The sequence below is a fragment of the Miscanthus floridulus genome, chromosome 9 (genome assembly GCF_019320115.1).
Source record: "Miscanthus floridulus cultivar M001 chromosome 9, ASM1932011v1, whole genome shotgun sequence".
Lineage (NCBI taxonomy): Eukaryota > Viridiplantae > Streptophyta > Magnoliopsida > Poales > Poaceae > Miscanthus > Miscanthus floridulus.
The window spans coordinates 8339910-8411998 of NC_089588.1; the positions used below are offsets into that span (position 1 = coordinate 8339910).

Here is a 72089-nt window from a genome sequence, read left to right on the forward strand (position 1 = left end):
AGAACAAGCACTCCCACTCGACATCGAACTTCTCTTCTTCAGGATAATGAAAAACATAAGGCGAATTCGGGGTTGTACATCATAATAGATGTTCGTGGCCTCTTCCATGGTTAATTCGGGGTTGTCTTCGACGTACTTCTGTATCTTTCTTAAATCTTCATTGTGTATTTCATCGGCTCTTATTGTAGCATACTGATTCTGTGTTTGCCTTTCGAATTCGGACTTCAACAAACACGGAGGCAGTGAGGCACAGAGATTGAAGAAACTAACACAATCTTCCTTCGAGATAAGTGCTATAAATTTTTTCCATTAAGTTTGTAATGCTGCCACTGAACGGCCTTTTTCTTTTTTGTTGGTCCACTTTGGGAGCATTAGCGACCGAATCCAAGGACCTTTTCCGCGACTGCGAGGATGCCTTTGATCTTGTTTTGGGCTGAGGTGGTGGTGGAGGAGGAGGATGACGACGAGAATTCTATTTTTTTGGGGCTTATGAAGATGGAGGAGGAGTCTTCTCTTTTCTCGGGGCTGATGAAGATGGAGTCGGACGAGGAGGAATAGAAGGAGGCCTCTGTCTTCTTAGGGGTGATGGCAAGGGATGAGGAGGGGAGTGATCTCTGTTGGGAGATGGTGAGTGATCATCGCGGTTGGGCGAAGACTCGTAGTCGTCCTCATCATCAGAGGACAATTGGTGGTCAATCTTAATGAAGCGCTTGCACCAGGACTCTTGAGGGCCCTTGTTATGACCAAGTTTCGGCTTGTCTTCCACTGTGGGGTACTCAATGTGTATCTTGTTATACTTCTTATTAAGTATTCTATCAATGGTGACGTGAGTGTACCCCTGTGGAATTGTGAGGCCATTATTGGTCCTGTCTCCTGTAGGCCAGGCCTGGCCGAGTGCCACCTTGTCCTTTGTCCATTCCTGACGGATGTACAACTTGACATTGACAGGTTCAGTGATGCCGTCCACCAGATGAGGCACATTCACATCTTCATCGAGCGGGGTCGATTCGCAGCTACTGTGACCCCTAAACTGTGGGCTAAAGGCAGTAGGATTAGGGTTTTGTGGTACTCCTGACCCCTTGGACAGCAAAATTTGCTAGACTCATGCTTCAATAGTCACCTCAATCCGTGCGTCCATTCTGTCTTTCATCTCTTTTAGTCGCCTCAAACACTCTGCCTCCTGATCCGCTCTACCCCTCGAGCGGCTCCGGTAAGTGTGAGATTCTTCGTGGAATGCTAGATTCCAAGGAACACCACCGGTTCCTCTAGTGCGACCAGGGTGCTCCTTGGTTCCAAGTGCTTGGGTGAGCATGTCTTTCTCCCTATTAGAAGTGTGAGTCCCTTGCCTCACCTCCTCAGTTACCTGGGAGATCCTCTAGATGAGTTTGCTCATGGGTGGATTTGTGGAGCTAAAGCTCTCGTCCTCGGTGTGGCATACATTTGTAACATCCCAGATGTTAAAAAATAATTAAGAAGGTGATCATGTCATCATTATGCATAATCATCTTGCATTAACTCATGAATGCATTTCATGTTTATACTATAGCATGCAAATGGTATTTTATGGAGTGTTTTTATATATTACCTGAAATAATGATTATGAAACTTTATAAATTTTAATGTGGGAATCTATTAAACAATTCAAATTCTTCCTTAATAAAAGTTTAATAATTTTTGTTGCTATGCTTGGTGTGAACCTTGTTTTATGATGATATGTGTTGACTTCTATGGATGAATCAATTTCAAAATAATTGTGTTGAATTGGAATTTCGAAAACCCTGATTTCAGCATTTAAGTTTGCCCTGGAAAACCCATTTCAAAATCAAAGCATATTTTGGGGTTGAGCTATAAAGCAAAAATGTAGAGCTTGTTGAGTTGTACAAAGTTTGTTTTTGGAGTTTTCAAAGTTGTTTAGAAAAATTTGAAGTAATTTGAAAAGGCGAAATGTACTTAAAGTGTCCCCTTTTGAATTCAAATTTGCATTTCAAAATATAGACTGAATTTGGGTATGGTTATAAAAGCAAAGTTGTAGAACTTTGAATTTTGAACAACTTTTGTTTTTGGAGATTTTTGAGTTGTTACACAAATTTGGGAGTAATTTGGATTTTAAAACAAATGATAATTCTATAATTATTGTGAACAGTGTTCACCGCCTAAGCTACATGGCTGGCGATCTTCTTCGGTGTTCCAAGCGCGTCGTGGCCATCTTTGGCGTCGCGCTGGCGTGGGGAAAGGCCCCTGCGTGGCTTCTGCTTGCTTCTTGGCCGAGCTATAAAGACTACGCCGTCGCCGTTCTTTGTTTTCTCTTCCTCTGTTTTTCCCGTCACCACCGCCGCTGCTCCGTCGAGCCTTCGCCGACGACCTAGCGCTGTTACCATCTCAGCAACGTTTGTTCCAGCTCCGCCTGCTCCTTGCGCATCCAACCGACCTGCTTTTGTAGCTTGACTTCGCCGGGAAACTGCTGTGTGCGCTTTTCTTCTTCACTGTCGGTAGCGCCGCTGTCGCGAGCGCGTTGCCATGGCCAGAGCTCCATGGTGCACTTCTGTCCTTGTGTTTGGTTGCTCCAGTTTTGCCTTGATGCCGTGGTGCTTAATACCTTGTTGATTGCTCGTTTTGACCACCGCAGTCGCCGGAGCGCCGCCACTGACGACCGTTGTTCTGCCATGGGTGCTGTACACGTCGAACTGCTCCTCTGTGGCTCCTCCGGTCTTGCTCTCTGCTCAGTCACGTTCGGGATGAGTTCCTGGTTCTTCCGAGTTATTTGTGTGAGTTCCTGGTTCTTCCGAGTTGTTTGTGTGAGTTCCTGGTTCTTCCGAGTTGTTTGTGTGAGTTCCTGGTTCTTCCGAGTTGTTTGTGTGATTTCCTAGTTCTTCCCAAGTTGTTTGTGTGAGCGGGTGATTTGAAAATGAATTTTTCCTTTTTCAGAAATGATTGAATAGTGCTGTAATTTGTTATTTTTGTGTAGATTTATTTAGAGCTCCAAAAATTATGAAAATTTTTGTGTGACCTCTTTGTGATGTATATTATTTAGGAAAAATATGAAATGTTACTTTTCAGTAATTTTTGAATGTGATAAAAATTTCTCAATTAATTAATAAATGAGTTTCCATGATTTTTGTAGGTTTCAATAATTATCCAAAAATTATGAAAATTATTTTGCCACTTAGTTATCATGTGATGAACATTTACAAAAATTTTGACCTCAATTGGAACAAGTTGATTTATTTCATAATTCTTAATTAATTAATTAATTCATTCATAAAAGCAAATAGTAACCTTTAGTGATTTATGTTTTGTTTGAATTTTTGATTGAGTGATGTCCTTGGGTCATTAGTTGGTAATGATCCTTGGCAATTGAATTAGGTGTATGAAATGGTTTAGTTAGTTTGACTTGTAATTGTATCGCAAAGGAAAGTTGTATTCAAATTTATTAGTTTTGCATCCATCATCGAGCATCATATTTTGTATCTCGCATCATGTTAGACATGACATTGTTATTATGTGTAGTGAACGAAGGTGAGCACGTGGTAGTTAATCAAGTAGTTGAGGAGGTTGATCCGTTTGTGGAGGTTGGTGTTGATATCGGTGTAACGACTCCGGACCCAGATTTTTTCGTCAACGAAGGCAAGCCCTGGATGCATTTAAACCTACCTTGTGTTTTACAAAGTTATTTCCGCTTTTGCTTTTATCTATTGCATTAAGTAATTAGAAGTCAAGTGGAAACCTAATTTGATGCATTACCAACCTTGTTTCTCTGTATCCACCTTGTTACCAGTTTAAAAATCGTATATGCCTAGTTATGCTTAGCTATGCTAAGAACGATGAAAGTCGGGTGATTACCTGTCACCTGCAAGTTTTAAATGGGACTATGATTACTTATGTTATCATGTGATATGGACATGTGGAGTAATAAATTTAGACCGGGCGGACTCGGTGTGTGTGAGCCACAAGACACGGAGGTCTTGTGAGCGGATTCTTTCCACCTGTGTCGATTAAGGCCCATACCGTTGTTGACCTGCGTGAGTTGAGAATTTGTAGTACTAACCGCATACTCCGGTAAGCCTTAACTTGGCTATTCTATTACGAGAATGGCTACTCGCGCACTGGGAGTGGAGAGATGGCAGGAATAGCGTGTACCCACGTGGCAATGGGCTAGATTTGTGGGGTACTATATTCTCGGGTGGCACGGACCCGTTCTTGTTTAGAGGATCTGAGGGTAGGTTGATATATGTAAGTCGGGGACCTGCATATGTCGTGTGGTCTGGAATTCCCAGCTGGGTTTTAATCGGTTTAAATCGTCGTTGCTCCTCGGTTATGGAGACTCAACTCTCTGATCATCATCGTAGTTTAATAACTGGAATTTGAGAATGGTTTGAGAAAATGTTGGATATGAAGTTTCATGATCTCAATATGGATCGTGTCAGCTTTGTATATGATCTTATGAAGTTTTAAATGTTGATATAAAGAATTTTGTTAAAGAGCTTTTATGCAAAAAGAACTTTGATTATTGCTAAAGCCATACCTTGAACCCCTGAGCCTACATTCCTGCGTTTTATTAATTCTTATTTCGGTTAAGTCTTGTTGAGTACTTTTGTACTCAGGGTTCGTTGACCCTTGTTGCAGGTGAGGCTCATGAGCAGATCTGTTTTGGATCATGCTGCATGACTATTGTTCAGTGCGATGACGATAAGTAAATGTGTGGCTCTTGGGCAGGGCAGCTTATTTGTGTGTTCTGTAATATGTTATAATGCCACTCCACTACTTTGGTTTGTAATAATTTTCGAACTTAGTTGTATGGTTTGAAACAAATGGTTTGTAAACTATGTTATTGTAAGACTTCCGCTGATTTACTCTAGTGTAGATATTTGAATAAATGTTGTAATACTGCAATGACTCTGTAATATGATCCTACTTGGAAATCGTTGATGATTCGAGGTTCTCTGAGGACACCTGACAATCTTCTTAAGTTACTAGGGACATATGCATAGTCGTCAGAGGTCATTGGACAGTGATAGATGCATGTGGGCCCTATAATTTAGGAGGTTCTGCCACAAAATGGTATCAAAGAGATCGTTACAAAGTCTTTGTTGTATTGTTTTACAAAAACTTCAAAATGATTTGGGACAAATAAGTATAACTTGTTAATTTGGTCTAAATTGCTTCCGACTTATCTTATTCATTCTCCCCATTTCTTATTTGATTAAAAAGGTTTTGTGTGGTGGAGTAGTAATCTTATTATGCCCTATATAATAAAAACAAAAACTTTTGTTTATTTACAATAGGAGCTTTGATGTTTAAGTTTCGTAAGGACGATTCATGCATTATGTCATTAATGAAACACTGCATATATTCTGGTTATAATCATTCATATAAAGTTGAAATATAATGATGTTTAAGACTTCCTCCTTCCATTCTGAGAATGGCTATTACTTGTTATAGCTATTTTTGTCCCAATGAATCTGGTCATGTACCAGGTTTTGCTAGTGAACCACTCTTTGATTGTACTTGCTCATAAGTTCCACATCTTTGGGAATTTATTGATGCACTTTAATTTTCCCCTATCTACTCAATGTTGAAACTTGGGACTAATCCTTGAATTCTCAAACCTATGCATGTGTCATGTCTTGGTCTCTTCTAATGCAACACATGCTAGTTCCTTGATCTTGCTAGCTTTACAAGTGTTACTTGTGAGTTACTTTAGTTGTGCCCTATGGTGGTGCCATGATCCATGATTTACGGTGCCGCGTCGAAACCTGGGGTCTCGTGTGGACTACAGCCATAAGGAAATACTGCTGGGCGTTCGCTGGTATCGAGGTCTGTGGTCATGATCCATTATAGCTCCGTAATTAATGTGATTCACTCATCTTGGAACTCTCATTTGGAATTCATGTTCCATCATTCCATTGAAGTTACTAAATCCTTTGTCCCTTACAACTATCTTTTGATCTCGTTTACAATTTTAAGTCAACTCTTGTTGTTTTATGAACAACTTGAAAGTTAATGTGTTTGACACATTTCCTTTTCCACCACTCAACCCAACGCTTTTTGCACTTTGTAATCTCGGGACGAGATTTCTTTTAGGGGATGGATTGTAACATCCCAGATGTTAAAAAGTAATTAAGAAGGTGATCATGTCATCATTATGCATAATCATCATGCATCAACTCGTGAATGCATTTCATGTTTATACTATAGCATGCAAATGGTATTTTATGGAGTGTTTTATATATTACCTGAAATAATGATTATGAAACTTTATAAATTTTAATGTGGGAATCTATTAAACAATTCAAATTCTTCCTTAATAAAAGTTTAATAATTTTTGTTGCAATTCTGGGTGTGAACCTTGTTTTATGATGATATGTGTTGACTTGTATGGATGAATTAATTTCAAAACAATTGTGTTGAATTGGAATTCCGAAAACCCTGATTTCAGCATTTAAGTTTGCCCTGGAAAACCCATTTCAAAATCAAAGCATATTTTGGGGTTGAGCTTTAAAGCAAAAATGTAGAGCTTGTTGAGTTGTACAAAGTTTGTTTTTGGAGTTTTCAAAGTTGTTTAGAAAAATTTGAAGTAATTTGAAAAGGCGAAAATGTACTTAAAGTGTCCCCTTTTGAATTCAAATTTGCATTTCAAAATATAGACCGAATTTGGGTATGGTTATAAAAGCAAAGTTGTAGAACTTTGAATTTTGAACAACTTTTGTTTTTGGAGATTTTTGAGTTGTTACGCAAATTTAGGAGTAATTTGGATTTTAAAACGAATGGCAATTCTGTAATTACTGTGAACAGTGTTCACCGCCTAAGCTACATGGCCGGCGATCTTCTTCGGTGTTCTAGGTGCGTCGTGGCCGTCTTTGGCGTCGCGCTGGCGTGGGGAAAGGCCCCTACGTGGCTTCTGCTTGCTTCTTGGCCGAGCTATAAAGACTACGCTGTCGCCGTTCTTCGTTTTCTCTTCCTCTGTTTTTTCCCGTCACCAACGCCGCTACTCCGTCGAGCCTTCGCCGTCGACCTAGCGTTGTTACTGTCTCAGCAACGTTTGTTCCAGCTCCGCTTGCTCCTTGTGCATCCAATCGACCTGCTTTTGTAGCTTGACTTCACCGAGAAACTGCTGTGCGCGCTTTTCTTCTTCACTGACGGTAGCGCCGCTGTCGCAAGCGCGTTGCCGTGGCTAGAGCTCCACGGTGCACCTCTGGCCTTATGTTTGGTTGCTCCAGTTTCACCTTGATGCCGTGGTGCTTAATACCTTGTTGATTGCTTGTTTTGACCACCGCAGTCGCCGGAGCACCGCCACCGACGACCGTTGTTCCGCCATGGGTGCTGTACACGTCGAACTGCTCCTCCGGTCTTGCTCTCTGCTCAGTCGCGTTCGGGGTGAGTTCCTGGTTCTTCTGAGTTGTTTGTGTGAGTTCCTGGTTCTTCCGAGTTGTTTGTGTGAGTTATTGGTTCTTCCGAGTTGTTTGTGTGAGTTCCTGGTTCTTCCGAGTTGTTTGTGTGATTTCCTGTTTCTTCCCGAGTTGTTTGTGTGAGCGGGTGATTTGAAAATGAATTTTTCCTTTTTCAGAAATGATTGAATAGTGATGTAATTTGTTATTTTTGTGTAGATTTATTTAGAGCTCCAAAAATTATGAAAATTTTTGTGTGACCTCTCTGTGATGTATATTATTTAGGGAAAATATGAAATGTTACTTTTCAGTAATTTTTAATGTGATAAAAATTACTCAATTAATTAATAAATGAGTTTCCATGATTTTTCTAGGTTTAAATAATTATCCAAAAATTATGAAAATTGTTTTTCCACTTAGTTATCATGTGATGAACATTTAAAAATTTTTTGACCTCAATTGGAACAAGTTGATTTATTTCATAATTCTTAATTAATTAATTAATTCATAAAAGCAAATAGTAACCTTTAGTGATTTAGGTTTTGTTTGAATTTTTGATTGAGTGATGTCCTTGGGTCATTAGTTGGTAATGATCCTTGGCAATTGAATTAGGTGTATGAAAAGGTTTAGTTGGTTTGACTTGTAATTGTATCGCGAAGGAAAGTTGTATTCAAAATTATTAGTTTTGCATCCATCATCGAGCATCATATTTTGTATCTCGCATCATGTTAAACATGGCATTAATACTACGTGTAGTGAACGAAGGTGAGCACGTGGTAGTTAATCAAGTAGTTGAGGAGGTTGATCCGTCTGTGGAGGTTGGTGTTGATATCGGTGTAACGACTCCGGACCCAGATTTTTCCGTCAACGAAGGCAAGCCCTGGATGCATTTAAACCTATCTTGTATTTTACAAAGTCATTTCCGCTTTTGTTTTTATCTATTGCATTAAGTAATTAGAAGTCAAGTGGAAACCTAATTTGATGCATTACCAACCTTGTTTCTCTGTATCCACCTTGTTACCAGTTTAAAAATCGTATATGCCTAGTTATGCTTAGCTATGCTTAGAACAATGAAAGTCGGGTGATTACCTGTCACCTGCAAGTTTTAAATGGGACTATGATTACTTATGTTATCATGTGATATGGACATGTGGAGTAATAAATCTAGACCGGGCGGACTCGGTGTGTGTGAGCCACAAGACACGGAGGTCTTATGAGCGGATTCTTTCCGCCTGTGTCGATTAAGGCCCATACCGTTGTTGACCTGCGTGAGTTGAGAATTTGTAGTACTAACCGTATACTCCGGTAAGCCTTAACTTGGCTATTCTATTACGAGAATGGCTGATCGCGCACTGGGAGTGGAGAGATGGCGGGAATAGCGTGTACCCACGTGGCAATGGGCTAGATTGGTGGGGTACTATATTCTCGGGTGGCGCGGACCCGTTCTTGTTTAGAGGATCCAAGGGTAGGTTGATATATGTAAGTCGGGGACCTGCATATGTCGTGTGGTCTGGAATTCCCAGCTAGGTTTTAATCGGTTTAAATCATCGTTGCTCCTCGGTTATGGAGACTCAACTCTCTGATCATCATCGTAGTTTAATAACTGGAATTTGAGAATGGTTTGAGAAAATGTTGGATATGAAGTTTCATGATCTCAATATGGATCGTGTCAGCTTTGTATATGATCTTATGAAGTTTTAAATGTTGATATAAAGAATTTTGTTAAAGAGCTTTTACGCAAAAGAACTTTGATTATTGCTAAAGCCATACCTTGAATCCCTGAGTCTGCATTCCTACGTTTTATTAATTCTTATTTCGGTTAAGTCTTGTTGAGTACTTTTGTACTCAGGGTTCGTTGACCCTTGTTGCAGGTGAGACTCATGAGCAGATCTGTTTTGGATCGTGCTGCATGACTGTTGTTTAGTGCGATGACGATAAGTAAATGTGTGGCTCTTGGGCAGGGCAGCTTATTTGTGTGTTCTGTAATATATTATAATGCCACTCCACTACTTTGGTTTGTAATAATTTTTGAACTTAGTTACGTGGTTTGAAACAAATGGTTTGTAAACTATGTTATTGTAAGACTTTCGCTGATTTACTCTGGTGTAGATATTTGAATAAATGTTGTAATACTGCAATGACTCTGTAATGTGATCCTGCTCGGAAATTTTTGATGATTCGGGGTTCTCCGAGGACACTCGACAGTCTTCTTAAGTTACTGGGGATATATGCATAGTCGTCAGAGGTCATTGGACAGTGACAGGTGCATGTGGGCATTATAATTTAGGAGGTTCTGCCACAACATTCCTCCACATACACTATAACACTGATCTTGGCTCCCAATGGGCAGTCTCAACCTGAACGCCTTCCTTAGCAAGGCGATCCATCTTTTCAAGTTCTGCTTTAAATTCTGGCATCTTTTTGGCGTAGCCACGAGAGCCGAGATGATGAGGATTCGTCGCTTTCTGCGAGTTCTCCTTATTCTTCCTGCTCAGTTCTAAGTACTCCTCGGATAACCTGTATTCCTTGAAATCCTGCCAGAAGTCCTTCTGCTTGATAAACTATCCATCATCGAAATCTGGTTCTTTATTTTGAAGGACAAAATTCTTGTACAATGTCCCCTTGAAATTCTTGAAGCATGTCCCCATGATTTCTTTTGCTTTTTTCTTGACTACCTCCTTGTCATACTCTGTTGGGAAAGTGAAATACTCTGGGATCTTGATATCCCATATGTAATCCTTCTCACTTTCAGGAACCCTCCATGCGTTATTATCTTTCCCATTCCACTTCTTATACATAATCGGGATGAAGTCCCTTACAAGTAACCCGAGGATAGTCTTGTATTTGGTCAAAGCTATAGGCGGTGAGAATGGATCCCTGAATTCATCGGACTTAGTGATGTGCTAGTGTGCATTCCTACCAACAGGAATCTTTAACATGCCTCGCTTGGATCTGGCCTTCTTGCTACCCGAACCCTCTGGCTCCTTGGCTGGCGGAGGCTCCTGCTGGAGACACCAAGTAAGCTATGACCCTCTCAATTGATTAGTGTGTGTGGCTGCATAGTCACATGATACCAAAGTTACCTGGCCATCTTGGTCATTTTGACCCAGCTCGAGCAGGCCGGACGGGGTCCATGGCTGCTCGTTCTCACCGTCCTAATTGACACCGTCACCGTTTGTCAGATCATGTGGCTCTCCCATCCTAGCGATATCAGCCGCTTCTTGTTGCCGATCTGTTCTTCGGTGACGGGGTAATAGGTGACGATGAGTCATGGCTGTGACACGATTGTGGTTAATTTTGGCTACGGACAACTACTAATAGCATATGTTCATAATATGTTTAATGCAAAGTCTAATAATAAGTCCACATACAACAAAGTCAAATAATAGCATATGTTCACCTAGAACAAATTCATTGTTTGATTGACCACATACAACAAAGTCCACCTACTGTTCTACAAAACTAAGCCTACATCAACTTCCAAATAAGAAAAGCAATGACCATAGCCATAAATAAAAGCATGACATCTTTCCAAGACCAAGGAGCAATTCTCCTAATCTTCACATCTCCGGCGGGTGGCTTCTCTTTAATCTCCAGTGCCAGCGGATGGCCATGGTTTGCATTCATTGGACCATAGTTGGCCGGTTGCCCATGGTTTACAAGGTAGGCTGGATGACTATAGTAGGCCCTCAAAGCTTTAGCTTTTGTGTTATATTTTTTGTGCAAATTACCAGGGTAGCGATTGACTTGAGCATAGTAATCTTCCTAGGTTCGATAAATCCTAGGCATGTGACCAACATGCACTACATACCATGCCATGGTTGCCTATACATTTAAGTAAATTAGGTTGTCATTCAAACAAGATGTATCAGAATATTAAGTTCACATACATCTAATGAACAAATATTATCTAGATAAAGAGGCATGGAGCAAGTTACATTGTGAGAGGAGGTACTTGCAGCATCTAACAAATTAAATTGTCTTCATGATTTTAGCTTGAAAAAGCTTATCCAACACCGGTTGAGATGGTTTGGACATGTCCAACGAAGACCTCTAGAGGCACCAGTGCGTAGTGGAATCTTAAGCCAGGATAGTAACATGAAGAGAGGCAGAGGAAGACCAAAGTTGACTTGGGTAGAGGCAATAAAAGGAGACTTGAAAGGATGGAATATACCCAAAGACTTAGCCTTAGATAGGAGTTCTTGGAAAACAACTATTCACGTGCCTGGACCTTGATAGCTTCTGCTGGATTTTAACTCTAGCCTACCCCAACTTGTTTGGGACTTAAAGGCTTTGTTGTTGTTGTAACAAAGACTTTCTCGTCTAAAAAGTTAAAACAATTGTTTAAAATGCCAACATTCAACACAGAACCAAAATTATATAGGAACCATGGAGTGGACCAACATCTGGTTAAGCTCATTCTAATTGCAAGCCTTTATAGGCTGTATACCGATGCACAATACCAAAATTATATAGGAACCATGGAGGATCATGCAAGCCGAATGATTTTGATATCCATGGTTATATAGCACACAAAATAGGTAGGATTTACACACCTACCGATTTTTGGTATAGTTGACCTTGAACAAAAACACACGATGTGCCTCAATAGTCAATATCATTTCATGGTGAATTAATTTAAAGAAAATCCCATATCACAGTGGATTGCAACAACTATAACCAAGAAGAATAATAGAATAGACATGTTCCTACATTGCATAATTGCGGTTTTTAGGTGCTGCCACCTGACCCTATAAATGCAAAACACAAAGTAATGGCTATCCTCAATTCCTCATCACAGACAGAACTGACAGTTGCTAGAGGCAGCGAGCATGGTGCAGATACAATATCTAGTGCAGTCCTTATAGTTTGGTTTTAGTGACCTATCTTCAATTATGTGCAAGAGTTAACTTACCTAAACGTATTTCTCAAGAGCATGCATTCATTTTCTAGAAAAACAGGAGCTTCCATACAGCCTCTAGCCCATGCATGAAGGCAAAGGTGGACGCAAGCATCATAAGCAAGTATAGAATACTAGGGCCCTTGCACTCACCGTGGGGCATTTCATCAAACACATAGCGGGCAGTGAACCATGCACTCACCGTGGGGGTGGAAAAGTAGCTGTCCGCGCGCTCCTGAAGGCCTCGGCGGTGGGAGTGTAGGTGTGGAGGAGGAGGGGCACGGCCGATGTCGTGGACGAGGAACGAGGGCACGGATGGCGCAGTGCTCCAGCGTGGGGCAGTGCTTTGGAGTGGGGTGGTGCATGGGCGTCGGCATCGAAGAAGAGGAGCGCGGGGCTAGGAATGGTGGCGTGGGGGGTGGTGGATGGGTGCGCGGGGAGCGGTGGTGCCCATCGGCGCGGGGTGGTGCTCCGGCGGCACGGGGGGAGGGGTTGGCGCGGGGTTGAAATGACTTTGGAAAATTTCAACCCGCGCCTTGCTTTCATACCAATGGTTCATCACTACCGGTTGTAAGTTCTAAACCGTTAGTGATGAGGAAATATCACTGCCGGGCCATTCCTTGAACCGGCAGTGATGGGGGTGTAGTAGTTAGGGGTTAAGTAGGATATCTTTTTCTTTTCTTTCAAATTCCTCCAACTGGCTCAATGGTTAAGACCCCGCAATTTAGCCCCCGAGACCCGTGTTCGAGTCCCAGGAGGCCCAAATTTTTTGGTTCAATTTTATAAATTATTAAAAGACTTTGGGAAATTTCACCCCGCGCCTTTTTGTTATCCCAATGGTTCATCACTACCGGTTGTAAGTCTAAACCGATAGTGATGAAGCAACATTACTGCCAGGCTATTCTTTGAACCGGCAGTGATTGCGGTGTAGCGGTTACGAGTTAAGTAGGATATCTTTTCCCTTTCTTTCGAATTCCTCCGACTGGCTCAACGGTTAAGACCCCGCAATTTAGCCCTCGAGACCCGTGTTCGAGTCCCAGGCGACCAAATTTTTTTGGTTTAATTTTATAATTTATTAAGTGCTCTAAAAGGTCAAAAAGAAAAAATAAATTAGCCTTGACACATCTCCTATACTAGCGCAGCGGTTAAGTCTCATAACTCTATTGCCCGAGACCCGAGCTCAAACCCGAGGGCTGACACATTTTTTTTAATTTTTTATATATCACTGTCGGTTTTCCAAATAAACCGACAGTGATAACCAGCATCACTTTCGGTTTCATCTCATCACTGCCGGTTTTTTGAAACCGATAGTGATGTTTATATATATTAAAAAAATTCTTTTATATACTGAATAAATAGAAGCATGTGTATTCCTATGTCGAAATGGCTTAAAATTTTTTTGGCAAGCATGTACACCCAAATTAAGAGCCCACACAGGATCTTAGGATTTTCTGATCAGTTTTTTTATTTATTATATTTTTCTGTGTGCTAAATGAGACAAAAGATGGTGAATTTCATCTTGGACCTAATAGATTTTTTCATCGACCTCCACAAAATTCTTATCCTTAGGACATATTAGAGCCTGTGTAAAAGTTTGGCACAATTTTGGATCTTTTCGTGGGTAGACTCAGTTCAATCTATAATTAATGGGTGTCGTCGCGCGGAAATTCAATTAAACCTCATAAAGTAGCAAACCATCTTCAGAAAATCCCAAACTAGGTGTTTCCTTCACACGTGGCACGTGCAAGCCTAAGAAAAAGTTTAAGACCAATAAGACATCGGAACGCGTATGAACCACAGAAACCTTGATAACCTATGTGTATAGTCATGGTTCGATGAAATGGCTCATGTACCTCTATGAAGCATGTATACTCCGCCTTTGTCGAAATGACTTGAATTTTTTTGGCAAGCATGTATACCCAAATTAAGGCCCCAAACATGATCTAAGGTTTTTCTATGAAGCATGTAAAAGTTTGGCACCATTCCAGATCTTTTCATGGCTAGACTCTGTTCAACATATAATATATCGGTGTCGTCGCGTGGAAATTCAATTAAACCTCAGAAAATAGCAAACCATCTCCGGAAAATCCTAAACTAGATGTTTCCTTCACACGTGGCACATGCAAGCCTAAGAAAAAGTTTGAGACCAATACGACACCGGAATGCGTATGAACCACAAAAGCCTTGATAACCTATGTGTATAGTCATGGTTCGATGAAATGGCTCATGTACCTCTGTGAAGCATGTATACTCCGCCTATGTCGAAATGGCTTGAAATTTTTTTGGTAAGCATGTATACCCAAATTAAGGCCCCAAACAAGATATGAGGTTTTCTGATCATTTTTTATTAAATATATTTTTCTCTGTGCTGAATGAGACAAAAGAGGGAGAATTACATCTTGGACCCACTAGATTTTTTCATCGACCTCCACAAAATTCTTATCCCTAGGGCACATTAGAGCCTGTGTAAAAAGTTTGGCACCATTCCAGATCTTTTTGTGGGTAGACTCAGTTCAACCTATAATATATTCGTGTCGTCGCGTGGAAATTCAATTAAACCTCAGAAAGTAGCAAACCATCTCCGAAAAATCCCAAACTAGATGTTTTCTTCACACGTGGCACGTGCAAGCCTAAGAAAAAGTTTGAGACAATACGACACCAGAATACGTATGAACCATAGAAACCTTGATAACCTATGTGTATAGTCATGGTTCGATGAAAGGGCTCATGTACCTCTGTGAAGCATGTATACTCTGCCTATGTCGAAATGACTTGAAATTTTTTTGGTAAGCATTTATACCCAAATTAAGGCCCCAAACAAGATCTGAGGTTTTCTGATTATTTTTTTATTAAATATATTTTTCTCTGTGGTGAATGAGACAAAAGAGGGTGAATTACATCTTGGACCCAATAGATTTTTTCATTGACCTCCACAAAATTCTTATCCCTAGGGCACATTAGAGCCTGTGTAAAAGCTTGGCACCATTCTGGATCTTATCGTGGGTAGACTCAGTTCAACCTATAATTAATAGGTGTCGTCGCGTGGAAATTCAATTAAACCTCAGAAAGTAGCAAACCATCTCCGAAAAATCCCAAACTTAGTGTTTCCTTCACCTGTGTCACGTGCAAGCCTGAGAATAAATTTGAGACCAATACAACACCGGATTGTATATATCTAGTTGCTCAACAAATATTACACGAATTACATGGATGACAATGATTAAACACACAAGCCGTATAAATTAAAATTAGAACCCAATTAAACTATGACCTTGAAAACCTAGCTAAATAAACATTAATTACTATTGGAATCACTACCAAGATCGATCAGGCCACGCACACTAACGTGCCTTTGTAGCCATATATGGTAATTGACATCACAGATTATGTATCCGCTTATATCGATGAAGATCAATGCCCGTATGAGTGCACTCTCTCGTGCCTCACAATACCGAAAGAATGGTCAGCCATAGATGTAACCTACTAAACGACCACTGCCCCTGTTAGTAATCCTTATGCAGTACTGGCATTCTTCTATAGTGAGCTGGCTGAGATTTCCATTGCATAAGTCCCAATCGTACCCGAGTTGCTCCGTAGCTTGGTCTAGAACGGACCACAAGCCACGTGTAGCATAGGTAAGGTCCTGGAGCGCAATCTACATGCGGAGAAAAAGAAAAAAAATTAGAGAATGTTATTACAATAATAAACAACAAATAACCATGACTCAGGTATAAGTGACCATTTTACCACATTCGCACGGTTGTAGCTCGCAAACTATTCGTTTGCTTGCGGGACGGGGATATCACCAGCATTCAAAGCAAGTGCCTTGAAGTGCGAGAAATCAGGCACATCATGGCAAACATGTCGAAGTGCCTCTAAATAGATGCGCACGACATTGAATTGGGCGCTTATCATGTCCGGGCTCTGTCTTCCTAGTCTCGTGGATATGGTTCCAATGATTTGCACCCCTCAAAGGGATAGAAAAACAGAGTTCACACGTCCATAGCCGACCACTTGCATTAGATATCGTGTTCTCGATGATGTCCGAGATAAAGAACCAGCTAAGTGTTGTTCATAGCAAATCTATTGGGAATATAGTCTACGACATATATGTATGCAACAATGATATTAAACTAATTACACTTATTTGTTAGCATCAAAAAACAAAAGATGTTGGAAAATATTTCTTACAATAGCTGGAACAGGGAATCATGGAATCACCACATTAGGAGCGAATGGCTCATCGCTAGGGTGGAAACCTGGTTCTTGTGGTGGGGGAGGTCCGTTGTTCATATCACCTGATCGATAAAATGCAAAAAAAATATGAACATAAAATATATGCACAAAAAATTCTTCCAAGTAAAATGTGGCAACATAATTAAATATAGATCGAATGCAAGGAATAAGAATATATATAAATATAGAATGCAAAGAAACATGAATATAAATATAGATCAAATGAATATAGATAGAATATTGGAGAAGACAACATATTAATACCATTGAAAAATGCAGGAGCCATGACCAAATCACATAGAGAGAGAGTGGATATCTTGAGAAGTGAGAGTGAAACGTGAGAAATGAGATTGTGAGAGTTCGTGGATGGGTGAGATCGATGTCTGTGGCCGACGGTTTGTTTTATATAGGGGGCATGGACATCACTACCGGTTTTTAAATAAAACCGACAGTGAAAGTTAATATCACTGGCGGTTTTTAAATAGAACCGATAGTGAAAGTGAATATCACTGCCGGTTTGTAACTTGAACCGACAGTGAAGGTGCATATATGTAAATGATATATTTATTTAGATAGTACAGTGAGAAAGTTTTAACAACAACAATATATTTATTTAGATAGTACAGTGGGAAAGTTTTAACAATAATGATATATTTATTTAGATAGTACAGAAATACATAAAAAAATAACAAAAATATATTAGAAATAAATTACATATATGATAACAAATACCTTACACTAAAATTCCATATACGATAACAAAGACCTATTTGCGTACAGGTCAATGTTACAATCAATGTGTATCAAAACATTATAATTTAACCACCTAAGTAGCATTCTTCTAGCACCAACTAGGGTCAAACAGCAGCACCGAGGTGGTCTACGAGCTATACCGGTTGGAGATAATAAGGTGGCATCGATGAATCCATGCCTCTGCTGTACATGGCCTTTTTCTTGGTGCAGCCTAGATGCGCACCGCAGCGGATGGCTCTGTGAACCTCGTGGCATCTCCAATCTTTGGCGTTGCTCTATCTTCAGTAGCATTCTTCTAGTACCTCTTGTGTGCACCATTTTGGTAGACTACGACGCATAACGATATCTGTGGTTTGTTGTGAGAGGAAAACACTATATCATGACTGATAAGCCATGGCTGAAACCAACATGCATGGAGAGGCTCCCTAGCAGGGCACCATTTTATAGGCTAGCCGTCGTGGTAGGTGGGAGCAGTGCTCCTGCTGTGGTGATCAGCAGGAGCACTGCTGGCCCATGAGGCAATATTCATATCACTATCGGTTTTGTTAAAAACCTGGCAGTGATAGGGGTCATTAGTACCGGTTTTTAGAACCTATAGTGATTCCATGTATCACTATCGCGATAGGCTTGACAAACCGACATCTTTTATTTTTTTTGAAATCAGAGCCACTACCGTATCACTGTCGGTTTTGTTAAAAAACCGTCAATGATAGGGGTCATTAGTGCCGATTTTTAAAATCAGCAGTGATTCCATGTATCACTGTCGGTTTTTAAGAAAAAACCAACAGTGATAGGCCTGACAAACCGATAGCTTTTATTTTGTTGAAATCAGAGCCACTGCCGCGGGCTCTGGATAAAAAAATAAAAAAATTGTCCCACCAGGGTTTCGAACCGAGGGAGCGAGAAAGAGGGATTAGTGGCTTAACCGCAGCGTTAAAGAAGGATTTATGTTAGGAAACGTTTTGTTATCATTCTTATAGTTTAAATTGAGGTTCATTTAATTCTGTAAAAATATAGAAAAAAGTTTGTTGCACCTAGGATTCGAACCAAGGGCGCGGGCTTCATAGTAGCTGGCTTTTACCACTGCGCTGTGATAGGGGGTACGCCAAGCTATGTTTTCTTTTTTTGTTTTATCCTCTGAACGGGAGCTAATTAATTTGAGGTCTAGATTATAGGGCCTTAACCGCTACGCTAGCATTAAGGATTATGTTAGTTTAGGTTATGTTTTTTCTTTTATCCGTTTAGTGCATGTAAATACTTATAATTTATTGTAAAATAATACAAATATTTGTGTCTCGATTATTTAATTTCATGATAATTAATTAATGGTCTATAATTATCAAATAATAGTGTTTCTGAACATCATCTCAATATTCAATTATATAGTCAATTATTTAATTTTAGAGAAGCGCATAAAATATAAATTAGATTACATAGTTGGTGAACAACATCCGAATAATAATTACAAAGTTAATAATAATCTAACTATCTTTAGGTGCATCAACAATGAGGGCCTCATTGTGATCAAGCCGTACGTAAGTAGGTTCATCACCCTCTTGAAAGATAGGTAGGGGTACATTCGCCCCGAATGGAGGCATTTCCTGATAGCCCCTGTAGTCTTCTTCGTTCGTCACTCCATCGACACCGACAATCTTCCTTTTCCCTTCTAGGACTACTTTTAGCCTTCCTTTTGTCTTGTTGTCCCTTGCATAGAAGACTTGCATAACATCTCTTGTAAGGACGAAGGGGTCGTCTCTATATGCGGTCTTAGTGAGATCAATGGTAGTGAACCCTTCGCTGTCAGTGTTGATTTCCTTGAGCCGGACCCATTGGCAGCGAAAAAGAGCTACCTTCAACGGACTATAGGCTAGCTCCCATATCTCCTCAATGAAACCATAGTATGTCGCCTGCACATTGTCGTTTTCGTCGTGAGCATCAAAACAAACACAACAATTTTGGTATGTGCTCTTTCCATCTTACTTTTTTGTGTAAAATGTGAATCCATTGATCTCATACCCTTGGTACTTAAGATATGTACTCGAAGGTCCCTTGGCTAAGGCATCCAGTTGATTACCCAACTTTATTCCAAGCAAGCGACGTCGCAACCAGTTGACAAATTCCTCATGTTTTTTATCCAGCCAAGCCTGTGACCTGCTCGGATACAGAGTTTGCAGTGATTGCCTGTGCTCGTCAATGTATGGCATCACACCCTCAGCTTGTTGGAGAACAGTGAACTATGCCTGTCTGAAAGAAACAGGGTCGTCTACTATAACAGATTTCTCCCCGATCGTTCCTTTGCCACGTAGTCTTCCCTTGTGATGAGATTCTAGAACTCCGACCCTTTTGATGTCTAGATAATATGTGCAGAACTCAATGGCCTCCTCCATTGACCATCCTTCAACCATGCCCCCTTCTGGCCTGGAACTGTTCCTAACATACCTCCTGAAAACTTTCGTCAATCTTTCAAAAGGGAACATCTGATGCAGGTACATTGGGCTAAGGGCTCTAATTTGGTCAATAAGATGAATGAGCAGATGCAATGAGATATCAAAGTAAGTTGACGGGAAATGCATCTCAAGCCTAACGAGAGTTTTGGCTATGTCTCGGTGCAGCCGCTCTAGCGTGGACGCATCAATGATCTTTTTTGAGATCGCGTTGAATAACGAGCAAAGCTTTATGATTGGGGCGCGGGCCTTTGGGGGGAGGATACCACGCAGGGCAACAGGGGGCAGCTGAGTCATAATGACATGATAGTCATGGGGCTTCATAGGGCCATAGTTGAACTTAAGTTCTCTCATGTTCACTAACCTCTTTGGGTTCACACAGTAGCCCGTCGGGACTTTGGGTTCATTGAAGAAAGAAATAAGCGCACGCTTTTCTTCCTTCTTCAATGTCCATGACACAACCGGAAGTTCGAACTGGCCATTCTCTAGCTCCATGGGATGCAACTCCTTCCTGATTCCCAAGTGTTGCATGTCCAGGCGTGTGGCTAGCGAATCCTTCGATGTCCCCCTGGTGTCCATCAAGGTGTTAAGAGTGTTAGCGCACACGTTTTTAGTGATGTGCATGGGATCAAGACGGTGGCGTACACTCAGAAATGGCTAGTAAGGTAGTTTCCAGAAAACCAATTTTTTCTTCCAAACGCTCCCATCAAGCGTTGCTACTGCATTGTCCCCCTTCCCAAGGACAACCTCTAGTTTGTTGAGTTCTCAAAGTATCGCAGGCCCGTCTTGATATTTTGGAGCTAAGCGTTTCTCAATACTACCGTTGAAATCTTTTTTGTTCCTGCAGTAAGGGTGATCCTTAGGTAGGAATCTGTTGGCACAAAATTTCGTCCCATGCCGAGGGCACATGAGCAAGCCGGAAGGGTCCGCTCGATGGAGCTAGAGATCCGCCTAGCTTCAGCGCAGGGATGGTCGATCTTGCGCACTCCTCCTGAGATGTGCCAGTCAATTTGACCCTGCAATTGACAAGAAGAGAAAGTTTATCAATAATTTAGGGTGGAACATGCTGGTGTTGCCAGACAGTCCCGAATGTGCGGCTCTAAGAGCTGATATGAAAGGAGATCGACTAAATAGTCGATTCCTACATATTCATAAGAATAAATCAGTTAAAGCTCATGGAGTTGTGTAAGAAGAATCGGTTATCGTTCAGGATGGATATTATTATTTAGACAAACATTAGTCAATGGCTAGAGGATGTCAACAATGAATAATTTATGCTAAGCCAACGACTGTAAGTAACCGAACCCCTTTTATATAAAAGAAACAGCTCATCACCATTCAATCATTTAATAAAAATAAACCTAATGAACATGTTAGATCTCATCTATCGCTATGACCAGTGGGGCATGAGACAGAATCATGCAGGCCGTAGAAACAACCATAGACTTGACGACCCTAACTTATCACTAATATTAGTGGGGCATGATGCAGAATCATGTAGACCATAATACAATAATAAGATCATGGGGCTAACACATCTTTCAACCTATCCCTACTTCAACGATCTCGTGATGTGAACTGTTCGTGAAAGCGCTCGATATTGGCTAAAACAGTCTATTCAGGCATAGCGCACAGTTAAGGTCATGTCCTCTCAGGAACAGATCTACCAAATAACGATCCCCACTCCATGGTGCTAACAGTGGGGTGTGAGGCAGAATCACACAAGCCGTGATAACGGGCCATGGAACAGTTTTCGCTAGCCAATAGATCTACTCAAGATCAGACATGCCTTAACCGCACGCTATGCACGATCAAGATTAATATAAAACAGCCGATAAGACATAACTCATCATTTAAGGTGCAGATTAGATCAGTTTAGATTAACAAACGATGGGTTAAACAAGATATAAGGCCGATCTAGATCAATCCCAATCGGGTGAAGTGATATTGCTGTAATTAGATAAATAATGGAAGCAATAAGCAATATCGGTAACTTAATGAATTTATTCGAAGGAACGCCACCCTTAGATAGAGACGATAACTTGACCTTAATCTAGTTCGAGCAGTGGAGGTCGACCGGATCGATGCAGCCATACTTGAACTAGACAAGAGTCGATAACTAGCTTATACCAGAGTCGCAGTGGAGGTCGACCGGATCGATGCAGCCGTACGAATAGAAGTATAAGACATGACGGTACTTATAGACAAGCAGTGGAGGTCGACCGGATCGATGCAGTCGTACTTGCTGAAGAACTCACCGAGATCTACTCTACTCCTACTCCTAAGGGGTGGCCGGAGCCGAAAAAAGTAAGTAACTTGTATTGGATTGATTGTGTGTCTTACAATAGCCGGGGTTTGATATTTATACCTGGAGCCTAAAAACGAATCATACTCTAGTCCGACTCGGTACAATCTTTGGTACGAAGAAAACATTCCTATTATAAGATAACTTGAACCCTAATCTTTTCCCTTTTGTAGAGTCCGACATGTATCTTCCTGACGCCAATCATATCTCATCATCGTTATCTGTTGACGTCATTTAAAGAGAACCGATCCCAGTATCGCATCTGAACCGGCTGATATCAATCCTTATGCAATCGACTCCTTGATTGGCACAATCTTGGAAGCCTGCGAGTTTCCGCACTGTTCTCCCAAATTTTGGTGTAAACAGAACCTACGGTGTCTCATATAAACTATCTTTAAGTTATTTGGCAGATTTACCGCATCGGTGTCGTCCAAGCACTTGACACATCCAGTATAGCCTTTTGTCTTCTCTCCGGACAACGAACCTCAACCTGGCAGGTCGGTGATTGTAGCGATAAGTACTCCCTTGATCGTGACATGTTTCTTTTTGTACTCGTCCCAAACATCCGACACACCCTTTTCAAACATCTCCACTAGTTTATCGATCACTGGTTCCAAAAACACATCGATGTCATTCCCAGGTTGTCTTAGCCCTTGGATCAGTAGTGGCATCTGGATGTACGACCGCTTCATACAGATCCAAGGTGGAAGGTTGTATATACAGAGCGTCACTGGCCAGGTGCTATGATTGCTTCTAACCTGGTCGAAAGGATTCATCCCATCTGTGCTCAAAGCAAACCAAAGGTGCCTTACCTCTCCACCGATGTCCTTATAGAACATAGTATTGACAGTCCTCCAGCCATGCCCATCGATAGGGTGCCTCATCATTGTATCTTTCTTATGCTCTTCGCCATGCCAGCGCAATAGCTTGGCTGACTTTGCACATGCAAACAGTCTATGCACCCGGGGAGCTATAGGGAAATACGAAACGACCTTTACAGGACCTCCTCTGGTCTTGTTACCCTCATATGACGGCCATTCCTTGTATCGGGGAGCTTCACACTTGGGGCTCTTGTTCAAGTCTTTGTATTTTTCTCCACGGTACAATATGCAATCATTGGAACACGCGTGGATTTTTTCAACCTCGAGGCTGATGGGGCAGATCATTTGCTTGGCCAAGTATGTCTTTTCTGACAACTCGTTTTTTTCTGGGAGCATTTTCCTTATTATACCTAATAACTGATCGAAACCTTTATCACTCAAGTCTTCTCTCAACTTTACAAAAGTGACACTATATGCCAGTAGATCTTTACCAAGTATAGTAGGATAAAATATGATATGTCCCCATGACCCATGCCATACTTTCTCTAATAAAGTCGTCATGCATGGTTAGTTAGTTCGTTAACTAACTATCTAGCTCCATTTGTTCGCCGCAACGCGTACACGCATGACAAAGAGTCAACAGTCTCCATTCTCAGAATGTTTTGCTTCCAAGTTAAACTGCTTTTATCTATATGATCAATCAAAGTTAAGTTGTTGTGAATAGGACAGGCACATACATATACATGCATGCAACCCCACCACCTCAGATCAGTTCATCAGCACTGTCAGCTTTCTGCAGTGCATGCCACGCATGCACCAGAAGTATCTGATACTGTATAATTGATATTGAAATGTATGTTTGCAGGTGCTATGGTCAAAGAATGTGCTAAAGCCATTAGGTACGGCTCACTATTCACACGCCCAACCACCCCCTTGCATTGGAGAATTGTTGGCCACGCACATGCATGGAACCAAAGTAGTACTAGTAAAACCCTGTTCACTACCTAGTTTGGGCATTATTCTAGACACAATGGCTTGCTTCTAATTCAAGGGAATCTGAGAAGGATGGGGAAGATTCCAAATAATGCCGCTTACTTATATTAATTACATGTTATTTTAACTTTATTAGGTTTTAGAAGGTACATCATCACAATATAAAAAAATGTTTATTGCCTATCAACCATGTGTTTATTTCAAGGCAGTGAAAGGTTCCAACATCGACGGTTATTTCTGTCTACAAGGAAGTACTAATTCAGACATTCAGTCTGAAGGTACGGTATGGTACTAAAACTACTAACAAATTGAACAGAAGAAATACGTGCATGTTTCCTCTCTCATGTTTACCTAATAATATATAAAGGAATAAATACAATTAAGGATATAGGATCTAGCTAGCATATGTGATTTTCCATTTCGTCATTGGCTATAAACAGCGACTGGGGTCCTAGCCCCCCTACCGATCCTGCGCACATGGAGCCCCCATAAACCCTCTCTTAAAATTTTATACATATATGTATTAGGTAGGAGGGGCTAAGGTTAAGAGAAGATAAAAAAGCCTCTATTTTTTTGTTCAGCCCCTCCTAAATTTTTTTCTGGCTTCGTCTCTGGCTATAAACCGATGAAATGTCGCTGATCTGCAAAGATTTTGTGTTGATTCAGGTTAGTTTGTGAGTAGCTATCTCTTGCAACACGTATCATAACAATGTAGCCGGTCCGCAGGTGACCAGATTTGTCATCTATGTCACACCGTAGAAAATTACACGCGGGATCAGAAAAGGCCAAACCAGAAACCACAATGCTCCAGTCCTGTCTGCAGCATGCAAATCTGCTCCAAGATTCGTGCTTAATTATATTATAAATTACATGTTATTCGTGCTGCTTCGCAGATTCCATATGGGAAGTTGAGCAGCACTAATCTTGGTGTGGGCCTGGGCGCATATACTGTTTTTTTGGTGTGTGTGTGTGTGGGGTGGGGGGGGGGGGGGGGGGGGGGGGTGTTTGAACAGGTATCAGACGATATATACACAAATTATTAGGATACACTAGTTCATCAAACCGTCCTTCTGTATGGACTAGAATCAGTATTGGAAGTTCATGTTACTGCGTACGACTAACCAAAGATTTTTTTTTGAAAGCCAAAAGCTTTTTTTTTGTGCCCCCTCTTCCAAATAGTAACGGTAATTCTTTGATCCAAGCGTCTGACTCTTTACTCGAGTATCGGATGTAGGCATGGGGCCACATGACACAACCTTTGTTTAATATATCCAGTCAATTCATCAATGGCCCACTCCACAATATCCGGTCAATTCATCCATAGCCCACTCCGCCGCCCGCCCCGCTCCTCCTGTCGCTACTCCCGCGTACCCGCTCCCATAGCTCCTGCCGTTGTGCCCGCACCCGCAGCTCCTGCCGCTGCTCCGCGCGCTCGCCTTGCTGCTCCTGCCGTTACTCCTACTCCGCCATCCGCTCCGCCCGACGGCGCCGACAGGTGCCACCAGCGCAAGGAGAAGCGCCGGGCCTTGGCGTGGAAGCCCTCCGGCCTTGCCTCCTACTACGGCTGCAGCACCCCGATGCAAATGGCAGAGGAGGCCGCACCTAGATATGATGCATGTTGCAAGTGTGCATTTGAAATGGTTCAAATGTTCTAGAGGTATGTTTCAAGTGTTTCACACGGATGTTGCAAAAGTACATCGGGATGTTGCATATGTTGCAATGGTTGTACACGTATGTTGCAAGCGTTTGTCCTCATTGTTTCATTTGTTTTTTCAGACGTATGTTGCAAGCATGTTTATCTGGATGTTGCATATGTTTCACACATATGTTGCAAGTGTTTTATCTAGATGTTGCATATGTTTGCAATGGTTTTTAATTGTTTTTGCAAGTATTTCAGATGCATGTTTTGAATGTTTCATCTCTCTCTTTTTTATGTTGCAAGTGTTGCATCTGAATGTTTCAAAAATAGATGAGGTGTTGCACATAGGATGCGCGTGGGAAGCGGGAGGGAGCGCGAGCAGTCCCTGCACGGGCAACGTTCGGGCGGCGCGGGTGATGCAGGTGCGGTCGAGTGACGTCTAGGCGGCGTGGACCCACGCATGGACGCGCGAAACGGAGTGCCCAAATAGAAAAGTTGTCTACTACAAAGTCACAGCTCGCATGAAGTTCTATAATTTTGTTATTAAGTTTGTATTCATCTGATTTCATAAAAAAGGTTGAAGTGTTTTTATATTAGAGAAAGAGATACCATGTCACATAGAGTAATTACAAGTATACTACTAATATAAATATGTTATAATGTTCAAGTCACATTGACAAGGCTGATTGGCTAGGCGCTGCTGTCAGATTGTACATTAAGCTGACAAGCCTGACGTGGATCGAGGATATCAAGCCACGTGAGATTTCAATCCACAGATGGGTCAGCAAGTGCAGAGGAATCTAATTCCGCAAGCTGATGAATTATTGCTGAGGGTGACTAAGATGATGAAGAATCAGTTCGGTCTGAAGCCAAAAGGGCTGACCTTTTCGTACAAATACCCATATCCAGAATGGTATGATTTGGTCTCTCTTCCAACAAATTATAGGCTCCCAGAATTCGCCAAATTCACTGGCCAAGACAGTACAAGCACGATAGAACATATCAGTCGGTATCTTACACAATTGGGCGAAACGTCAGTTGAGGATGTCCATCGAGTTCGTTTCTTCTCTCTGTCCTTATCAGGGCCAGCTTTTACTTGATTTTCATCATTGCCGGTCAATTGCATTGCTAATTGGGCTGACCTAGAGAAGAAATTTCATACATATTTTTACAATGGGACTGGAGAAAAGAAGATTACCGATCTGACAACTATAAGACATAAGACTAATGAATCGGGCACTGAATTTCTTTAGAGATTTTGAGAAATCAGGAACTTGTGCTTCTCCTTAAACTTGGCCGATGATCAATTAGCTGATTTAGCTGTTCAAGGAATGTTGCCGATGTGGAAATAAAAGTTGTTGAGACAAGAATTTGACAACTTGGGACAATTAGCTCAACGAGTAGCAACGCTTAATAGCCAGTTCCAGAGTATGCGCAGAGATACCCGATTCTAGAAGAGTACCTCAGTACCCGAAGCTTATGATCCATACTCAGTCGATGACGGCTATGAAGATGAAGAAGAAGAGGTTGCTGCAGCTGAATCGAATTGGGGCAAGAAGACAGTGATGGTGCCAAATCCTTAGGGAAGGGGAGTCAAGGAGAGCTATGACTTTGATGTCACCAAATCAGATAAGCTCTTTGATTTCTTGCTTGAGAAATGGCAGATCAAGTTGCCCGATGGTCATGTCATGTTGCCCCCTGATCAGTTGAAGAATAAGAAGTTCTACAAGTTCCATAACGTTACTTCTCATTCCACTAATAAATGCAGGATCTTCAGGCAGCATATATAGAGAGCTATTCAACAGGGGAGGCTCAAATTTGATACGCCTCGGAAGATGAAAGTCGATGATAATCCTTTCCCAGGAGATCAAAACATGGTTGATGCTGGGCTATTTAAAGGAAAAACCAAGGTCTTAACATCGACCAAATCAAAGGACGCTGGAGCAGTTGATCCCAATATGCAAATATCGGCTGACGAGTACAGAGAGATCAGAAGACGGCGTGCCGAGCAAAAGAGCCGATACGAGTAGGGGAAGACGTCTAAAACAGAGACGACAAAGCCGCATGTCATATCTTGGATTCTGTTGAATAAATGGCAGCGGTAGAAGGAAAAGGATTATCAGCGATGGTTGAAAGATCAAGCATACCCGCATCAACTGAAACAAGAAAGGTATGAAAGGGAGCAGGCTGAATTACATTGAAATTGTCCATTCTTTAGACATTGCTGGAATGAAGGTTTGAAATTGCCTATCAGGCATGACTGTCCAGAATGCAGCAATCAATATCGGGAATATAGACAGTCTCAAACCAACCGCCGGTATATCCATGCTTAAGATACACATCATCATAATAACATGGATTGGTGCTTAAAAAATAAAAGTGTTCATGATCGGCTTGGGAAAAGAGTCATTGATCAGGATTGGGCTGATCATGAAGGGGAAGGCACTGAAAGAAGATATACGTGGCAGGAAGGCCTGTGGTGCCCAGGAGGATTAACGAGAAGCCAGAAGAGAAGGGTGCAACGCCTAAGAAATAAAGAGATGGAACAGGCTCAGGCATCCGGTAAGAATCAAGTGTGGCGTACCAAGCAAATAGCAGATAGAAAGCAACCATCGGCTAATATCCAAATGGCTTTTCTGTTGCCATCAGAATTCAGAGCTCCGACAGATCAAGAAGTTTATTCGGATTTCGATGAATCAGAGTATGAGGAGATAGTTGCCAAGTTGATGGTTGTACAGCAATAAATATTTGACAAACCAGTCAAACATCGGCACTTAAACGCGTTATATATGAAAGGTCTTATCGATGGGAAGCCGATGAACAAGATGTTGGTGGACGGAGGTGCTTCTGTCAATCTTATGCCTTACACTATTTTTTGTAAACTTGGCAAGGGAGCAGAAGATATGATGGAGACTGACATGATGCTTAAAGATTTTGGAGGTAATACGTCTAAGACCCGGGGGGGCAATAAACGTTGAACTAACAATTGAAAGCAAGACTCTGCTCACTACATTCTTCGTCATCGATGGGAAAGGGTCTTATAGTTTGCTCCTCGGTCGTGATTGGATTCATACGAATTGCTGCATACCATCAACCATGCATCAGTGTTTAATCCAATGGCATGGAGATGACGTCGAACTGGTTCGCGTCGATGAGTCCGTGAGCATCGCAACAGCCGATCCAGTCTTTTGGGAACTAGGAGACTTCGAATATTTTTCTGGCAAGTCATGAGAAGGAGGCTTCATTAAGATCAGCAATGAAAGTCAACAGCCAATGCAAGCGATTGGCTCTGAAAGCTTGTTTTAGTAGAAAAAAAATCACGACTTCACATCGGTCGTTGGATTAAAAGGAAAATAAGTGTTGAATCTTGAAGATAAGCTTAGGCCGACGTATGTGAATGCTGAGTCAAAGTGTAAGTGCAATTCAGAGTTAATGGATTTCTTAAATAGGATCTGTTTCGCTTAATAGGATGATCGACCTGGGTTCATTAATCATTCGACTTTTGATATAAAAAGTTCTATGGTACGTTATCCTGACACCTGGTCAACATTGGATAGCCGATTCGTTTTCGGCTCTAATAGCCGGTACCAGAAAGGTATCGCCTCTAGTTCAAAAAATAAAAATCTTCAAAGACAATAAAAGCCGATACGATATGTATCGCCTATAGAGCAAAAACAAAAAGCAAAAGCAATCATATACAAGGGCATTGCACTAAGGCACATTCATGAAAGGATAGGAGTCTTTGTTCATCAGATTACCCTAGGTACAATCTAATCAAAGACTTTGTTCACCACATCCTGAGCGGATGTGATGTCCACAATGGCCTCTGCCGCTGCGGTGAAATCTTCTATCAAATCTTCATGTCCCTCAGGGCCATCGCCAATCGGGAATCCAACTTTCATGGCGTGGAGATCATGCCCGGTTTGGACCTATGCTGCAGCTAGCGCCACCGATGCGCCGTGACGAACACCGTGAAGTGCAATCTCCTAGACGCGGGCCGGGATGTCTTGGAGACGAGCGTCAATGGGGGAACCCCTCGCATTGACGGCGTCCGCGGCCGTGTTTGCCGCCAATAGGAGAGATTCCAGTTGCACTGTTTGAGCTGGCAATTGCAGAAGAATATCAAGACAAAGGCAACGGAAACCAGAATGGAAACGTTCATGGAGCTCATCTTACCTGCTACCGCGGCGTGCTCGAACGACGTTGGCCTCCTCCTTAGCCGCATTAAGGGCCGCTTGGAGGACTCCCAGACGAATCTCCAGTTGGTCATTGTTCCGAATCGCCTCGAAATAGTGGTCCTCGGCCGCCCTCCATTCTCAGAAGAAGCGCCGGGCATCATCACCGTCATACGAGTTGGAAGAACCTAACGATGAAGCCGGCATGTTAGATGCGGCATCAGTGGGTTTGTCGGTCCTGGAGAAAAGATGAAGGTTATCATTCACAACGAACCTATAGGCGAGTCAGAACAGATCATCATTATGAACAGAGGTTGCCAATCTCACCTCATGCGTTGGAGACACTAGTTCATCGGCATGTCTCCCACCGGGATCTCCTCTGCCTTGCGCTTACCTCGATTAACTTCGCCGGCATGAGAAATGATTGAATCTATAGAAGAGAGGAAGAGAACTGTTGTAGGGTTTTGGCAAACAGAGGAGAGCGAAGGAGCAATTGCGAATAGAGAAGTAGAAGCCCTCGGCTGGTATTTGAAGACATGAAGTGGAGAGGCGGACGCTCGGGGAGCGCAAAAGGCAACCACAATTAATAGAAGGCGAAACGCCACTTCACCAATGTCGAAGAGAATACGGCGCCAGACGACTAAGGATGGAAGATCGAAGGGCCCCCTTAATAAAGGCCGTGTTTTCAGACCTAGATAGAATTAAAGCCAAGGGTCTGGAATCGGCTATTTTCAAAATCGGTTCTTCAGCCAGAACAAAGGACAACTTTTAGGAAGGCTAGAAACGAATCACCCTTAATGACCAAGAACAAAAGGGCTGATAGAGTCACCCTATAAACCCACGCATAGCCATAGTACAGTCTCTCCTTGGGAAGTTTAAACCAGATTAAGGTGCGTTATGCCAAAGTTTACAAGAATTTTGTGATGAATAGTTTGGAAGATTTGTGTTGCCTTCGGCTGCGCGCTCTTGAAAAGCATTGAAGCCCACGAATCAAGGATTGCAATGTTATGGTTGAGAGGTCAGGAATGAGCAATTCTCTGGGGGAGGTTTGGTTTGGAGAGTAAAATTACCGATCAGGTCAAAGGACAGCAAATCTGGCAAAAATAGTTGACTAATTGAAAAGAACCTTATCGGATCAAGCGTGGTGCGCTGGGTAATATTTATATTTTAGAAACACTGAAAAAGGATTAGGTGGAGCAATCAAATGGGGAATATTTGAAGGAATATTACCCTAACGTTTGGATTAATACTGGGCAACCAATTTGCTCGATTGATAGCTCTAATAGCCGATACCAGGAGGGTGTCGCTTCTGGTGCAAAAATAAACCCGGAAGGGTAAAAGCCAATACAATGTGTGCCGCCCACAGGAGCAAAGCAAACATGAACAAAGTGATGCACGTAGCGTGGAGTATGAAACAAAAGAAGAAATCATTCAAGACAGAGGAATTGTTTGCTAATATCACATATTACAAACTACAGGCCGGGAAACACTTTGGCTATTATGTATCATCGGCCTCGGGAGATAATCGACATCGAACCATGGCCAGAGCCGATTCTACAAGGGAGAGACATTCAGCGAGATTCTGACCATGCCAATCAATGGAGGCGAGCAGATCATCGTTGTCAATCCGCCTCCTTTGATAACAAGGGAATTGGCGACGAACTGTCGAAGAAGAAGACCCTAAAGGCCGAACGGAGTTGGTCCTATTCTCCAAGGCAGTGGGGGCATCACGAGTTGTACCCTCTTGACGATGAGGGTGCTGACTCAATGATGTAAGTCCGTTAAGGGCCTCCTCAAAAAACTTCTTGCTATTTTCCATGATCTCAAGCCTGTGAAGAAGTGGAACTATACTAAGGACGTGGAAGGTTGAGGTGAAGCGAGTCGTTTTTTGATCCCTAGCCGTGGCCTTACATATATAGCCTAGGGGGATAGATCTCACCAGCGGTGTGAAATTGAAATCAGATACGGAAAGGGATCGACGCTCTGAGAATTTAGGAAACAAAAAACGAAGAGATAACAGATCCGGACTTATTGCTCTCCCAAGATACAAAATGCCATGGGATAGATACAAAAGAATTATATTGACCAGCAATCAACCCACCAAGGCCTTTTTGGATTGAAGGGAGTTCGAATCCCCATAAGGCCGAAAGTCATCATAAACCAAGTCACATCGACCCATTGATAAAATTTCGACAGGGAAGGAAAAGGCCGCTTGTCTAACAAATACCTAGCTGATTTCTCGAAGTCGCTGGAAAGAAGCTTGTGGGTTTCCCATTGGGCATTTGATTGAGCAAACAAGGGGAAAGTGTCCACGCATTTTAGCCTTTGCAAACACTAGAACAGCTCTGCGAGCGTGGAGAGAAGACCCAGGTGGTATCATAAGGATTCTTCTAACCGTAGTAGCTGATTCTCTTGCTCGACAAGTTGCTAAGATGGGAGACATAATCGCCCTATGCACAAGAATTCTTCTAACTGCTCAAGATCTTCATAGCAAGAGAATAGACCATGGAGGGTCTAGCAAGGTCGGGGGCACTTGAAGAAACAGGAAGAAGAAAGACATGGCCGAATTGTTGAGTTGCTCTCGCCAAGGTCGGATAGGCATTTTATAGCCGACCCGTGAAGATGAATCCAAGTGCCCGTGAAGCAGTGATACTTTTGTAAAAAGTTTTGAGGCATGGGCTTATAAGTGGGCTCGTGAGTGGACGCAAGCTCGTGAGCAGTAGACCCTAGATCAAGATTCTCTACCCGTGACTGTGGACCAATCAGGGATACAGACATGATAATTTTGGAATAAAATTACTTTCATCCCAAAATTGGGGGGCATGTGTTTACACCAAAATTTAGAAGTAGAGTTATAGAGACTCGAAGGCTCCCGAGATCATGTCATCAAGGAATCAATTGCGTGCAGATCAGAACCAGCTGATTCGGATGCAAAAACTGGAATCGGCTTTCTTCAGATAGCACCAGCAGATAACGACAAAGGCTACGATCAGCGCCAGGACAAAGCATGTTGGACTCTACAAAAAGAGAAAGATTAGGGTCAAAGTTATCTTAAATTAGGAATGTTTTCTTTTATGCCAGAAAATTGTAATGAATCGTGCTCAAGTAGGATTCGTGTTTAGACTCCGGGTATAAATATCAAACCCCGGCTATTGCATGAAAGACATCAATCAATCCAAATACAAGTCAATTACTTTTTCAGCTGTGGCCACCCCTTAGGAGTAGGAGTAGAGTATATCTCGACGAGTTCTTCAGCGAGTACGGCTGCATCGATCCGGTCGACCTCCACTGCTTGTCTACAAGTATCGTCATGGTTTATACCTCTGTTCGTATGGCTGCATCGATTCAGTCGACCCCCACTACGGCTCTGGTATAAGGTAGTTATCGACTCTTGTTTAATTCAAGTATGTCATGTGTGATTCTGCCTCACACCCCACTGCTTGAATTAGATCAAGGTCAAGTTATCGGCTCTACCTTAGAATAGCAGTATTTGGTACATTCATTAAGTTACCGATATTGCTTATTGCTTTCATTATTTATCTAATTATAGCAATATCACTCTGCCCGATTGAGATTGATTTAGATCGGCCTTATATCTTATTTGACCCATCCTTTGCTAACCTAAAACTGATCTAATCTACACCTTAAACGATGAATTATGTTTTATCGGCTGTTTTACATCAATCTTAATCGTGCATAGCGTGCGGTTAAGGCATGTTGCGTCTCGAGTAGATCTATTGGTTAGCGAGAACCGTTTCACGGCCCGTTATCACGGCCTGTGTGATTCTGCCTCACACCCCACTGTTAGCATCGTGGAGTGGGGATCGTTATTTAGTAGATCTATTCCTGTTAAGGCATGACTTTAACTGTGCGTTATGCCTGAATCGGCTATTTTAGCCGATATCGAGCGCTTACGGCCTGCATGATTCTGCCTCATGCCCTATTGATATTAGTAATGAGTTAGGGTCGTCGAGTCTATTGTTATTTCTACGGCCTGCATCATTCTGCCTCATGCCCCACTGGTCACGGTGATAGATGAGATCTAACATGTTCATTAGATTTATCTTTATTAAACGGTTAAGTGGTGTTGAATTGTTTCTTTACGTAAAAAGGGGTTCGGTTACTTGTAATCATTGGCTTGACATAAACCAATCATTGTTGATATTTTATTGCCATTGATTCATATTTGTTTTTTTCAATGATATTTATCATGAATGATAACCGATTCTTCTTACACAACCCCATTAGCTTTAACCGATTTATTGTCATGAATATGCGGGAATCGACTATTTAGTCAATCTCCTTTCATATCGGCTCTCATAGCCGCACATTCGGGACTGTCTGGCAACACCGACAAGTTCCGCCCTTAATTACTAATGAACTTTCTCTCCTTATCGATTGCAGGGTCAAATTGACTGGCACGTCTCGGGAAGATTACGCAGGATCGACCATCCCTGCGCTGAAGCTGGCGGATCTGCTCCATCGAGCGGACCCTTCCGGCTTGCTGCGTGTCTCCTCGGCACAGGACGAAAATTCTGTATCGACACCTACTAAATGATGATGATAAACAAAGTTGAGTAAGGTAAGACAGCTCTACCAATCAAATCGAACTCTACGGAAATTTGGATAAGAACCGTCGAGCTACTGCAAGCAGGCAGGATACAGGATCACAGAGATTCGACGGATAAATGGACCTCAAAGCATCCGTGCGCACTATATACATATAATATAGCTAGTGACGTTACAGGTACGGTCTAAAGTTACATCCATGACATGTCTCTCTAGAACAAAACTCAAATTCAGTTTTTCATTCTTTTTTGACCACAACGATGATCCACCAGAATGTTTTTGACTGGCTAGCTAGTTGGGCGCTGGTCGCAACTTGAATTAGGCAGGTAGAGTGTAGCTTCAAATGAGAGGGAAACAGCGGCGAAGTTTGGGGAAAATGCTGAAGACTTTTGCATGCCTCAGCTGCAGCATGGAGATGGAGCCATGGAGACGAGTAGTGGACACTATAGGAAGAGTAGGTCGTCGTCGTCTCGTGGTGCATGGCAAGCAGCTGTAAGATTTTGACACCTTTTGAGTTTTGATTTGAGCCGGCCGGCCTTTTACTAACCAAGCAACGACGTTATTGTCAGCGCAAAAACCGAAGCTCCTTTTGTCAATGGGCAGTTTGACAAACAGTGCAGTTAGCTAGCTGTATGCACGACAGATTTGGAAACTTCATTTTCTATGGCAATGTGGTTCTGCTCAAGTTTCAACCAACCAATAGCATGGTAAAGCTGACCTGCTATACTTCAGGTTCCTGAAAATAGGCTTTTGTTCAGGCGACAGGTATTTGCACTGCTCTCTGTTCACAGACACTCAAAACGGGTCCACAAATCCTGAAGCAATATCGATGGAGCACACGTTGCCTCAACAGATCAAAAATTTCAGGCAACTGACACATAGAAAAAGTGTAATCTAAATTGCCAACACCGGTTCCATGCCCTCTCTCTACCACACATTCATTCTTATTCACTCGTTCTGGCTTAGCCTCATATCTTCCTTTGCTACCCGTCCTCACTGCCTCCACCACGAATGCCTCCCACCACATTGTCTTTATGCTCTTCTCACACCAGATCATCCTCACTTTCAAGCTCGGCCATCCTCGCCAAGTGGAGGCAAAGAGGTTCCTCGTGGTGGAACCTGTAGGGCAGCTAATGGAGTTGTTGTTGTAGCCTATTTTTCTTTGGTGTAACAAGCAATTTAATTTGTTTTAGCCATTTCTATTGTGTTCACTACTACAAAAGTGGTAATCACTGTAGATTTAGGCAGCCGACGATGGGAAGCAATAGTGATAGTCTCACCTATCACTACTGGGTGTGTCGGCTGCCGGTGCTGCCCACTCGCAGGCATGCATCTTGTCGGTGTGCCGCTGGCCCGTCGCCATGCACGCCACTGGGTTCCTAGCCCCAAGTGGCGCCCACGTGACATTTGGTCCACTACCAAGCTCACCACTCCGCGCGCCAATGCCTAGCATCCCCGCGCTCTACAGGGCCTACAGCCCCACACGTCACCGCCCCCACGACCCCCTGCACCGTCATGCCATCTGAAAGATTAGGGTGGGCGGGGTCTGATGGAGGAGGCGGATTAGGGAGGGAGGGGGTATGAAGGAGGGGAACTTGGGAGGTAGGAATGTGAGAGAATTGTTAGGGATAAAGAGGAGTCAACATGGAGCGGAGGGAGCACAGAGGACGTGAGTGGTTAAAAATTAACTTGAATGAAAAAGTTTAGGTGTGACACAATTTTCTCCGCTGGCTCATTCAAATCGGCAGTGCTACTACTATCACTATAAGTGTTTTAACAATAATCGTTAATGATAGTTAATGATAATTAATTATTCGGGTTGGCAGTGTTCGCGGGACGTCGACAGTGAGGATGTTGATCGGCTACAACACATCTGGAAGGCAATTGTTTTGAAATGTGATGGTTCACCACTTGCTATTAAAGTAATTGCAGGCCTCCTTAGAAAGAACGTAAAGGAGCGTTATTGGAATAGTATTTTGGAGAAACAACTATCGGCAGCACATAGAACGAAAGAGCATGAGGTCAACTCTGCTCTACGCTTAAGCTACGATGATCTGTCTCCCCCTCTCAAGCAATGCTTTCTGTACTTCTCCCTTTTCCCTAAAGGATTAGTCATACAGTCTAATCACATTGTTGGGATGTGGATGAGCGAAGGGTTTCTAGGGAACGGCGGGCCTGGTGACAGAAGAACGCGGACACAGATTGAAGAGGATGGGCTCGATTACTACGAGGATCTAGTCATAGAGCCTGCTCCTGAGATAGCTGGAGACGGATCCGAGTGTAAGATGCATGATGTTATCCGCTTCCGCTCTTTCGCTCACGAAATCGCTGAGGAAGAGCTTCTGGTCGTTGGCCCTGGCCAGAATTCCCAGCTGGTTAGCTCATCATCGGCGATCCGGCAACTGTCCGTAGAGTCAATAGAGTTGTCATCGTCGTCGGTGGCGTTGCCCGAGTGGAGTAGCATTTCATCAGAAAGACACAAGCTGCTAAGAAGTTTGATCATCAATGGCAGGGTGAAATTCGATGCTCCTCCAACTGCCGGCGCCGCCGCCGCCGCCGTCGCTGGGGAACCTACCTTGGCTAGTTTTCCCAGCCTACGAGCGCTGCTCGCGAGGCACGCAGAAACCGAGAGGTTTGTGGAGTCTCTCTGCAGCCTGAGGCACCTCAGGTTCCTTCACCTGGACAGCACGGATATAACGAAGCTGAGGTTCCTGCAGGCTGCAGCACATTTGGGCTTGACAACTGCAGCAAGTTTGGTGGCGAGCTCCCTAGGAGCTTCCTGGAGCTGGAGCGCCTGACGTCGCTCAAGGTAGATTGCACAGAGTGTACTGTGCCTAAGGGGTTTGGCGTCTTGACAGGCCTGAGGAGACTCTCTCTGTTCCCGTTCCCGGCGCAGACGGACGGGGACTGGTGCAGCCTGCAAGAGCTAGGGCAGCTTCAAGAGCTCGTCAGGCTCGAAATAAGGGGTCTCGCGGCGGTGCGCTGGCTGCGGAGGCCAGAATCCACGACAAGGAGCAGCTTGTCATCCTGGTGCTCATGTGCTACAACCCACCGGAGTCCATCAGCATCTCGGAGGGGATGCGGAAGGAGTGCCAGCGGATAGAGGAGGTGTTTGACCACCTCCGCCCACGTCGTCTTCTCGAGTGCCTGGTTCTCAAGGACTACATGGACATGGGGCGCCGGCTCCCAAGCTAGATGTGCGTGGAGGGCAATATCGACCTGGACAGCCTGATGGGCCTGTTCGGCAGGACTAAAAAATACTATTCCGACTGATTGTTGTGAGAGAAAAATACTGTTCTAACATGACGTGAACAGTGATTTCGTGAGTGGGCTGGCCAGCCAGCCGAACGAGCCGAGGAACAGCGGCAGGAGGAGGAGGAGGTCTTTCCCAAAGCTTGAGTTCCTACGGTTCGATCAGCTGCGACAGTGGGAGGAGTGGGAGTGGGACGAGGAGGAGAAGCAAGCCCAAGGCAACAAGGACAGCATCCGGCGTGCCCTCAGGGAGCTGGTGCTGTGGGATCTCCCCTGCATCACGTCCCAGGAACTTCCCTTCGGTGAAGGAGCTCAACGTGGCCAGGTCCCCCGCCAGAGGATCATCCGCGGCCTCGCCAACCTGCGGGGCGTCAGCATCGAGCTCTGCCCGGCGCTGGAGGTGCTGCAAGATGTGCCGGCGCTCGACACCATGCCCTGGACGGACCCGACCGTGTATGAGCTGCCAGACTACCTGGGGGGGTCTCAAGCTAAACGTCCTTCACCTCTACTGCAACCCGGAGATAACACGAGCACTCGCGTCGGGCAACTACCGGACCACGCTATATGGTGTATGGTGTTTTGCATACTCAGGAAACATTACTGGCCTATTGTATTGATGCATTCACCAGTGCTCACCTAGGTGAACTTGTTTGCCCCCGTGTTACAAGCAGAGCTATCTATACATTGCTACCATACCTTAGTCGTCGATCGCATCGTAAAAGTAATTACCTACAGTAAACTACTGCCGTACAGAAAAGGCCACGTATTCTGGGAAGACCTTAAGTTCTCAGTTCTCACTCCAGCTCAGATTCTGATACTTCCTCCTCCGCCAGTTCAAAGGCATCCACATCTGCAAAGTATGCTCTCTGCTTCTTGACAAATTCTTCTGGTAACTTGGGTGTCCTTACCAGGGGCCGTTTCTGTTCCCAAAATAGCAACCGGTCAGAAAGTTAAAGTAATCTTCCACTTTCGGCCTGCGAGCGGTAGTAGCTGGAGCTTCGGCTCCTTGTTTTACCTTGTATTTCTGGGGTTTTTCTTTTCTCTCGTCTAATAAAAATACGGCAAAGCTCTTGCCGCCTTTTAAAAAAAGAAAGTTAAAGTAACGCCATGGTAAGGAGCAGAGCTAGTCTTCGAAATGCAGCTTTAACTGTGCTATAAAACTGCCACCTTTCAAACATTCGTCTCATCATATTGCTATATGGTGTTTTGCATAAATGTTTCTGAATAGATGCACTTATGCAAAGGACAGGAGCAAAACACTAACAGAACACAGACTTTATTGCGGGCACAGCTCTATTGGTTAAATACTAGCCCATGATAAAGTTTGGAAAAAATGATGAGTTTGTGATGGTAATCTCATTGTGCAGACCCCTAAAGAGAGCAACGGAACAAGCCTTGATAACTGAGAACTCGGGTAGGGTCATTATGAGGAAAAGCAATCAGATTGCGGTCATGCTTACCTTTTTAGCTTCACGACAAGTAGCTGACGAAGAGATGGGCCGAGTATCCTTTTTCCTGAAGATAAGTAAGTTTAACAGTTCAGTAAATGAAATGCACTCAGACCGTATCTGTTAGATATCAATGAAATACGATGAACTAAAGGATCCCTAAAGTCCTGGATTCTGAATATCCTATGCTTCTGAGTTCTGACACTACATGAAATATATAGAGAAAATTACCGGTATGGTCCTGTGAAACTCACTTAGTTCTTCCATGGCCCTAAAAACTTCAAAGTTCCTTGTATGACCCTGTGTTCGAATTTCAGTGCCCTATACGACACTACCGTCACTTTTAGACACTAACATTGTTAAGTGCCATGCGAAATGACTATAATACCCCTGTTATAGAAAATGAACTGATTCGTTACATGACACTGCTTCCTGGTATGCTTATTCTGTCAGAAATGTGAAAGACCTTACAGCACGTCTTCTAGTCTATATCACTATATGTTAGTATACAACAAGCGTTTAAGACTTTGAGTATTATAAGAATTCCATCATCTGAAAATAACAAGAAAGTAACGTCACATCAGTCTGGGACAACCAGGGGCTGAACTCTTGTTACCAAGAAGTGTCTTCGAACTAGAGTGATTCTAATGCCCTGCCCTTTTCAAGTAAAGAACTATTAGTTCTCTCAGGTAGATTAGGAATGTGCATTACATAAAATTAGGTATACTTATCATGCTATGGTGTCACTCTGCCCTTTCAAACATGAACTTATTAGATTGCTACAAACAATTAGGAATGCGCATCTTTCAGGTTTCCACACAAAACAAAAACAGGATTAACTGGTCCAAGCTACACGAGAGGTCTCTGGCACCCACAGAAGGGACTATCATTACTCTATCGGTGTCCAAATCACAAACAATTGCACTGCGGAGATATGGTACTAACTCTGAAGTGGGACTGTATTGAATATACCACCAACGCATGACATCAGTCATAGTAGGTAACAAGTACGAGTTTCTCACCTGATATTCTTCGTGGATTTTCCAAGAGGCGGGCAACTTGCCGCAGCACCGACAGTTTCCTTGCCCTTGTTGGTGATGGTGGGGTTGACCCGTCCCTCGGCCTCAGCCTCAGCATCGGTAGTCCTGCGCCTCGCGTAAACCGTGCAGATGGTCGGCGATTCGAAAACGCTCCCCACCTCGTCGAGGACTGCAAACCAAGAGCAGCGTTAGAAATCACAGCACAATGATGACCGAAGATGCCACCACCACACCCAGCTGCGGCGGATCGAGAGCAGATGTGAGATGCAGATTCCCTCACCGGCGGCGAAGGACGGCTTGGGCGCGGGCGTGACCGTGGCGGCGGAGGACGGCTCGGGCGCGGGCGTGACCGAGGCGGTGGAGGACGGCTTGGGCGCGGCCGTGACCGTGGCGGAGAACGACGGTTGGGGCGCAGGCGTGACCTGGGCGGAGGAGGAAGGCTCGGGCGCGGGCGTGGCCGACGCGGAGGAAGATGGCTTGAGCGCCGGCGTGACCGAGGCGGAGGAGGTGGAGGAGACAGCGGAGGCGTCGGAGGGCGCGGGGAGGGGCCGGCGTGCAGTCCTTCTGGGCTTGATCGGGGTCGGGGTCTCGGGGCGGACGAGGTTGGTGACGTCGCCGAGCGGCACCGCCTTTCGCTGCCGCTTGGCAGCGCTGGTGGAGGGCCTCATCGGATCGCGCCCGCGTGCGGGGAATGGGAGTTGGGGGTTCGGGCTGCGGTGGATTTGGAGGAGAGGGCGGCGGTGAGGATTGAGGGAGAGCGGGGAGTGAAGCGACGGAACGTGTGCGAGGCGGAGCAGAGAGAGTTCCAGAAGGGGAAGGGGAAGGGGATCGCACTATGGAAGGCTTGGAGAGACAGAAAGATTGGAGAAGGAAGGGGTGTCCGTCCCTCTTGGACTGAGGTGGGCTGTTGTTCCAGCGATTTCACTGACTTTTCTTTATCGGCCACAGAGCACAGCCCACGGTCTGGCCTGCGGGTTGGGCTGCTTGCTCCGAGCCTGAATTCTCAGCTCCGTAACGAAGCGGTGGTGAGAAAAATATCAAGCATCCCAATCCATTTGGTGGAATTCTCGCGGTCAACCAACTATAATTGATTTTTAATAGTATCCGCAAACGGTCCTCAGCTCCAGATTCACCAAAAATAGCTTTACTTTATAAAAAATTGGCCAAACAATCTAGCTCTATCAAATTTAGATCCACAAAAAATGTGGATATGAGGGCCAGATTCACCAAAATAGTGGATCTTCTCAAGGGGTGCTCCATCAAACTCAAATTGATGAAGTTGGTGAAAATTACCCACCACTACCACTCGTTACACAGATACCGGTTCATTTCTTTTTTCTTTCCTCTTCCTCCAGACTCGTGACCTTCTTCCTCCGTCGTGACTACGTGCTCGCCTCCACCGCGCGCGCCCTGCTCCGCCGACGCCCCAGACGCGTGTGGCCGAGCCCTGCTGCCCCGTCGCTGAAAGGTCCTAATGGCTAGAGGGGGTGAATAGCCTATTAAAAAAATTCTACAACAACACTTAACAAACCGGTTAGGCAATTATGAGGCGAATTAAGTGTTGCGCTAGCCTACTAAAATATTGTAAGCCACCTACCACAATTTTAGTTTATATAGTTTCTATCCACATAGCTATGTCACTACACTAGTTAGTGTGCTCTCAAAGGCTAACTAAAAAGCCACACTAACCAAACTAACAAGCTTTCTCAACTAGCTACACTAAAGAGCTTGACAACTAGTTTGCGGTAATATAAAGAGAGTGAGCAAAATAGTTATACCGCCGTGTCGAGGAGTAAACCAATCAATCACAAGAATTAATATCAATGAAGACCAATCACCTCAGAATCAAATGATGAATACAATGATTTTTTACCGAGGTTCACTTGCTTGCCGATAAGCTACTCCTCGTTGTGGCGATTCACTCACTTGGAGGCTCACGTGCTAATTGGCATCACACGTCAAACCCTCAATAGGGTGCCGCACAACCAACACAAGATGAGGATCACACAAGCCACGAGCAATTCACTAGAGTACCTTTTGGCTCTAAGCCGGGGAAAGGTCAAGAACCCCTCACAATCACCACGATCGAAGCCGGAGACAATCACCAACCTCCGCTCAATGATCATCGCTGCTCTAAGCCATCTAGGTGGCGGCAACCACCAAGAGTAATAAGCGAATCCCGCAGCAAAACACGAACACCAAGTGCCTCTAGATGCAAACACTCAAGCAATGCACTTGGATTCACTCTCAATCTCACAAAGATGATGAATCAATGATGGAGATGAGTGGGAGGGCTTTGGCTAAGCTCACAAGGTTGCTATATTAATATAAATGGCCAAGAGAGTGAGCTTGAGCCGGCCATGGGGCTTAAATAGAAGCCTCCACGAAATAGAGCCGTTGTACCCCTTCACTGGGCACAACGCGGGGTGACCGGACGCTCCGGTCATATTGACCGGACGCTCCGGTCATATTGACCGGATGCTGGACCTCAGCGTCCGGTCACGCGATGCGTGCCACGTGTCCTCTCTCTTCAAATGTCGATCACCCGATCTCAACGGTCAAGTGATGACCGGACGCAACAGCTCAAAGTTACCGAACGCTGAACACCAGCGTCCCGTCGTTTCCAGTAAGCATCCAGAGACGACTTTTCACGACCGGACGCATCCGGTCATGCTCGACCGGACACTCCCAGCGTCCGGTCACACGGCGACTCCCCTGTGCGCTGCCACGTCAGCAGCATCGGATGCAGCCCTCTAGCATCTGGTCACTAAGTGTCGGATACCGCGAGAAGGGGTACCCTAAGCAAGAACCAAAAAGAGATTGCTTAGACTTCGTAAAAGATCGAAACCAGTTAAACACCGCTGGCCTCGGCCAATTCTCCGACTCGCCCGAGGCCCCCTCACCGCTGACCTCGGGCGATCCCCCACCGAAGGCCTCGGCCGCCCCCCTCTCGTCGTAGGCCTTGGCCGGGCCGCCGACCCTCCGTCTCGCGCGAGGCAGGCTCGGCAGCACTCTGCTGCCTCTTCCTTCACCCGTCCCTCTGACAAAACGTCGAGTCGCATTACCACAGCCAACCGCAGCCCCTGGCGTTGGCCGCATGCTCAACACAGTACAGAGGAATGGCCGACGGGACAGGAGACAGGACTGGGCAGGGGTTACCCGCCACTATGCCAACCACTATGCACATGGTTGACGCCCATGCCTCACTGTGCTGCCAACTCCTGCTCCGAGAACAACGCAGCATGGGGAGCCATGTCTAGGATACTGTGGCCTCGGAATCAGTAACAAGGACCAATAAGACAAACGAGGTCTCAGCCAGAAATCTCCGATTCGCCCGAGGCCCCCTCGCCGAGGCCCCTTCGCCCGAGGCCCTCTCGCCGAGGCCTCAGAAGAAGTACCGATTGTCCGATTCGCCCGAGGCCTCCTCGCCAAGGTCTGCGATCCTCCTATTTCGCGCGAGGCCGACTCGCCACCAGCCCCGCGACCACCGCTCTAACTAGACTACCCCGGCTGGACGTCACATCTAATCAAGGCGCTCAACCGCTCTGACAACCACACGACGGCACAGTACGGCGAAGTAACAGACCAGCACGTCAGCGCCCTGCCATCCACGACGGGACTGGGCAGGGGTTACCGGCCACTGTGCTGCCAACTCCTGCACCAAGGACGAACACGACGTGGGGAGTCAGAACTGGGTTCCTGTGACCTCGGGACCAGCGAACTGACCGAGTTCCGCCTCGCCCGAGACTCCCGATAGGGCCTTAGGCGAGCTGGCCATGCTCCGCCTCGTCCGAGGCTGGGCTCGTCCCGCAACCTCGTCGCCTCCGCCTCAAAAGTCGCTCTAGTAAGCTGTCGCATCCAATCAATGCGTCCAGCTGCAACCACTACGTAAGCCACGATCGGCAATGCACCGCGACAGGAGCGACGGGACAACGGTCAAATCACCTTTTTACCATCCCTTGCTGACAATATAGGGTACCATATCCTGTAGACGCACGTTCCGCACTGATTCCGCCTAAATCAACTACGACGATGGCCGCCAAGACCCCGCATTGCCGTCTGCAAGGGCCTCGGCACAGCAAGCCTCGGCACAGCGGGCCTCGGCCTCAGCACAGCAGGTCTCGGCACAACCGACCACAGCAGTCCCCAGGCCTCGGCACTTCACCAAGTCAACAAATGTACAGGAGCGCAGCAGGTCGCCGGCCTGGAGACCATACCGACTAGACACCGGGAACTCCCACGACGCCGCGCTGCTCCGGGGAGCAGAACACGTCAGCGAATAGTAAACTTGTCATGTACTTCTGGCTTCCTCCTTGTGGCTATAAAAGGAGGTAGCCGGTGCCATTTCTAGGGGGGGGGACAACGAACGAAAAGACGAACACCCCAATAGAACTACACGCTTCCACGCTGCTTGAGAACAACGCCTCAAGCAGCCCGCACCACCCTCACCGAGACCTGGGGCTAGCTCCCTCTCTCACCCAGCTTGTAACCCCCTACTACGAGCACTCCGGTGCAAGGAATACAAGATCGACCTCCCAGACTGGACGTAGGGCTTCGATTGCCTGAACCAATATAAACCTTGTGTCTCTTTGCATCACCATCCGGGATTAGGGGCACGCAGCACAAATTCACTCGTTGGTTGAGGGACCCCCGGTTCCAAAACACCGACAGTTGGCGCGCCAGGTAGGGGACTCTGCGTGTCAGCTTCGTCATCCTAGCAAGTTCCAGATGGCAGACCACATACGACCATTGCGTCTCGGCACCGTAGTTTGGTTCGGGAGCCTAGAGTTCATGTCTCTAGGGCATGAGTACGACATGGTGCTCCTCACTCCTCGAGCCCCACCGTCCGACGACGAAGTCGCGCTCCGGCAGCCCAGGCGCAGGCGGCGCCCGGGCGGCCGCTCTCGCCACGCTCGCCAGGCACGACGCGAGCAAGGCCACCCCGACGCTACGCGAGCCCGGGGCGGCACGCCACTCCCCGCCGATATCCTACGACCAGCTGTTGGTACGGGGTCCCTGGCCGGGGACCTGTCTGACCTGAGCCTGGACAAAGGAAAATCGCCGGAGGCTCGCGGCGATGCCCAGTCGTCTAGCTCCGCTCCACCGCTCCCTGAAGAGCTGACCCCGGCGGGGCAGAATATGGAGACGGCGCCATCCCCATACCCCTTTGGGTTGAGAAATGCCGCCGCCTCTTATGCCTACGCTTACACTACCACTCACAAGCACCTCTCGGAGCGCCGCCAGCGCTTCGCTCTCGACCTGAGCACCCACTCCGACTCCTCAGACGAGGACGAGGCATGGCCCGGGGTGGATTTCTCCGAACTCCACAACCCTGGGGCTTTGCGCCAATTCTTGGCCGCAAGCGACTACTGCCTCGGCTATTCTGACTCCGACGATGAGGGGACTTACGATCCATCCCGTGAGTGCTTCCACGTCGGGCTCGGGATGCCAAGGGCGGGCGAAGATGAAGAAAGGACAGGCAACCATTCCCCGCCCCGAGCAGGGGCGGGTGATGCCACACCTCCGCGTCTCGAAGCCCCGACAGCATGGAACAAGAATCCCGTCCGCATGGAGCATCGACGCCCAGACCTGGAGCAGCTCCGCGAGCTTCAAGCCAAGGTCGAACAAGACTGACTCCTTTTGCAACAGCTACGGGACACTCTCGAGCAGGAGCAGCAAGAGCGCGGTGAGGGCGGAGGAGCCCGACGGAGGGCCCGCGACGTCTATCACCGCATCAACGACAACGAGGGGGATGAGCCACCCCCAATCTTTAATCGCGCTAGCCAGAATGTCGCAGCGGCTGCGATGCTGGTCCGAGCAATGCCCGAGCCCTCCACCACCGAGGGGCGACGGGTCCGCGGAGAGCTCCGCGACCTCCTCGAGACCGCAGCGGTGCAGCAGGCCGAAAGTTCCGCCTCCCGCCGGCGCGGAGGCACTTCGGAGCAACCCACGTCGCGACCTCGCCAGGGCCAGGATGCCTCGGTCCGTCCCGAGGCTGCTCGCGCGCCAACGGTCAACAGGGCCCCCTCGGTACGCGATCGACCTGGAGACCAACGCGAGGCACGAGGCGACCACGAAGTAGTCGGCAGGCGACGGCGCCACGACGACGGAGCCGCCTGGGGCTACCACCCACACCGAGGCGGTCGCTACGACAGCGAAGAGGACCGCAGTCCTTCTCCCGAGCCACCTGGCCCTCGGGTCTTTAGTAGAGCCATCCACAATGCTCACTTCCCAGCCTGGTTCAGGCAACCTGCCAACCTCACAAAGTATAGCGGCGAGACGAACCTCGAGCTATGGCTAGCCGATTATCGCCTGACTTGTCAGCTAGGTGGTGCGGACGATGACCTGCTCATCATCCGCAACCTCCCTTTGTTCTTGTCAGACTCAGCGCGAGCCTGGCTCGAACACCTTCCCCCCGCACAAATCCACGACTGGCACGACTTGGTGAGGGTCTTCGTCGGGAATTTCCAGGGCACCTACGTGCGCCCCGGGAACTCCTGGGACCTCAAAGGTTGCCGCCAGAAGCCGGACGAGTCTCTTCGAGATTTCATCCGGCGCTTCTCCAAGAAATGCACCGAGTTGCCCCGCGTCGGTGACTCAGAGATCGTCCAAGCATTCCTCTCTAGCACCTCCTGCCGAGACCTGGTCCGAGAATTGGGCCGGAACGTACCAACCACGGCGGCCGCACTCCTTGACATCGCCACCAACTTCACCTCGGGCGAAGAGGCGGTTGGGGCCATCTTCCCCAACAACGACGCCAAGGGGAAGCAGAAGGACGAGGCCCCCGAGGCCTCGCCCACCCGCGTCCCCAAGAGAAAAAAGAAGGGTCGCCCAGGGAAGCAGGAGGTCCTCGAGGCCGGCCATGTCGCCACGGCAGATCGCAAGAATCCCCGAGGCCCCCGGGGCCCCGGGCTATTTGACGACATGCTGAAGAAGCCCTGTCCCTACCATCAAGGTCCGGTGAAGCATGCTCTCGAGGAATGCACCATGCTCCGGCGTTACTACGCCAGGCTTGGGCTCCCCGACGACGATGACGCCAGGAAAAGGGGCGCCGGCGAGAGGGACGGCGATAAAGATGATGGGTTCCCCGAGGTACGCAACGCCTTCATGATCTTTGGCGGACCCTCGGCATGCCTCACGGTGCGCCAGCGAAAGAGGGAACGCCGAGAGGTCTTCTCGGTCAAGGTGGCTACCCCCCGGTACCACGACTGGTCTCGAGAGGCAATCACCTTTGACCGAGATGACCACCCCGATTATGTTCCAAACCCCGGGCAGTACCCGCTTGTCGTCGACCCGATCGTCGGCAACACCCGGCTCACCAAAGTGCTCATGGACGGAGGCAGCGGCCTCAATATCCTCTACGTCAACACTCTGGAGCTCCTGGAGCTCGACCAATCACGGCTTCGAGGCGGTTCCGCGCCCTTCCACGGCGTCGTGCCAGGAAAGCGCACACGACCCCTCGGGCGTATCGACTTACCCGTCTGCTTTGGCACTCCCTCCAACTACCGCAAGGAGGTCCTCACCTTCGAGGTGGTTGGATTCAAGGGGGCTTACCACGCCATCTTGGGGCGCCCGTGCTACGCCAAGTTCATGGCGGTCCCCAACTACACCTACCTCAAGCTCAAGATGCCAGGCCCCAACGGCATCATCACCGTCGAGTTCACGTACGAACATGCATACGACTGCGACGTCGAGTGCATCGAGTACGCCGAGGCCATCGTGGAGGCCGAGGCCCTCATCGCCGATCTCGACCAGCTTGGTAGCGAGGTTCCCGATGCCAAGCGGCGCGTCGGGACCTTCGAGCCCGCGGAGGACGTCAAGCTCGTCCCCGTCGATCTCACCGCCCCCAACGGCCGAGGACTGAAGATCAGCGCCACCCTCGACAGTAAATAGGAGGCTGTGCTCGTCGACTTTCTCCGTGCGAACGTCGATATATTCGCGTGGAGTCCCTCGGACATGCCGGGCATACCAAGGGAGGTCGCCGAGCACGCCTTAGATATCCGGGCGGGCTCCAGGCCGGCAAAGCAGCGCCTGCGCCGGTTTGACGAGGAAAAATGCAGGGCCATCGGCGAAGAAGTGCAGAAGCTCTTGGCCGCCGGGTTCATCAAGGAAGTATTCCATCCAGAGTGGTTGGCTAACCCCGTGTTAGTCAGGAAGAAAAGTGGCAAGTGGAGGATGTGCGTGGACTACACTGGTCTAAATAAAGCGTGCCCGAAGGTCCCATTCCCACTACCACGAATTGACCAAATCGTCGACTCCACTACAGGATGCGAAACCCTCTCCTTCCTTGATGCGTATTCCGGTTACCACCAAATCAAGATGAAAGAGTCCGACCAGCTCGCGACTTCTTTCATCACTCCATTCGGCATGTACTGCTACGTAACCATGCCGTTTGGCCTCAGAAACACAGGGGCTACTTACCAGCGGTGCATGATCCAAGTCTTTGGCGAACACATCGGGCGAACCGTCGAGGCCTACGTGGATGACATCGTAGTCAAGTCCAGGAAGGCCGGTGATCTTGTCGGTGACTTGGAGGTGGCCTTCGCATGTCTCAGAGAGAAGGGAATCAAGCTCAACCCCGAGAAGTGTGTCTTCGGGGTTCCCCGAGGCATGCTCTTGGGATTCATAGTCTCGGAATGTGGAATCGAGGCTAACCCGGAGAAGGTCTCGGCCGTGACCAACATGGGCCCGATCCGAGACCTCAAAGGGGTGCAGAGGGTGATGGGATGCCTTGCGGCCCTAAGCCGCTTTATCTCGCGCCTCAGCGAGAAAGGCCTGCCCCTGTACCGCCTCTTGAGAAAGTCCGAGCGCTTTTCCTGGACCACCGAGGCCGAGGAAGCCCTCGCCAGGCTCAAAGCACTGCTCACCAACCCCCCCGTCCTGGTTCCGCCCACCGAGGGCGAACACCTCTTACTCTACGTCACCGCGACGACCCAAGTGGTCAGCGCGGCCGTGGTTGTCGAGAGGCATGAGAAGGGACATGCTCTACCTATCCAACGACCTGTCTACTTCATCAGCGAAGTGCTCTCCGAGACTAAGACGCATTACCCCCACATCCAGAAGCTGGTTTACACCGTAGTCTTGGCTCGACGCAAGCTGCGTCACTACTTCGAGTCCCACCCGGTGACTGTGGTGTCGTCTTTTCCTCTGGGAGAGATAATCCGAAACCGGGAGGCCTCGGGTAGAATAGCCAAGTGGGCTGTCGAACTCATGGGGGAAACCTTATCTTTCGCGCCTCGGAAAGCGATCAAATCACAGGTCCTGGCCGACTTTGTAGCCGAGTGGACCGACACACAGCTGCCACCCGTTCAAATCCAATCAGAATGCTGGACCATGTACTTCGACGGGTCTCTGATGAAGACTGGGGCTGGCGCGGGCCTGCTCCTGGTCTCGCCCCTTGGAGTACACATGCGCTACATGATCCGGCTTCACTTCGCCGCCTCCAACAATGTGGCCGAATACGAGGCCCTCGTCAACGGCCTGCAAATCGCCATCAAGCTTGGAGTATGACGTCTCGACGTACGGGGTGATTCGCAGCTCGTCGTCGATCAGGTGATGAAAGAGTCAAGCTGCCATGACCCCAAAATGAAGGCATACTGCACGATAGTACGTCGCCTGGAAAACAAGTTCGACGGCCTCGAACTCAACCACGTTGCGCGAAAGTTCAACGAGGCCGCAGACGAACTGGCAAAAATGGCGTCGGCGCGGACCCCGGTCCCCCCGAACGTCTTCGCCAGAGACCTCCACAAGCCATCCGTCGACTACGCCTCGGCGATAGAAGAGGGCCCATCGGCCGAGCTCACCGTAGGGCCCGAGGCCCCCTCTACCACCGAGACCCCGCCAGCCGAGCCCGAGGCCATGGCGATTGACACAGAGCCTCCCAAGGCCGACCAAGGAACGGACTAGCGAGTCCCTTTCCTTGATCGCCTCGTTCGAGGAGAGCTCCCTGCGGATAGAGCCGAGGCCCGATGGCTTGCGCGACGCGCCAAGACTTACGTCCTCTGCGACGGCGAGTTGTACAGGCGTAGCCCATCTGGTATTCTCCAACGATGCATCACCACCGAGGCTGGCCAATCCTTACTTTGGGACTTGCACGCAAGAGTCTGCGGGCACCACGCGGCGCCTCGGACGCTCGTGGGTAACGCCTTCCGCCAAGGTTTCTATTGGCCAACGGCGGTGGCCGACGCCACGAAGCTAGTACGCTCCTGCGAGGGATGCCAGCACTACGCTCGACAGACGCACCTCCCGGCCCAAGCCCTCCAAACCATCCCCATCACATGGCCATTCGCTGTGTGGGGGCTGGACATGGTTGGGCCTCTGCAGAAGGCACCCGGGGGCTATACCCATCTGCTGGTAGCCGTCGACAAATTCTCCAAATGGATCGAGGCTCGTCCGATCACTCAGACAAGGCCTTAAGCCAAGGATATTCAACTAGTTGAAGAAGTTTGGCAAGAAATGGCTTCCGGAGCCAAAACTTGCTCCATCTCCATCGCCTCGGCCTCGACGGACCCGGGGGCTCTAGCCTCCGCCGTCTCTACCTCGTCGGCCCCGGCGTCCACCGCCCTGACTTCGGAGGCCTTGGGGGCTCCGGCGTCACCCTCAATGGCCTCGGCAATGGTGGACGCCCCAGCCTCATTCGCCCCAAGACCCACGACATCATAGGGCGTGGGCTCCTCCTCCACTCGCTCCGTGGCCGCCTCGGCACCCTTTTCCTGGGCAGCCGCCTCCTCCGAAACGGCCCCACCCGACGCCGCGCCACGCTGCGCGCCAGCCTGCACCTCCGCTGCCTGATGGGCGGAGGAGCTAACGTTCACCCTGAGCGCCTTACGGGGCGCCAAGGCAGGATCTTCCACCAGATGCGTCTGGCTGGAAGCAAATACACTCCCAAGGTCAGCATGCGACCAAGGGGCAAACAAGAAGTAATAACGGACTCCACCAGAAAAGACGCTTACCGCGAACGTGGATGCAGCCGCTTCGACACCGCCAGCCTCCTCTGCAACGGCGGCGGTGGTGGCAGCAGTGCGGCCTCGGTGTCCATCAGTGCTAGCTGGGCTCCATCGGACCCCGGCACCTCCTCGACCCTTCGCGGAGACAATGGGGTCGCCCCCACCGTCGCTCGCTCCACCTCCACCATCGAGCCCATCGGGCTGACGGCACGCTCCTCCGACACCCGTGCCTCGGGCGTGTTGGCCTCGGCCCCGGGACGGGCCGCCACCGGCCCCGGGACACCTCCTCCTCGGGGCGTCAGGCTCCTTGCCGGCGCCCCGGGCACCATCTCCCTAATATCGGGGAGGTGTTCCAGGCAGGCCGTCCCCGCCTCGCGCCCGTCGCCGTCACCCGAAGAATCCGACACCGACGGCGAGGGAGACGGCTCCAACAGGAGACCGTCGAGCTTCTGACGCCGGCGACGGGTGTCCAGCTTTTCGCGCGCGAGGAGCTTCTTCGTGCGCTTCGCCTCCTTGGCATCTTTCTTCTTCTTCTCCTCCTCGGCGCGCGCCCTGTTCGCGGCTCGCCGCCGGGCGTCCTCGGGAACGGGCGGCGGCGAGTCTCGCACGTCTCTTATCCCCTGCGGGAACGACGAAGTAAGACAACAGACAAAAAAGGCGAAAAACAAGAAGGCCGCGAAAGCCTCGGCAACATCCAACTTACCAGTGAAATGTGCCCCCGCGACGGGCGCATCGGGAACGGCATCAAGTCATCGAGCCTCGGCTTCCCATCTACCGCCTCTCTCACCCGACGCAGGGTCTCGCCGTCGGTAAGGGCAAAGGCGGACATCTTGATACCGGCGATTGGGTCGCTCAGCGTCATCTCGAACAGCCGCCGCCGCCGGGCCATTAGCGGCAACACCCTTCGGCGGTGAAAGGCCGCCACGACCACGGCCGCCGAAAGGCCGCAGTCCCGTAGCTTCCCCAAGGCCCGCAAGAGTGGCTCCAACCTAGGCTGATCAGCCTTGATAACGCCGTATCCCCATTTCTCTGGTTGACTCTCTACAACCCGCCCGGTATAAGGAGGAAGTCCTCCGTCGTCGTTGCAGAGGTAGAACCAGCCGTCGTACCAACGGCGGTTGGACGACGACAGCTGGGCCGGGATGTAGAGGGACTGCCGGTCTTGGCGCACATGAAGGGTGCAGCCGCCGGCCCTCTGCACCTTCCGGGCCCCCCTCGTTCCCCCCGGCTTGGTGGTGAACGTCGCCCGGAACAAGTGGAGCCACAACTCCCAGTGGGGAGCGATCCCCAAGTACCCCTCACAGACGGCGACGAAGATGGCCGCCTGTGCGATGGAGTTGGGGCTGAAATTGTGGAGCTCCATGCCATAGTAGTGCGGGAGCGCCCGCATGAAGTTATCCACCGGCGACCCGAGGCCTCGCTCGTGGAAGACGACGAAGCTCACCACGTAGCCGTCGCGCGGCCTCGGCTCTGACTCGTTCCCCGGAGCGATCCACTCCGGCTCGTCAGGGTCGGTGATCGGGCGAAGAAGACCGGCCTCCACGAGCGACTGCAGCTTCCCCTCGGTGACGTTAGACCCTTCCCAGGGATCCGCCGGGAGGAGGACGGGACCACCTGCCATTGCGCAGTGGAGGACGCTGCTACGACGGTAATCTCTCTCTCTCTTTCGTTCGGTCTCTCTCTCTCGCCCTTCTCCTCCCCGCTCTATGCTCTCAACGACGGCACGGAGGCAGCGAAAGCGAACGTGGAAAAGGTAAGGAGGGGGAGGGCGAGGCTCTTTGCGTATTTATACAGGGACGAGACGAAACCGCCGGGCGACGAAATCGGGGAAGTTTTCCCAAAAAATCCGCTGCGGTTACCCAGATCCGGTCTTACCGCCCACGCGCCCACTCCCTCCTCATTAATTGCACGTGCAGTTACGTCCCGTCGGCTGACGCCACGTCGCGTCCAACCGCAGTAGAAGCAGGCGCCGTTTCACCTCCCTGAAAAAGCCGCCTCAAAAGACGCGCCTGCCGTTGTTAGCCGTAGGGAGAGGGATAGCCCCCACCCGATTCCTTTCAGGCAAAGGAACTGGGCACCGAGACCGCTACGGTCCAGGGGTTTGAAGGCTGGGCCCTTAGGGGTTTCGATAGCCGCCCCAGGGCAACAGAGTCAGGGGTGACTACGGGTGAGCCTATGCGAGCCCGAGGCCCAAGCAAGCGAAACGCTTGGGATGCCCTGTGTTGCGTCCGAGACCGGCAGGGAGGTCTCCGAATGGGATCCCACCGTAGGGAGGCACCGAGCCACCGAGGCCCAGCGAACGGTCTCGGCACCCACTAGAGAAACCCTCCGGTACTCTTGGAGCGCGTCTCCAGACCGCTAGCCGACCCCCAGCGAATGGGGTACGGGCCTCCACTCGGACTCACCCGATAACAGCTCACCGGAAATGCCATTGCTCGCGCCCACCGAGGGTAGCGTGGCATCTTCCACCCCTCCTTCCGAGCGAAAAGGAAGTGCGAGGGTCAAACAAAAAGTCAGGAGAATCCCTGACGGCCCTCTTGCTCCGCGCAGAGGCTAAGGGACTCTTCCTGCGAAACATTGCCGAGTCCCAGCGACTTGGGCTCGCACACGAGGGGGCTCGGCAAAACAAACCCTCCTTTCGAGCGAAAAGGAAGCGCGAGGGTCGTTCAAAAAGCCAGAAGAACTCCTGACGGCCCTCTTGCTCCGTGCAGAGGCTAGGGAGCTCCTTCTGCAAAAAGACGCCGAGACCCCGCGACCTAGGCTCGCACTCGAGGGGGGCTCGGCGGACAGACCCTCACGCGCGAGGGGCGAACCAAAAGCCAGGGGACCTCTGACCGCTCTCTCGCTCCGTGCGAGAGACTCGGGGGCTCCTCCTGCAACTTTGCCGAGACCCAGCGGCTCAGGCTCGCACACGAGTGGGCTCGGCAAACAGCCCCCCGTCCGAGCGAAAAGGACGTGCGGGAGACGGACAAAAAAAGTCGGGAGGACCCCCGACCGCCCTCTCGCTCCGTGTGGAGGCTCGGGGGCTCTTCCTGCACCCAAGATAAAGACAAGCGACCCGAGCCCGTTATGGTCCAGGGGTTTGAAGGCTGGGCCCCCAGGGGTTTCGACAGCTGCCCCAGGGCAAAAGAGTCAGGGACGACTATGGGCAAGCCTGTACGAGCGCGCCCAGTGTCGTGTCCGAGACCGGCAGGGAGGTCTCCGAATGGGATCCCACCGTAGGGAGGCACCGAGCCACCGAGGCCCAGCGAACGGCCCCGGCACCCATTAGAGAAACCCGCCGGTATTTTTGGAGCGCGTCTCCGGACCGCTAGCCGACCCCAGCGAATGGGGTACGGGCCTCCACTCGGACTTACCCGATAACAGCTCACCGGAAATGCCGTTGCTCGCACCCACCGAGGGTAGCATGGCATCTTCCACCCCTCCTTTCGAGCGAAAAGGAAGCACGAGGGTCGTACAAAAAGCCGGAGGAACCCCTGACGGCCCTCTCGCTCCAGGCGGAGGCTAAGGGGCTCTTTCCGCAGCATCGTCGAGACCCTGCGATCCGAACTCGCACCCACGGGCCCGGCAAACACAATTAAAACCCCTCACTCGAAAGAGAAAAAAGCCCCTGGAGAAGTAAAATCACTCCTCCAGGGCCTCGGGGCCTACACCCGGCGGGTGCGCTCGCGCGCACCCACCGAAACCTCGAGTACGAAACGCCATCCCGGCAGGAACTATCAAGAGCCAATTCTCGTCAGAACCTCAGGGGGAGTGCCTCCACTCCCCCCAAGGCCCGGGGGCTACTGTCGGATACCGCGAGAAGGGGTACCCTAAGCAAGAACCAAAAAGCGATTGCTTAGACTTCGTAAAAGATCGAAACTAGTTAAACACGGCTAGCCTCGGCCAATTCTCCGACTCGCCCGAGGCCCCCTCACCGCTGACCTCGGGCGATCCCCCACCGAAGGCCTCGGCTGCCCCCCTCTCGTCGCAGGCCTTGGCCGGGCCGCCGACCCTCCGTCTCGCGCGAGGCAGGCTCGGCAGCACTCTGCTGCCTCTTCCTTCACCCGTCCCTCTGACAAAACGTCGGGTCACATTACCACAGCCAACCGCAGCCCCTGGCGTTGGCTGCATGCTCAACACAGTACAGAGGAATGGCCGACGGGACAGGAGACAGGACTGGGCAGGGGTTACCCGCCACTATGCCAACCACTATGCACATGGTTGACGCCCATGCCTCACTGTGCTGCCAACTCCTGCTCCGAGAACAACACAGCATGGGGAGCCATGTCTGGGATACTGTGGCCTCGGAATCAGTAACAAGGACCAATAAGACAAACGAGGTCTCAGCCAGAAATCTCTGATTCGCCCGAGGCCCCCTCGCCGAGGCCCCTTCACCCGAGGCCCTCTCGCCGAGGCCTCAGAAGAAGTACCGATTGTCCGATTCGCCCGAGGCCTCCTCGCCAAGGTCTGTGATCCTCCTATTTTGCGCGAGGCCGACTCGCCACCAGCCCCGCGACCACCGCTCTGACTAGACTACCCCGGCTGGACGTCACATCTAATCAAGGCGCTCAACCGCTCCGACAACCACACGACGGCACAGTACGGCGAAGTAACAGACCAGCACGTCAGCGCCCTGCCATCCACGACGGGACTGGGCAGGGGTTACCGGCCACTGTGCTGCCAACTCCTGCACCAAGGACGAACACGACGTGGGGAGTCAGAACTGGGTTCCTGTGACCTCGGGACCAGCGAACTGACCGAGTTCCGCCTTGCCCGAGACTCCCGATAGGGCCTCAGGCGAGCTGGCCATGCTCTGCCTCGTCCGAGGCTGGGCTCGTCCCGCAACCTCGTCGCCTCCGCCTCAAAAGTCGCTCTAGTAAGCTGTCGCATCCAATCAATGCGTCCAGCTGCACCCACTACGTAAGCCACGATCGGCAATGCACCGCGACAGGAGCGACGGGACAACGGTCAAATCACCTTTTTACCATCCCTTGCTGACAATATAGGGTACCATATCCAGTAGACGCACGTTCCGCACTGATTCCGCCTAAATCAACTACGACGATGGCCGCCAAGACCCCGCATTGCCGTCTGCAAGGGCCTCGGCACAGCAAGCCTCGGCACAGCGGGCCTCGGCCTCAGCATAGCAGGTCTCGGCACAACTGACCACAGCAGTCCCCAGGCCTCGGCACTTCACCAAGTCAACAAATGTACAGGAGCGCAGCAGGTCGCCGGCCTGGAGACCATACCGACTAGACACCGGGAACTCCCACGACGCCGCGCTGCTCCGAGGAGCAGAACACGTCAGCGAATAGTAAACTTGTCATGTACTTCTGGCTTCCTCCTTGTGGCTATAAAAGGAGGTAGCCGGTGCCATTTCTAGGGGGGGGGACAACAAACGGAAAGACGAACACCCCAATAGAACTACACGCTTCCACGCTGCTTGAGAACAACGCCTCAAGCAGCCCACGCCACCCTCGCCGAGACCTGGGGCTAGCTCCCTCTCTCACCCAGCTTGTAACCCCCTACTACGAGCACTCCGGTGCAAGGAATACAAGATCGACCTCCCAGACTGGACGTAGGGCTTCGATTGCCTGAACCAGTATAAACCTTGTGTCTCTTTGCATCACCATCCGGGATTAGGGGCATGCAGCACAAATTCACTCGTTGGTTGAGGGACCCCCAGTTCCAAAACACCGACACTAAGTGACCCAGCGTCCGGTCGGAGACCGAAACACGCGCCCTCTGCTGCCACTGACCGGACGCGCCAGTCCAACTGAGGCTAGCGTCCGATCACTTTCAGTGACCTCTGTCTTTTTTATATAGGGCGCCGGTGGCACTGTTGGACTGTCCGTACTCTACGGACAGACACTCCACCGGTGAAGTTTCCTAACCCTTGCTCAAATATACCAACCACCAAGTGTATCACCTTGTGCACATGTGTTAGCATACTTTCACAAATATTTTCAAGGGTGTTAGCACTCCACTAGATCCTAAATGTATATGCAATGAGTTAGAGCATCTAGTGGCACTTTGATAACCGTATTCCGATACGAGTTTCACCCCTCTTAATAGTACGGCTATCGATCCTAAATGTGATCACACTCACTAAGTGTCTTGATCACCAAAACAAAATGGCTCCTATCATTTATACCTTTGCCTTGAGCCTTTTGTTTTTCTCTTTCTTCTTTTTAAGTTCAAGCACTTGATCATCACCATGGCATCACCATCATCATATCATGATCTTCATTTGCTTCACCACTTGGAATGTGCTACCTATCTCATGATCACTTGATAAACTAGGTTAGCACTTAGGGTTTCATCAATTCACCAAAACTAAACTAGAGCTTTCAGCCGCACTCGTCCTGCCACCTATGCTAGCCCTGGCCCCGACCGTACCGCGCGCCTGCGATCGTCTCATGAGCTCCGGCCACCCAGTAGCCGACTGGTCCCCCGACATAGCTGAAGAGGGCAGTGCAGCGGCCCTGTCGGCCTTTCGCTGGCCGACAGGACCTAAAATATCTGCATGTCCTCTCCATCGCGCGCTATCTCGCTCACAGCGCCGCCGCGTTGCCCCTCGCGCGGTGGGCCTTGGGCTGCCGCTTGCCCACCGTGCCGCCCCTCATCGACGGCCGCCGGTGTGCATCTTCTCCGTCGCGCTCTCTCTCTCTCTCTCTATCTCTCTCTCTCTCTCTCTCTCTCTCTCTCTCTCTCTCTCTCTCTCTCTCTCTCTCTCTCTCTCTCTCTCTCGCTCGCTCGCTCGCGCTCTCTCTCTCTCTCTCGCACCGCCGCCACGTTGCCCCTCGTCGGCGGGCCTTGGGCCGCCGCCTGCCCGCCGCCGCCCCCCACCCGGGCCACGCGAGCCCTCGCCTGGCGCCTACTCGCCATCGTTGTCGTCTGCTCGGGCTGCGTAGGTAATTTTTTTAGTAAATTTAGATTTTCTTATTTAGTTACATTATTAGTTAGATTTTGTTAGTTTAGTTGGTTTAGTTAGATTTGGTTAGGGTTAGATTAATTAGTATATTTAGTTTTTAGCTGTAGATTAGGGTTAGGGTTAGGGTTAGTTTAGTTTGATTTTGTTTTTTTAGGTAGTTTAGTTTAGTTTATTTAGATTACTTAGTATATTTAGTTACTTTAGTTAATTAGATTAGTTGGTTAGTTTAATTTTAGGGTTATTTTTTTAGGGTTAGTTTTAGTTGTAGATTAGTTTTTTAGTTAGATTTTTAGGGTTAGTTATTTTTAGTTAGGGTTAGATTTTTAGGGTTAGTTAATTAGATTTTTAGTTAGTTTTTTTAGGATTATTTTTTTTAGGTTTAGTTTCGGATAATGCTTTTGTATTATGACTAGTTTAGTTAGTAGTTTTCTGTTAGGGTTAGTTTTCTTTTAGTTTATTTTGTTTAATAAGATTAGGTTCACATGGTACTTCTTTTAACTAATACGATGCTTTGCACGATGCGGCCAGGAATGTCAACCGATTTAATCCCTTTCAGAATTTACCATGGCAACGGTGAAATTAGATATGGAGAAAGCGGGGTGGACCTTAGCAAGTTCTAGGTTTTTGGCACAAAACTGAATTCGCCGCTAGATTATAGCCGAAAATAAGTTTTAGCCTGGCTGCATGCATACTTGGGTGTTTCGTCCTCCCAGCATCGTTTCAGGATTAGTATGTTGGTGATAAAATTGTCGGAGAATGGATGGAGGCGGGAGCTGTAACAGAACCGCCCAATTTATACAAGATCAAGTACGGCTGTCCCCGCTAACACGTTGACACACACATACTTTCACTCATATAAACCCGGTAGTCCGCCGAGTGTCCCGAAAGACCTCGGTAAATCAACATCACAACCAAGATCGCGTGATTAAGCAAATACACATCACATACGCAGGGTTGCAGCGGAAAATAATATTACAAATGGATTTGCAAATAATAGTACAAGTTTGGGTTTCAAAACCGATTAGTGAAAACAACATAGCTTTCAAAAGATTACATTAATATATGTTCCAAATACATTGCTAGCATAAGTGACATCATCCGATAAAAGCATATAGATGAGAAGTAACTATAGAATCACCGAGCCACCGGCGGTTAACCACCATCTTCAACAGGCCAAGAACTTCACCTGCAACATGGTGGGATAAACCCTGAGTACGAGAAGGTACTCAGCTAGACTTACCCGTCAAAACCATAAATAAAGGACACCAAGGGTCATGCAAGGCTTATGAGGTGGGCTAGCTGGACACAGTTGCATAAAAGAGCTTATGAGCATAGTAACCAATTTAAACTTAGCATCAAGCTTATCATCATTTACCTGTCCACTAGATTAGCACCTGTACTAGAGCACTCACTTATTAGGAGCAAACAATATTAACCATAGCATGTATAATAAGGCTGTCATCATCATATCATCATTTCCGAACCATTATGGTATTTAGTGTATCTACATTGGAGATAAGCCCATCAAGTTCTCACTAACCGGGAGAGACGGTGACTCGAATCGAATTACAACTCAGCTAAGGGGGTATTCCTAACTCTCACCCTGGCATACTTTGCAAGGGTAGCCGTGGGTCACCTTTGGTACAACTCAGGAACCAAATTCGCGGGTTCGATCAGCGCCAGCGCTCTCAGGGATTACCCTTCTGCCAGGACGATCAGGACTTTTAAATCACCTGCCCTTGGACTCACGCCTATGGCTCCCTTCCGAGGCGTACTTTATACTTATCGACTCTTGGCCTGAGTTGAGCTACTCGGCTTCGCGGTCGGTCATCGGATACGGCCAACTAAGAGAGAGGCATGCGTTCAACATGAACAGGAAAGGCTCCAAGAATCAGTCCTTAAGCGATACAGACGGAGTCACTGCAAACCGGCAAGCCTCCGCCCAGTCTTCATTTCAAATTAAGACTGGTTCTTTTCCACGATAGCAAATATAGCCAACCGTGCCATATGTATCTTCCTATATCTCGCAGGTGACAGGAAATCACCTGACTTCTACCGTGTTAAAGCAGGGCTAAGCACTACATGAGCCTGAGCTACATAGGATTCAGGGTAACAATATCTGGACAAGGATTGGGTAACCAATGCAGCAAGTGTTTGCATCCAACACCTAAACTTAATGCAACAATATATATATGTAACAATAATACTGTAACTGCATTTCGGAAATTAGGAGGCTTAATATGCTCCGGGGCTTGCCTGGGATCCGACAAAAGTCAGTTCAGTTAGCTTGCACCGTCCTGGTGACATCTCAAGTCCTAGCACTTGCTTAGTCCTTCCATCTTCGGGATAGATCTATCAAACGCTGTCTTCGGGTTTGGCTCCAACATCTCATCCTTCACGTGGTGCATCTAGCGTACCTAGATGAGATGCAATATGCAAGTGCATAAATATGAAGAATAGTACCATGAGACGCATCACAAAATAGCAAGCAAGACAAGCATAGTTTACACTAACACACTTAAGTACTTTGCGATGCTTAACTTAACATCACACAATCTATCATGCTAAGATAACAAAGAATATTATACAAGGCACATAAGTCTCACAAGATCTCAGGTGTATTTAACTTAATTACTAAGGACGTGAACCACACCTAGCAACATGCAAAGCAAGTCAAGGTGAAGCAACAACTATAATCGGAATATGCCAATTTCTGGACTTGCAAACAGCAGCTTCATAAATCAATCATACATGGAGTTTTATAAATCCAAATGATATGAAACAAGACATTCTGGAAAGCTTAGGAAATTATCTACATTTCATCTTTAATCATCTCAGCATGATTCCCAAGTTATCATGACCAAACATGCTAATCTTTTAAGTCTGCGCAGAATGTAATCAAAATCTGACAGTAGACTTATTAAGCATGCAACTCCTAAACTATCAGACCTAGGATCGTGAAAATTTAACACAAGCAAGATAAGATAATCATCTACGACTTTTGTATTTACCAAAACTACAGCAAACATCATCTACACCATGAAACTAGTTGCACAAGTAACACTTGCACCAGCAGCCTAAACAGCAGAGGCACAACTATGGACAGAAAACTTATAGGAACTTTAGAGAAGCATAAATAGAGTTCTAGACCTCCGACAAACATGATTCTTAACTTTATGGAAAGCTTATAAAGTCACCTACAACTTTCTTATTATCATCTTAAGATGATGTCACAGTTAACAAGGTCAATTAAACCAAGGAAGACATCTCTATCAAAAACATGAACAGAAACTGATATGCTACTTTAAACAGCTATAGCCCTTAAACTACTTGGCCAAATGACACCAAATTTTAACAGAAGCTAGACACATGAATTATATACAACTTTTGTATAAACAAGTTTCACAAAAAAGCACATTATCATGAAGAACCTTGCTAAGTTCCCAGATCTGCCCATAAACCCCATTTGCAAGAAAATAAATATTAACTTATGTTGCAAACACATACTTGGGAAAAACCAACTTTACCAACATGTCACACATGACTAAAGAACACCAGAAAACCTAGTGTCCAGGACCAAATAAATTCTTTTAATGCATTTCTTAATTTATTTTAGATAGCAAGGTGACTTAATGAACATATACCAAAAGTATATAATAAATTATACAAAAATTACAGTCGCTCACATATCCTCTCAATAGTCTACTGTACAAATTTCACTCCATTTGAATATGTATAGCAACCTCTATGAAAAAGACAAGTTGCTAAAGCAAGAAATCATGTGAGAGCAAGATAAACCAATAACTCACTCATACTTCATCCAATACTCATGAAATTTTTACCACACATCAACTATCACATGAGTAGCATGCCACAAAAATTTCACTTCATTTGGAGCCCTAGATCTTTAGTTATGAAAAAGACAAATACAACTAGAATTAAAAACCTAGAGGCATAAATCTATTTTTACAGCTAAAACTTTAACTAAAACATGACATCTTATAGATCTACTGCATAGACAATTTCACAAGGATTCCAAAAAGTCCACATTTACTATTTTACGAATTTCCTATGAATTACTATGCAATTCCAAAGTTCTTGCAAAATAATCACAAACCAGTCCTTACGGCACTATTCACATGAGTCACATGTTTCGCAACTGGACCCAAGAAAGAGCTTCTAAATACACGTGAGTCCTCCTTCTTCAACCTCACGGAGACAGAGCAGAGCATCGGCTCGAGGACGTGGCCGGGCTCTGGGAATCCGGCGGGGAAGCGACCCTAGGGCAGCGGGAAGGGACAGCCGGCCTAGCCGCGGCCAGCTGTGGCCCGCGCCTGGCCATGCCGCGGCCGGCTGCAGCAGCAGCGGCCCAGCGGCCGGCGCGCCGGGGGCATCAGCCTGCAGACGACCGTGCGACCAAGGAGATGGCGCAGAGGAGCAGCGCGAGGCCAGGAAGAGGAGGACAAGGTTGGTTGGGGCGGCACGGTGCTGCTTGGTGGTCGGCCATGGAGCTCCACTCCCTATCCATGGTGACTGCTCGGACTAGAGAGCGGAGAGAGGCACTGGGGTGGCAGAGGGAGTGGGGAGGCGAGTGAGGAGGGATGAGTGAGCGCTCGGGCTCTCTAAATCGACGTGCGCGGCGACATGGTGGACATGCGAGAGAGTGTCGGGCCACGCGGCGGTGAAGCGCTACGGCCGGTCGGCCATTGCTACTGTTCTAAAGATTCAAAAATGTAATACCACCTCAAACTTACGACTGAAGTTCGATTTTCTCCCCTCCATATCTCTCGAAACGATTAGTAATTTGATCAACCAATTAGACCGTATGATAGAGCTACATGAGTACAACAACTTTGATTAAGGGACCTAGGATTGATTCGGCCTATTTTGAGAGATAAAAGGCTGCAAAGTAGGCTACCTGAAACTGAATCCTGAGTTTCAGTTTCAAGTCGACTGAAACTGCATTCTTCACCCTCTTCTAACTCATAAACGGAGTGATGAAAAACCAAACCAATTGCACAGTGTCGTAGAGCTATATGAGGACAACAACTTTGCTTAAATAATTTTGGCCAAGTTCGACATGATTTGCAAACTAAAAATCACCAAAGGCAGGTACATGGAAATGGAATCAAGAATTTCAGTCATTCCAGACTTAGCCGATTTTCAAACCCTAAAAACAGCACTGGATTCGATCTTGCGAGCGACATTTGACTCGGCTAGGCACTAATTTAGCTCTTGATCCTTAAACAAAATTTGTTCTACCTAACATGAGCTTCAACTTTTATTTAATGTCCAACTTCAAAACAGGCGTAGAAGCTATAGTTCTACTTTGACCAAAGAAGGACCACGATAAAGCTTAAATTATCCTTTGTGATCCATTGGAGCATTTTCTTGGCATTTTCTCAACATGAACCTTTCATGACTTTTGTTCATGAGTGCAAGTAGAGTTATTTGAGCAAGGTGGCAAGGTTTGATTGATGACCTACATTTCCATTCACTTAATAGTGCAATTCACGCATTTAGTAAAATCATTCCAATAAGGATATAACTTATCATTTCATGTGACTTTTTGATTCCAAACTTCATGAAACTTTTCCAGTGATCCATATAGATGGGTATTGATGTGAGACACATGAAGATATTCCAATAACACCAGCCAAGCATATATCTTTAAAAGGGCCTATATGTAAAGCAAGGGTGCAATATCCGAGTTTAGGTTGGGGCTCATTGCCATAGGTTTGACCTTGACAACTTCATCGTCACTTAATCTATCATGTTTGAGCTCAAACCCATAGCTTAACTAGTGACAAACACCCGGGGTGTTACAGCCCTCCCCCCTTAAAGGAATCGCGTCCCGAGATTCGGTGCGAAAGACTTTTAAGGGAAGAGATACATGTCATCCAGTTTTCAACATCAGTGATAGCATTAGGCCACTTAACTTCGGAGTATCAGAGAGGCTAATTTGGTCAAGACACTTTCTGATACTTGTCCTTTATAGTAAGTTTTGTCTGAAGAATTTCTTTCGTTGGCGTCCATAAAACATTATTACATTGGAAGGAATCCAAGATAGCACTGTCCTACGTACTTCGTCCTCGATGTACGAAGAGTGATACAAGTGTATACTAAATACTTGTAACATCTACTTCCCTAGTGGATATAGCACGGACCTTATGGACTTTGCACTAGAGCGCAGTCCGTTGACGGATATTCCTTGCAACGGTGCTATATTTGTTCCCAAGGTTTGAAAAGCAGTTCTCTACAAAAGTGGCTTGAGCACAACCTTTCACAAAGGAGGTGATCATAGACAGGGTAAACATCCTTTGAGGGTATGAGAAGCTTGTTAATCAATATCCAAACTGGTTGTAGCGGTGCACTCACTCATATGTCAACTGATGGAAAGCTACATAATGTTCCATGTGTGCAGTCCTCTTTCTCTGATAACAATACGGTATTACCTGAGTCAGTTGAGTGAGCGGTGAATGTGATAGCTGACTCTGTTGACTCAGCGTTTTCGATGACCATTATTTAAGGGAATTCTCGTATCCAAACGGCAACAGTTATCTGAGTTGTATCTGAGGCAACCCCTTGGATAAAACACATGGAAGACACCTTAGGCATGTTAGCATTGGAGAACCAATGATGCAGAAGGATGTTAGTGAGGCTTGGAGGGCAACACAGGTTGCAAGTAATCACAAAACTAGGGACTAGTTTACTACCAAGCAGGTTAAGTACAATTTGCCTTTGTGGTGCAGTTGCACAGCAAGTTGGGTTTACTTGCATCGTATCAAAACCAGCTTTCTTAAACTATATTTGACGTCGAGGCTTCCATTCTTCGGCCAATCAATATCTCAAAAACCATAATCCAAAAATCTATGGTTTGACACCTTTCCAATTACTTTTGAATTGCAAGGGCACAATTTGACTTCTAGAACACCTTGACTGCTCACGCATTGCTGATCTAAGCGGGCAAAAGCAAGGCACATAGGGGTGCAATTAGTCTTCTCAAAGGTATGGAGGGTTGTCTAACAGCAAGACATCTACAAGTTGTAATTTCTTGGCATGAATTACAAACACAACCGTCTAATGGAAAGGATGATCACAGTCACAGTGAAATTGCAGATTCTGTACCCTTTTGTTTTCTATTCATATCTCACAAACTACTGCTCCAATATGCACAAATTTTGGTGGCATGTAGATCCATGGGTCATCTAACTACTCACCAAAATTCAACTCAACCGGACACCATTTGACCATCCAAACACTTCATCTACCAAAACTGCTCGGTTCTGAAATGGCAGCAAACCGAGCCGACAAGATATCTCTCAAATCCGATGTTTTACTCAACCAATACTCAAACTAACTTAAGACATTGAAGGGTCCTAAGCAAGGAATGAGATCACCAAGCTTGGAGTAAATCCAACTTCGTTTGAGTCACTAATCGCCGGCTTGAAGATAACCGGTTTAGTGCCACAAAATCTGGACAGATTTCGTGTTCTTTCTTTTCTTTGCTTCACACATTGAGGTGTGTGTTTTGCACTCTATAATCTTTCTCATAGCAGCAATAGCCTTTCTCTAGCTGAAGATGGAGTCTATAGTCTTCCTGACATGTTTCTTAGGTAACAATTTCCGCCGTTGATCTAGACACCAACTTGACGATGCACAAGTATTGGACTTATGGGCTATTTTCACAGGGCGCCAAGCATTACTCCACATGGAGAGCATCCCTATAAAGACAAGGAACCATTTCTGAATATTCTCTGGCACTTGGTCCAATAGAACCTTGAACAAATCCGTTTGTGGTACCTAGGGGCACAATGATGCTGATCGAAACTAGGCACATGCTTTCTCTAGTTCCTTACGTAGCCGATACAACATTTTGTACTATCTGTGTGATTATCCAAGATGGAATTGACTTGATAGCACAGGTTTTGGAAAACAAAGCAGTAGTTGCATTGCTAAATGGCTTGCTGTTACATTGCTTAACATTGCTCTGCGAGACATAGCCTTCGTAATTACCAATAAGTTGCTACCTAGCTGGAGATTAACTTTACTATGGGTAACTAATCAGTTGTCTCTCAACACTCAAAGCTCCAAATTCTTACTCTTGACCACAACAATAATTGTAATCGAGGGACAAACAGATGGTCGCCATCGAAGTCTGCAGATAACGAGTCACACTAGAGATGGTTGATTTCAACTGTATGACTATCATGCACCTACAGATCAAGAACTTGAATGGGAGGTTCATGAGCACCTGGTGACCTATTACACCACATGATATCACCATCCATTATCATTAGATTGATAACTTGTCCAACATTAAGTGTTGGATACCTTTCTGATCCAACATGGATGACATAAGTTGCTCATCAGACGATCGACGTCATTACAGGGACAGTTAGGTAGAGTCGCTTGTTTACCACCTCTTGCAGTCTATTATTGTTTATGTCAGTGACTAGTTCTTCAAAGGATATCCTTTTTGTGACTTCAAAAGGAAGCTCTACTACTTTCGGTCTGATATAGGGATCTTCGATAAGATATGGAGAGATAACCAAGGAAGAGCTCACGTGAAAATAACACATCGGTGCAGTTCAGCAATGGATCATGACTAGAAACCTCGATACCAGCGCACACCCAGCAGCACAACCATGCGTCGGCCGCCCACAAGGAGGCCCTAGGTTCCATCGCGGCACCGTAGATCGCTAATCGTGGCACCATTACTGAACATACAACCAAAGTGAAACTTCTAGTGGCACCAATTAGATTGTAAGAACAAGCATTGTGCAAACGAGGGATAGCAAACAAGGCTAGTCACAAGGTTAGGAATCAATAAGGAGGCGATCAGAAGATCAAAACATAGCGCAAAAGAACATAGCCTAATTGCCGAAGGCAACTAAGCAGGAGACTCTTGCTTAATTTCCATAAACGCCTCATGTCCACCAAAGTGATTACCAGATAAAGATTAACATGAGATTTGGTCTTGTCAAGCAGCAACCTGAGATCAAGACTGATAAACATCTAGGGACTTGAATGGTTTGGAGGCAAAAGAAACGAGATTCGAGGGTCAGAGCCAATGCACTAACTAGGGATTTAGTTGATACAGCAATGACATGATCTGTGAGGAAAAGGTTCCAAAGCCAGGGTAGATAGCGATTAGCGTTGCACTAGCTCATCCATAGGAGAAAGAGCAATAAGGTCCAACAAGGATTTTTGAGCAGGGTCCTCCCACACAGGAGCGGGACAACCATGAAACATGCAAGCATTCAAGGAAACTAAGCTTGGACCTAAGGTCAAGCAAAGACATAGATAAAGTCTTCGTAGCACAACATTCAAGGCTAGCAACCACGTGTACAGGCTCAGGCTCCCAAGAGAGAACCTAATTGGAGACGACAACTGTGCGATTACGTAACTTGAGCGTTGTTTTAGGATAAAGCTATTTGACACTCGTATGCTTATTGAGGACAAAAGGGTGACAACTACGACACTACCAAGATAATGAGCATCCACGCCTACATCATGGTCTTAAGCGAGCATTTCGAAACACTCAATCCAATTAGCTTAAATGGCTATTACGAAGCACAAAGCTCGTACATAACAAATAGTCACCTACAACAACACCACTACACATATCAAGCAAAACATGGTGGTAAGGCACTGTTATCTTTTGTTTCTTTTTTACGGAGTAGGTGGATATCTCTACTAAACAAGTTTTACTTACATTTAGCAATTTAATTTTCAAAGGGGTGAAGTTTTGCTAATTAATAACTTGTCATCTATTTCCTTTGGACGTAGACATATAAGACGAGCTAATCACACACTATCTTCAAGCATAGCTATTCAAGCAGCATGGGACAAGACATTTTGTCTAGCTTCACACAGGGAAGATAGTAACATCACATGGATCACAAGTTACTTACTATTAGAACAAGGTGAGGGAAGCATATTTATGCACAAGCACAATCATGATGCATGCTCGTCCTATTCGTCCTCACGAAATTGCCAGCCTAAGGTAGCAATCACGTTCTATGTCGGTGGCAAAACACGTACTCTCTCGATATATAGCTAGTCGTCAGCTATATTCAATCTACGCATTCGTGGTTAGCGTACCTGCAGGCAAATTCATTGCAGCCCATCCCCATAAGAGATAAATAAGCACACAATGAATGCAGTAAACTAAGATACTCTCCATATATACATCCCCAGATATATATACTTCAGTATCCATAGCTACCCAATAGATATACCCATAATTAAGTACCTTCATATATACATGTGTGTAACATGTAAATATTCTAGTAACCAAAGCTAACTCTCCCCTAGACCGACAGTGGGACGGTCATGCTCTCACAACTCACACTTACCTGGACGTAGAGACAATTGATCCATACATTACCAGTCAAGCGAATGGCATCCATACAATAGCACGTCGTATGGACGACGAAAGTAAAAACCCCCATGTTAGTACTTAGATAGCCACCTAATAGTCCTTAACTGGGCATAAAGGAGGATGTCGCTAGCATAGTTTTGCAAATTAGTTTTGACAAATTTGCCTGTAGCTAAAGTTTTAGTTAAAATAGGCTTTTTAAACCAAAACTTTGTTTTTAAAACAATGTACATAACAGTATTATGCTTAATCTTGCTCTGATACCAGCTGTAACAGAACCGCCCAATTTATACAAGATCAAGTACGGCTGTCCCCGCTAACACGTTGACACACACATACTTTCACTCATATAAACCCGGTAGTCCGCCGAGTGTCCCGAAAGACCTCGGTAAATCAACATCACAACCAAGATCGCGTGATTAAGCAAATACACATCACATATGCAGGGTTGCAGCGGAAAATAATATTACAAATGGATTCGCAAATAATAGTACAAGTTTGGGTTTCAAAACCGATTAGTGAAAACAACATAGCTTTCAAAAGATTACATTAATATATGTTCCAAATACATTGCTAGCATAAGTGACATCATCCGACAAAAGCATATAGATGAGAAGTAACTATAGAATCACCGAGCCACCAGCGGTTAACCACCATCTTCAACAGGCCAAGAACTTCACCTGCAACATGGTGGGATAAACCCTGAGTACGAGAAGGTACTCAGCTAGACTTACCCGTCAAAACCATAAATAAAGGACACCAAGGGTCATGCAAGGCTTATGAGGTGGGCTAGCTGGACACAGTTGCATAAAAGAGCTTATGAGCATAGTAACCAATTTAAACTTAGCATTAAGCTTATCATCATTTACCTGTCCACTAGATTAGCACCTGTACTAGAGCACTCACTTATTAGGAGCAAACAATATTAACCATAGCAGGTATAATAAGGCTGTCATCATCATATCATCATTTCCGAACCATTATGGTATTTAGTGTATCTACATTAGAGATAAGCCCGTCAAGTTCTCACTAACCGGGAGAGACGGCGACTCGAATCGAATTACAACTCAGCTAAGGGGGTATTCCTAACTCTCACCCTGGCATACTTTGCAAGGGTAGCCGTGGGTCACCTTTGGTACAACTCAGGAACCAAATTCGCGGGTTCGATCAGCGCCAGCGCTCTCAGGGATTACCCTTCTGCCAGGACGATCAGGACTTTTAAATCACCTGCCCTTGGACTCACGCCTACGGCTCCCTTCCGAGGCGTACTTTATACTTATCGACTCCCGGCCTGAGTTGAGCTACTCGGCTTCGCGGTCGGTCATCGGACACGGCCAACTAAGAGAGAGGCATGCGTTCAACATGAACAGGAAAGGCTCCAAGAATCAGTCCTTAAGCGACACAGACGGAGTCACTGCAAACCAGCAAGCCTCCGCCCGGTCTTCATTTCAAATTAAGACTGGTTCTTTTCCACGATAGCAAATATAGCCAACCGTGCCATATGTATCTTCCTATGTCTCGCAGGTGACAGGAAATCACCTGACTTCTACCGTGTTAAAGCAGGGCTAAGCACTACACGAGCCTGAGCTACATAGGATTCAGGGTAACAATATCTGGACAAGGATCGGGTAACCAATGCAGCAAGTGTTTGCATCCAACACCTAAACTTAATGCAACAATATATATATGTAACAATAATACTGTAACTGCATTTTGGAAATTAGGAGGCTTAATATGCTCCGGGGCTTGCCTGGGATCCGACACAAGTCAGTTCAGTTAGCTTGCACCGTCCTGGTGACATCTCAAGTCCTAGCACTTGCTTAGTCCTTCCATCTTCGGGATAGATCTATCAAACGCTGTCTTCGGGTTTGGCTCCAACATCTCATCCTTCACATGGTGCATCTAGCGTACCTAGATGAGATGCAATATGCAAGTGCATAAATATGAAGAATAGTACCATGAGACGCATCACAAAATAGCAAGCAAGACAAGCATAGTTTACACTAACACACTTAAGTACTTTGCGATGCTTAACTTAACATCACACAATCTATCATGCTAAGATAACAAAGAATATTATACAAGGCACATAAGTCTCACAAGATCTCAGGTGTATTTAACTTAATTACTAAGGACGTGAACCACACCTAGCAACATGCAAAGCAAGTCAAGGTGAAGCAACAACTATAACCGGAATATGCCAATTTCTGGACTTGCAAACAGCAGCTTCATAAATCAATCATACATGGAGTTTTATAAATCCAAATGATATGAAACAAGACATTCTGGAAAGCTTAGGAAATTATCTACATTTCATCTTTAATCATCTCAGCATGATTCCCAAGTTATCATGACCAAACATGCTAATCTTTTAAGTCTACGCAGAATGTAATCAAAATCTGACAGTAGACTTATTAAGCATGCAACTCCTAAACTATCAGACCTAGGATCGTGAAAATTTAACACAAGCAAGATAAGATAATCATCTACGACTTTTGTATTTACCAAAACTACAGCAAACATCATCTACACCATGAAACTAGTTGCACAAGTAACACTTGCACCAGCAGCCTAAACAGCAGAGGCACAACTATGGACAGAAAACTTATAGGAACTTTAGAGAAGCATAAATGGAGTTCTAGACCTCCGACAAACATGATTCTTAACTTTATGAAAAGCTTATAAAGTCACCTACAACTTTCTTATTATCATCTTAAGATGATGTCACAGTTAACAAGGTCAATTAAACCAAGGAAGACATCTCTATCAAAAACATGAACAGAAACTGATATGCTACTTTAAACAGCTATAGCCCTTAAACTACTTGGCCAAATGACACCAAATTTTAACAGAAGCTAGACACATGAATTATATACAACTTTTGTATAAACAAGTTTCACAAAAAAGCACATTATCATGAAGAACCTTGCTAAGTTCCCAGATCTGCCCATAAACCCCATTTGCAAGAAAATAAATATTAACTTATGTTGCAAACACATACTTGGGAAAAACCAACTTTACCAACATGTCACACATGACTAAAGAACACCAGAAAACCTAGTGTCCATGACCAAATAAATTCTTTTAATGCATTTCTTAATTTATTTTAGATAGCAAGGTGACTTAATGAACATATACCAAAAGTATATAATAAATTATACAAAAATTATAGTGGCTCACATATCCTCTCAATAGTCTACTGTACAAATTTCACTCCATTTGAATATGTATAGCAACCTATATGAAAAAGACAAGTTGCTAAAGCAAGAAATCATGTGAGAGCAAGATAAACCAATAACTCACTCATACTTCATCCAATACTCATGAAATTTTTACCACACATCAACTATCACATGAGTAGCATGCCACAAAAATTTCACTTCATTTGGAGCCCTAGATCTTTAGTTATGAAAAAGACAAATACAACTAGAATTAAAAACCTAGAGGCATAAATCTATTTTTACAGCTAAAACTTTAACTAAAACATGACATCTTATAGATCTACTGCATAGACAATTTCACAAGGATTCCAAAAAGTCCACATTTACTATTTTACGAATTTCCTATGAATTACTATGCAATTCCAAAGTTCTTGCAAAATAATCACAAACCAGTCCTTACGGCACTATTCACATGAGTCACATGTTTCGCAACTGGACCCAAGAAAGAGCTTCTAAATACACGTGAGTCCTCCTTCTTCAACCTCACGGAGACAAAGCAGAGCATCGGCTCGAGGACGTGGCCGGGCTCCGAGAATCCGGCGGGGAAGCGACCCAAGGGCAGCGGGAAGGGACAGCCGGCCTAGCCGCGGCCAGCTGTGGCCCGTGCCTGGCCATGCCATGGTCGGCTGCAGCAGCAGCGGCCCAACGGCCGGCGCGCCGGG

General features: G+C 46.7%; 2 protein-coding genes across 2 annotated transcripts; one reads left to right on the forward strand and one right to left on the reverse strand.

Annotated features, from left to right (window-relative positions):
* The first annotated feature begins 36358 nt into the window (after positions 1 to 36358).
* On the forward strand, positions 36359 to 38112 carry LOC136479172 (uncharacterized). The gene is made up of 3 exons (XM_066477124.1): positions 36359 to 36852; positions 36969 to 37250; positions 37536 to 38112. Exons 1-3 carry the CDS (start codon positions 36359 to 36361, stop codon positions 38110 to 38112), a joined length of 1353 nt encoding a protein of 450 aa, XP_066333221.1.
* Positions 38027 to 40791, reverse strand: LOC136481286 (uncharacterized). The gene is made up of 4 exons (XM_066478647.1): positions 40241 to 40791; positions 39943 to 40129; positions 38933 to 38987; positions 38027 to 38392 (listed from the first exon to the last, which is right to left on the reverse strand). Exons 1-4 carry the CDS (start codon positions 40626 to 40628, stop codon positions 38267 to 38269), a joined length of 756 nt encoding a protein of 251 aa, XP_066334744.1. The 5' UTR covers positions 40629 to 40791; the 3' UTR covers positions 38027 to 38266.
* Positions 40792 to 72089: the final 31298 nt, after the last annotated feature.

Bases quoted from the DNA above. Each gene is read 5' to 3' on its own strand.
- LOC136479172 (XM_066477124.1), top strand. From the start codon at position 36,359: ATGTGGATGAGCGAAGGGTTTCTAGGGAACGGCGGGCCTGGTGACAGA. The intron at 36,853-36,968 runs GTTTGTGGAGTC...TGACAACTGCAG, and splicing joins AGGCACGCAGAAACCGAGAG to CAAGTTTGGTGGCGAGCTCC. The intron at 37,251-37,535 runs GTGCTCATGTGC...TGACGTGAACAG, and splicing joins AGGAGCAGCTTGTCATCCTG to TGATTTCGTGAGTGGGCTGG.
- LOC136481286 (XM_066478647.1), bottom strand. From the start codon at position 40,628: ATGAGGCCCTCCACCAGCGCTGCCAAGCGGCAGCGAAAGGCGGTGCCG. The intron at 40,130-40,240 runs GTGAGGGAATCT...CTTGGTTTGCAG, and splicing joins CAAGCCGTCCTTCGCCGCCG to TCCTCGACGAGGTGGGGAGC. The intron at 38,393-38,932 runs GTAAGCATGACC...TTTTGGGAACAG, and splicing joins CTTGTCGTGAAGCTAAAAAG to AAACGGCCCCTGGTAAGGAC.